The sequence below is a fragment of the Erinaceus europaeus genome, chromosome 2 (assembly GCF_950295315.1).
Source record: "Erinaceus europaeus chromosome 2, mEriEur2.1, whole genome shotgun sequence".
In the NCBI taxonomy this organism is placed as follows: Eukaryota; Metazoa; Chordata; class Mammalia; order Eulipotyphla; family Erinaceidae; genus Erinaceus; species Erinaceus europaeus.
Window position 1 is genome coordinate 2,301,858 of NC_080163.1, and position 72,089 is coordinate 2,373,946.

General features: G+C 42.0%; 1 protein-coding gene across 1 annotated transcript; it reads right to left on the bottom strand.

Moving 5' to 3' along the window:
* Nucleotides 1-19,884: 19,884 nt before the first annotated feature.
* LOC103128199 (alcohol sulfotransferase-like) lies at nt 19,885-33,472 on the bottom strand. Its single transcript, XM_007539066.3, has 6 exons — nt 33,277-33,472; nt 31,486-31,694; nt 30,918-31,044; nt 25,377-25,471; nt 21,702-21,882; nt 19,885-20,139 (listed from the first exon to the last, which is right to left on the bottom strand). Exons 1-6 carry the CDS (start codon nt 33,407-33,409, stop codon nt 20,027-20,029), a joined length of 858 nt encoding a protein of 285 aa, XP_007539128.1. The 5' UTR covers nt 33,410-33,472; the 3' UTR covers nt 19,885-20,026.
* Between the last annotated feature and the right edge of the window lie 38,617 nt (nt 33,473-72,089).

Genomic DNA, 72,089 nt, shown 5'->3' on the forward strand with positions numbered 1-72,089 from the left:
GAATTAAATGAAGAGATAGATAACTAGAACTATTTCCAGATTGTTTAACCCAAGAAACTGGAATATACATTCTATTCAAATCAAAAAGATTCATTCTCAAAAACAGAACATATGTTAGGCCACAAAGACAGTGCCAACAAATTCAAGAGCATTGAAATTATCCCAACCATCTTCTCAGACCAAAGTGGAATTAAATTAGTATTTAACAACAAACAAAATGTTATTAAGAGTCCCAAAATGTGGAAACTCAACAGTAGCCTACTTAAGGACTACTGGGTCAAAGACGAAATTAAGAAGGAATTCAAAATGTCTTGAAAATTCAAAGTAAATGAACATGCAAGCTATGAAAATATTTGGTATCCAGCTAATGCAATATGAGAGGGAAGTTCATAGCCATACAAGCACACATTAGGAAACAAGAAAACAGCTGAAATAAACAATATATAGAGACAAAAAACTGTTAACTAATCATGAACCTAAAGGCTAGAATAGTTCAGATGAAGAGTTGGGGGGTCTCCATTTTGTAAATACCTAGTAAGGCTATTTTAGTTATATTCCAAAGGGCTCATGACTATACTGGGGTTGTTCTGTTGGTTTTTTTTTTTTTTTTCCCTAATCCTGACTTCTAATATGCAGGTGACCTAAGCTGTTGTCTGGGGATATGATGTCATGGCTGCAAAAAGGACAAGAATGCTGGATCAGGGTATCCCAAGTATGTTGTCCAGTCTCCCTTCAGAGGATAGAACATTCTCTACAATTGTTGATCCACGTTGAGGCCAAGGGCATATGGGGGCCCACAAAGGGGTCTATTGTGCTGTTCCTGATAGAGATGACCAGTAACAATGGAGAGAGGAATCTATTGAAGATCTAGGCCCATCATGTCTGTTTGGGAATCTCAAGAATCCACAACTAGGGCCCCAGTTGATGGGGTGGCCTGATAGTGAATAAAGAGTCATCGTTAACATATGCGAGTCTCTTGCCCTTATTCAGCTTTTTCAGGCCTTACTTTGATAAGGTTAGCTTTGAAGGGACTGAGAGAAGTATAAGTGAAGAGGGTATCTAAGTATAAGTAGACACTAAATCATTAGGAACTTTATGGTGTCTTTTTTAAGCCTTTCTACTTGCTTGCTACATATATTGACTCACTGAAGACTATTGTGCACTTCTGCTTTCAGGTATATATTTTGTCCTATTTATCGATACATGTGAACATATGCTCTATCTCATAGGAACTGGTCTATATCTAGGTTTTGGGACTTTGTGAGGAAGTGAACCACCTGAAATGGAATTAGAGAATCCTATGAAAGGAAAGGTCTCACCCGAGTCATAAGGCTGAAGGGTTGACATTCCATGCTTGACGTCTCTGGACACAGTCTGAAGTGAAGCAGGCTGAGGTGGTACTCATTGCATTGATTAGGTTGGGATCAACAGATGCAATATCATTTGGTATGAATTGAGAGAGGCATGCAGCAAAGTGAGCCCCACCCTAGAGGTTCCAGGACTGGGGATTCTCTATAGGCTCTATAGAGGAAGCAGAAGGTTCCTGCTGTCTTAGGGTTTAAGAAGGCAATAGATAGTTATTGCTATAATCACATTATTTGGCAATTGGGTTAACTTTGAAAATCCCTTTGCTGGGATTTTCTGTATCATACACAACATTACTATAATTTATGTCCTTTGACATTATTTGCATATAGCTGTGTCTTACAGAGTAATGCTACCGGTTGCGTCTGTTTTTAAGAGAGTCAGCATTTCAAAGACTCAGCCTACTGTCTGCATTAAAAAGATTCAGACCTTCAATCAATTTTCCCCTCTCATATTTTATTTATAAAAGGAAACATTGACAAAACCACAGCTTTCTCAGCCACTCATCTGTTGTTGGGCACCTGGGTTGCTTCCAGGTTTTAGCTATTATGAACTGTCCTGCTATGAACATAGGTGTATACATATATTTTTGGTTGGTTGTTATGGATTCCTTGGGGGTATATCCCTAGGAGAAGAATTACTGGGTCATATGGAAGGTCCATGTCTAGCCTTGCGAGAGTTCCCCAGACTGCTCTCCACAGAGGTTGAACCAATTTACATTCCCACCAGCAGTGCAGAAGGGTTCCTCTGTCCCCACAGCCTCCCCAGCATTTGTTGCTTCTGTCCTTTTTGATGTATGCTATTCTCACAGGGGTGAGGTGATATCTCAATGTTGTCTTTATTTGCATTTTTCTGCCAATCATTGACCTGAAACAATTTTTCATGTGCTTACAAATAAATTCTACAAAGCCTTCAAGGAAAATTTAATACCCATACTTTTAAAATTCTTCTAAAAGATTGAAGACACAGGAGTACTCCCTTCCACCTTCTATGAAGCCAACATCACCCTGTTACCAAAAGTAGACAGGGATACAACAACAACAACAAAAAAAAAACTAGAAACCTATACATCTGATGAACTTAGATGCTAAAATATTGAACAAAATTCTAACCAACCAGATACAGCAGTATATTAAAAAGATTGTTCATCATGATCAGGTTGGCTTGGCTCAATATTATATGTATCAATCAATCAGTGTGATCCATAACAACAATAAAAGCAAAACCAAAGACCACATGGTTATACAGATGGTTCATAGATGCAGTAAAAGAATTTGACAAAATCCAACATCCCTTTATGATCAAAACACTACAAAAATGGAAATAGTTGGAAAATCTCTCAAGATAGTTGAATCCATATATAGCAAACCTACAGACACCATCATACTCAATGGTGAAAAACTGGAAGCATTCCCCCTCAGATGAGGTACTGAACAGGGCTGCCCATTATCACTGTTACTATCCTAAATAGTGTTGGAAGTTCTTGCCATAGCAATCAGATACGATCAAGGAATTAAGGGGATACAGATTGGAGGGAAGGAAGTCAAACTCTCCATATTTTCAGATGATATAACAGTATACATTGAAAAACCTAAGGAATCCAGCAGGAAACTCTTGGAAATTATCAGGCAATATAGTAAGGTGTCAGGCTACAAAATTAACATACAAAACCAGTGGCATTCCTTTATGCAAACAATAAGTTGGAAGAAGAAGAAATCCAAATTCCTTTTACTATAGTAACAACAAAGACAATAAAATATCTAGGTATAAACCTAACTAAAGAAGTTGAAGACTTGTATACTGAAAATTATGGGTCACTATTCAAGAAAATAGAAAAGGACACAAAGAAGTTGAAAAATATTCCATATTCATTGGTTGGAAAAATTAACTTCATCAAACTGATTATATAGAAATTTAATGCAATACCCATCAAGATCCCACCCAATTTTTTTAGGAGAATAGAATAAAAGTTACAAATGTTTTTTTCCTGAAACCAGGAAAGACCTAAAGTTGCCAAAACGATCTTGAGAAGAAATAACAGAACTGGAGGAATCACACTCCCTGATCTCAAATTGTATTGTAGGGCCATTGTAGTCAAAACTACTTGGTACTGATACATTAATAGGCACACTAATCAATGCAATAGAACTGAGAACCCAAGGTTCCTGACTATTAAATAAGGAAAGGAGAGTCTCTTCAACACATAGTGTTGGAAAAATTGAGTTGAAACATGCAGAAGAATAAAGCTGAGCCACTATATTTCATCAAATACCAAATTAAATTCCAAATGGATTAAGACTTGGATGTTAGACCAGAAACTGTCAAATACTTGGAGGAAAATATTGGCAGAACTTTTTCCATCTAAATTTTAAAGACATCTACAATGCTACAAATCCAATGACAAAGTAAATTAAGGCAAGAATAAACCAATGGGTCTACATCAAATTAAAAAGCCTCTGCACAGCAAAAAATACCACCACCCAAACAAAGAAACCCTGTGAACAATGGGAGAAGATATTTACATGCCATACATCAGACAAGATACTAATAACCAAAAAATATTTTTAAAAAAAGCTCACCAAAGTAGCAACAAGAAAAAAAAAATGACACCATCCAAAAATGGAAAGTGGATACGAACAGAATATTGACCACAGAAGAAATCCAAAAGGCCAACAAACATATGAGAAAATGCTCCAAGTCATTGATTGTCAGAGAAATGCAAATAAAGTAAAAAATGTAGTACCACTTCACTCCTGTATGAATGTCATACATCAGAAAAGGTAGCAGCAACATATTCTGGAGAGGTTCTGGGGTCAAAGGAACCCTCCTGCACTGCTTAGTGGGAATGTCAATTGGTCCAAACTCTGCAGAGTGCAGTCTGGAGAACTCTCAGAAGGTTAGAAGTGGACCTACCCTATGACCATGCAATTCCTCTCCTGGGGGTATATATCCAAAGGAACCAACCACACTCATCCAAAAATATTTGTGTATACTTATGTTAATAGTAGAGCAATTTTTAATAACCAAAACCTGGAATCAACCCAAGTGTCCAACAGCAGATGTGTGGATGAGAAAGTTATGGTATATATTACTCAGCTATTTTAAATGGTGAATTCACCTCTTCACCTCATCTTGGATGGAGCATGAAAGAATCATGTTAAGTGAGATAAGTCAGAAATATAAGTATGAATACAGGATGCTCTCACTCACAGACAGAAGTTGAAAAACAAGACTAAAAGGGAAAATACTAAACAGACCTTGAACTGGAGTTGGTGTATTGCATTAAAGTAAAAGACTCTGGGGTGGTGGAGGGCTCAGGTTCTAGAACATGATGGCAGAAGAGGACCTAGTGGGGGGGGGGGTTGAATTGTTCTATGGAAGACTGAGAAATGTTATGAAAGTACAAACTGTTGTATTTTACTGTTGACTGTACACCATTCATTCCCCAATAAAGAAAATTTTTAATTGTGATTTTGTGCTACTTACGCAATTTATTAGGAGGCCCGCTTACCTAGCCCGACTGAAAACCAAGAGAGACACAGACAGAGTAACGATGTTCAAAGATTTATTCACACACACAGACATACAAAGTCTCACTCATACAGGGGAACTCAGTGCTGAAGGTTCACTAGCTGGAATTGCTTTCCTGGCTAGGAACTCTGGATAACTTTGAGTCCCTCTATATATACCTTCAAGGGATAGATAGGGGTTACACAAGCAGGATGTCTTTTTTTTAATTTATTCCCTTTTGTTGCCCTTGTTGTTTTTTTAATTATTGTAGTTATTATTGTTCTTGTTGTTAATGTCATCATTGTTGGATAAGACAGAGAGAAATGGAGAGAGCAGGGGAAGACAGAAAGGGGGAGAGAAAGACACATACAGACCTGCTTCACCACCTGTGAAGCGACTCCCCTGCAGGTGGGGAGCTGGGGGTTCGAAATGGGATCCTTACTCCAGTCCTTGCACTTCACATCACATGCGTTTAACCTGCTGCGCTACCACCCAACTCCCCAAGCAGGATGTTTTTAAGGAATATCGATGCATATTACATTTTAATCTTTAACTTGAGCAAAGCAAAGGGTACATTCCATCCTAATTTTTTAGCTATATAGTACACTCTAACCTCTACCTATGGTGCCAATCTTTATCTCAGCAAAGCAGGTATTCCGAAGCAACTGAGCAGGAACTTTTACATTTTAACTGTCACATAAACATTAATTTTTGCCATCATCACTCTTGCAGGCTTAAACTAGTTATCTATATCTGCCCAGATGTCCCTGGCGTTCCTGGAGAGGTCAGCTTGTTTCTCAACTTTTTCTGTCTTTTAGCTTTAGAAACAAGTCTCTAAAATGGAGGAATTCTCAAATGGGGAGATCTTGCTCTCACTACACATGCTTTTTCCCTAAAGAAATGGCTTATATATTACTGTGGAACTACACATACACTGAACCTCATCTGATGGAGTAGCACAAAAGGCAATTCTTCTGTTAAAAAAATACTAGTCATGTGTCAGTTTATGCCATCCTTTATGGTATCCTTTCTTATCACAAGGACCATCTTTTCCACAATCTATTAGTCTATCAGGAGAGGGAAGCTAATTTCCTCCTGTGAAAGTGATGTCGTTTGAAGATATGGGTAACTCAGGATCTCCCCATGTGACCATATTATCAAACACAGGCAGATTTAACACATGGGTCCAATAAACCTGGCCTGTGGCTGGAGTCAGGAAATTACTCATAAACAGCCAAACCTATACCCAATTTGTTACGTTTCTCTGATTTCAGTTAATGGTAGTTCTAGAAATCATGGTCAAATATAAATTCTCTGGTGCCTCAGGATTGCCTAATCTTTTAAGTATATCTTCACTGGTCAGGTGTTTAAATCACCCCATGTTACAGACTTTGTTACTAGATCAGTTGGTGTGCAACAGTCTTCAGTAGTCCTGGGTCTCATCTTCTTCACTGGAACCATGAGCTTCAGTTGCTGGATCTCTGGGAGAGGATTCTTATTGGCTTGATGCCAAATTATGATAGGGTTTCACTGCTTTAGCAGAAATCCAAATAATTCTTGTAGGTGACAGAATTGAAGCATACCCTCTATCCCAGGTTAGTAATTGGGCAGGTTCTTGACAGGAGGGACCTTGTGTCACATCCTTATACAAAAATAATTGTTGGGGGCAAAGCCAAGATGGCGACTTGGAGGCAGCTGCTGGTGTGAGTTCTGACAACAGCAGCCAGATAGGTATGATATTACATTGTCAGCAGGACGGTGAAAAAGGGGTCCTAAGTGTGACACCAAGGAGGTGACTATACCTCAATCTTGGGTTAGAAAACGGAGGAAAAAGAAAAGAAATCTTTTGATTTTTTCCTGAAGCGCACCCCCTCCCTGTCACCCCAAAACCAGACCCCAGGGGCTGGATAGCTGCTACTAGCAGGCTCCCCACTGAGCTTTTTTCTTTACCAAGATTCCTAGCTCAACAGGGGTGTCATTCCAATTCTTTTCCTATTTGATTTCCTTCTCTCTCTCTTTTTTTTCTTCTAAGTGGAAGGAGCTCTAGTTAAGTAACAAAATATCTGACCAAAATATCACCCCTGCCTGGGAAAGAATACCTGGAGGTTTTCTTACAATTGGCAGTCTTTGCTCAGGCTGCCTGAGATAATTATGATCCCAGCAAGCTGCAGACTGACTGTTAGGGTTTTTTTACTCTATTTTATTTTATTATTACCATTATATATATGCGTGTCCCTCTCCCCCCTCCTTCTTCAGGTTGACCAAAATTAACTGTTATTGTTTTTTCCAATGCTAATTGACTGGCTGTCCTGTCCATTGTGAGAGGAATCTCTCATTCTGCCTCTTCCATCCACTTTCCCCTTTTCTCCTCCTCCTAGCTAATTAAAAAAAAAAAAAAAACACTTTCCTTTCACTGCTCTTTTTTTTTTTTTCTTGTTCTTATCTTCTTTTCTTCCCTCCTTCTGCTTTCTGAATTCACAGATACTCGCTTATGAATTATTTTGGGGAAGAAATCTGACTCAGAGTGGAGTCTCTGTATGTATCTCTCTTCTCTACTTCCCTTTCAACTCTTGATATCCCTAGAATTTACAGTGGCCAGTAGGTTTGTATAATTGTCTATTCTTGCTTTCACTTTTTTCCTTTATCTTTCTCATTCATTTAGATTTGGTTGCTATTTTTTATTGGACCTGAGGTGGTGTTTGGCTAACTGGTATTGGTTAAACTGCATCAATTCTTGCTTCAGTTGATATTGTTGTAATTCCTGAAGTTGGTGACCACATTTGTCATAAAGGTGTTTAGCACAGTGTGGCTTTTACTCAAAACACAACAGCTGAAGAACGACCAAACAGAAAAATAAAAAACACATCAATAAAAAAAATGGTTAGGTCAAGAGCAAATAAAACTGCAACCACAATGAATCAAAACAGGATCCCAGAAGAAACTCCAAATCAGTCGGAAGTAACCATAGATAAGAAAACTATGCAAGCAATAGTAAACTTAATAGTCACAGAAATGAAGACAACTATGGAGGAAAGGGCTATCAGAATTAGGGAAACAACAAATGAGACCCTCAAGGAAAATACTAGCTACCTCAAGGTAATCAGAGAACTGAAAGCTGAAATAGCTGAACTAAAAAGTCAATTAACAGATCAAGATAATACTATAACTGAACTGAAGAAAGAAGCTGAGTGAAGTGAAAGCAGGCTAACAGAAGCAGAAAACAGAATTAACCAGACAGAGGATGATCTAGAGAAAAGAAAGAGAAAAAAGAGTCCAAAGAGATTGAGAGACACTGAAAACAATGACAGACACATATAGGATGATCTCAAAAGAAGTAACATTCGTATCATTGGCCTACTAGAGGAAGAAAGAGAAGAAAGGGAAGTAAACATTCTAGAAGAAATAATAAAAGAAAACTTCCCATACCTAAACAACAGAAAGGACATTAAGGTTCAAGAGGCCCAGAGAGTCCCAAACAGAATCAGCCAACACCTGAAGACACCAAGACACATCATAGTCACAATGAAAAGAAGTAAGGATAAAGAAAGGATCTTATAGGCTGCAAGAGAAAAACAAAAAGTCACATACAGGGGGAAAACCCATAAGACTATCAGCAGACTTCTCCACTCAAACTCTAAAAGCCAGAAGAGAATGGCAAGATATCTATCGAGCCCTGAATAGAAAAGGGTTTCAACCAAGGAAAATCTATCCTGCTAGACTTTCATTCAAACTAGATGGAGTCATCAAAATCTCAGACAAACAACAGTTAAAGGGGGCTGTTGGTATGCATGAGACCCCTTCTGTTTCATTTGGTTTAAATCCCCCCTGCTTAACACTATTCTATTTACATAACCACTTCATTCTATTTACATAACCGCTGTTAACAAGCACCTCCCTCCAGGGCATTGGTTCAATCCCCACTGTTTCATGATATGTTTTTGCTCCACCCCCCTCCTTGTCACACCCTGATCCCTTCTTTGTCACACTCTGATTTTCACCAGTCACTTTTCTCTCCACCCTCTCTATGTCACATCCTGTTTCCACCTTACTTGGCAAGTATATATAAAGACAGCATTGTGAGTTTTAGAGTACTTTAACTTGAGTTTAGCTTAGCTCGTCTTAGATTGTGCTGCGTCCTGCATGAATAAAGAGATACTGCATACAACCCAGCCATGAGTCCCTGGTCGTCTGTTACCCGCCCATGAAGCCAGCCCGGCAAAAACAACGTAACCCGTCGAAAACAACAGGAGGCAACCATCACCAAACCTGCCCTGAAAGAGGTTCTAAAAGACCTCTTATAAACAAGACTATCACCATAACTTAGCATATATCAGAGCAAATAAAAAATTGTTGAATAATGGCACTACAATACATTAAATCTATAATATCAACAAATATCAATGGCTTAAACTCACCTATTAAAAAGCACAGAGTGGGAGGATGGATCAGAAAACACAACCCAACCATATGCTGCTTGCAAGAATCCCACCTGACACAACAAGACAAACACAGGTTTAAAGTGAAAGGATGAAAAACTATAATAAAGGCTAATGGACCACAAAAAAGGCAGGAACAGCAATTCTCATCTCTGACACAATAGACTTTAAATTAAAGTAATAAAAGATAGGCAAGGTAATTGCATAATGATTAGAAGATCAATCAACCAAGATTTAACAATTATTAACATCTATGCACCCAATGAGGGACCATCTAAATACATCAAACACCTACTGAAAGAACTACACAAATACATCAATAGTAATACAATAATAGTAGGAGACTTTAACACCCCACTCTCACACTTAGATCAACAAAGCAGAGAATCAACAAAGAAACAAGAGAATTAAATGAAGAGACAGACAGACTAGACCTCCTGGACATTTTCAGAGTTCTTCACCCACAAAAACTTGAATACACATTCTTTTCAAATCCACACAACACATACTCAAGAATAGACCATATGTTAGGCCACAAATATAGCATCAACAAATTCAAGGGCATTGAAATTATCCCAAGTACCTTTTCAGACCACAGTGGAGTAAAACTAACATTTAACAACAAACAGAAAATTACTAAAAGACACAGAATTTGGAAACTAAACAACATACTGCTTAAAAGCCACTGGGTCAGAGAGACACTCAAGCAAGAAATTCAAACATTCCTGGAAACAAATGAAAATGAAAACACAAGATATCAAAATATTTGGGACACAGCTAAAGAATTACTGAGAGGGAAACTCATAGCCATAGAGTCACATATTAAAAAACGAGAAAAATCTCAAATAAACGACCTTACTCACACCTTAAGGATTTAGAGGAAGAGGAACGAAGGAACCCTAAAGCAACCAGAGGGACAGAAATCACTAAAATTAGAGCAGAAATAAACAACATCAAAAATAAGAGAACCATACAAAAGATTAATGAAGCCAAATGTTGGTTCTTTGAAAAATTAAACAAAATTGAACAATTAAACAAAATTAAACAAACCCCTAGGCAGGCTCACTAAAAAAAAAAAGAGAGAGAAAACTCAAAGTAATAGAATTGTAAATGATAGAGGAGATACACAAGTGACACCACAGAAATCCAGGAAGTAATGTGAAACTTCTATGAAGAACTATATGCCACCAAGCCAGAGAATCTGGAAGAAATGAAAGAATTCCGAGAAACATATGCCCTTCCAAAAGTGAACCAAGAAGAACTACAAAACCTAAATGCACCAATCACAAAGACATCGAAACTGTTATTAAGAATCTCCCCAACTGTTGGTATGCTTCTAATTCTGCTTCTAAAAACCACTTCTGTTTCATTTGGTTTAATCCCCCCTGATTAACACTATTCTGTTTACATAACTAAGCACCAGCATGCCTGCATGGCACTGGTTTAAACCCCACTGGTTCATGATGTCTTTTTGCTCTGCCCCCTCTTGTAGTACACCCTGATTTGCACCAGTCACTTTTTGCTCCACCCTCTCTATGTCACATCCTGTTTACACCCTACTTGGCAAGTATATTAGTTTTAGTTTTAGCATAGCTTGGTTTAGATTGTGCTGCGTTCTGCGTAAATAAAGAGATACTGCGTACAGCTCAACCATGAGTCCCTGGTCGTCTGTCTCCCGCTCATGAAGTGGGACTGACATAATGGTGCCGAAACCCGGAACTGGCACTGAAGTGGGACCTAACCCGCCCATCCCCCAGATAAGTAAACCTGGCTACCCATCCGCCATGGGTTGCCTTTCTACTTATGTAGAGGTTTGCCAAAGCCTCTACTGTTTCATCGTGAGACAGTTACTCTGTCTCTGGAACATTTTGCTCTGGGCCACACTTTGGTTCCCTGACCAGGAACTTTGGTTTCTTGTGACCCTAATCATAGAGCTTGGGAGATGCACGGAGATTTCTCCTTGGACTTTCTGGATTCACTCTCCCATGTTTCCCGAAGAAAAGGACTACATTTTGCTCTGGGCCACAATTTGGTTCTTTATGATCGTGATCGTAGACCTTGGGATATGCACGGAGATTTCCCATGGGACTTTCTGGACTTCTTCTCACATGTTTCCCGCTGAGAGGACTACTCTAATTTGAGGAGTATTCTCCAGTACCCTGGCAGTCCCCAAGAATGGAGACACATGGTTAGTTCCACTCTCCTGATTTGATTCTTTCTTCAATGGGAAGACACTCTTAAAAATGGGTGCCTGAAGCAATCCAGGAGGAACAGTCAGAAGCACCATAAATGGAATTTCGAGGAGCTTTTTGAACTAGGACACCCCCCAGAGACTCATCATGCTACATGGTGAGATCTGTTTCATAAGAGAGTGATTTAAATGACTGAATTTTTGTATGACATTGACTTAAAAAAAATGCTGGACGCAGCCTTGATTTCTAGAGACATCCAGAAACAATTCAAAAAATTGTGTTTTCCTCCTTTGATTTCTTTTTTTATGTCTTGGCATAAATCTGAAATGTTTAATCCTGAAAACGGTATGAGTTATGGGTGGGGCAGATAGTACAATGATTATGTTAATAATTCTCATGCCTGAGGCTTCTAACCGTGGTTCTTCTGTTTATCTTTCCACATTTTCTTGAGCTTAAACTGTTTAAACAACCTTAAAATCATACTAGAAAGGACTTCCACTTATAATGGAGTTATCAATTATAGTAAACTTCTAATCTGCTACAAGTTTTGTTTGACAAGTAAGTAAATTTCAGCTGTCAAGTCTTCACATGAAAAAGCATCTACTCAAATGGAATTCCCGGAAATCCATTTGGACTCCTGTTCTCTGGCATCACCCACAAGGTGGAATGACTACAACACATCCCTGGAAACCAATGATGTGACCTGGCACAACCTGAAGAAACAGATTCACAGACTCTAAAGCTCACTCTCGACAGAAAAGCAGAATTCCAGTGGCTGACATTCCCCATCGAGACAGACGTGCAGCATTTCATCCCCTGGCATTTTCTTCCATGGTCATCTACTTTGGACTGACTCCTCCATCGGACTTACTGGTACAGCTCTTGGACATTTTATACAACTTTACAGCAGCTTCCCTTTACGCTGCTGTGTTTCTCAAAGACTGACTGCAGCCAGCTGCCTTGGGACTTTATAGGCCATGTCCCCTTGCCTGCAGGCTCTGTTCCCAGAGCCAGGAAACTCCCACTCCTTACTAGGTCATGCCCACAGAGGCATGAAGCACCCCCAGAGGCAAAAAATGCCCTTTCGCCTGCTAGGCCTTGCCCTTTGAGGCAGGAAACGCCCCCTCAGGCCTCCCCTTGGCATCACACTGGTTCTTGCTGTTCTCCTATTTTGTTCCTCCATGTCGTATGCCAGTTCTTTTGAAAACGCCTGTATGATATAGGTTTCTGTTCACCCCACACTCCTGATACTATGGCCATTAGTGAAAAAGAAAGGGGGAGTTGTTGGTATGCTTCTAATTCTGCTTCTAAAAACCCCTTCTGTTTCATTTGGTTTAATCCCCACTGCTTAACACTATTCTATTTATATAACTAAGCACCAGCATGCCTGCATGGCACTGGTTTAAACCCCACTGGTTCATGATGTCTTTTTGCTCTGCCCCCTCTTGTAGTACACCCTGATTTGCACCAGTCACCTTTTACTCCACCCTCTCTATGTCACATCCTGTTTACACCCTACTTGGCAAGTATATTAGTTTTGGTTTTAGCATAGCTTGGTTTAGATTGTGCTGCGTTCCGCATGAATAAAGAGATACTGCATACAGCTCAACCATGATTCCCTGGTCGTCTGTCTCCCATCAGTGAAGCTCAGCCCAACACCCAACAACAAAATTCCTGGACCAGATGGCTTCACAAACAAATCCTACAAAACTTTCAGGAAATATTTAATACCTATACTTCTAAAGCTTTTCCACAGACTGAAGAAACAGGAATACTCCCTTCCACCTTCTATGAAGCCAAAATCACCATGATACCAAAATCAGATAGGGACATAACAAAAAAGGAAAATTATACACCAATATCTCTTATGAACACAGATGCCAAAATATTAAACAAGAACCCAGCCAACCGGATACAGCAGTGTATCAAAAAGATTGTTCATAACGACCAAGTGGGATTTATGCTAGGAAAGCAAGGCTAGTTTAACATTCATAAGTCAATCAATGTCATTGACCACATCAATAAAAGCAAAACCAAAAACCACATGATTATCTCAATAGATGCAGAGAAATCCTTTGACAAAATACAACACCTATTCATGCTCAAAACACTACAAAAAATGGGAATAGATGGGAAACTTCTTAAGATAGTGGAGTCCATATATAGCAAACCTACAGCCAACATCATACTCAATGTACAGAAGCTGAAAGCATTCCTTCTCAGATCGGAGACTAGACAGGGCTATCTAATATCACCATTACTCTTCAACATAGTATTGGAAGTTCTTGCCAAAGCAATCAGGCAAGAGAAAGGAATCAAAGGAATACAGATTGGAAGGGAAGAAGTCAAGCTCTCACTATTTGCAGATGATATGCTAGTATAACCAGAAAAACATAAAAAATCCAGCAGAAAACTACTGGAAATTATTAGGCAATATAGCAAGGTATCAGGCTACAAAATCAATGTACAAAATAAGTGGCATTTCTCAGTGGCATTTGGCTCAGGCCAAAACAAACAAACAAAAAACACTAGTATAGCTACAGGCCCTTTAAAATATAACTAAAATATGCCTCCTAGCTATCTACAAAATGGAGGACTCCCCCAACGTTTCACCTGCACTATTCCAGCCTTTAGATCCATAATTGTCCAACAGTTTGGCTTTGTATATTAATTCTCTTTTCAGCCACCAGGTTCCAGGTGCTAGCAGGATGCAACCAGACTTCCCTGGAGAGACAACCTTAGCAATGTGCCTTGGACCTTTGCTTCCCCAGAGCCCTTCCTCACTAGGGAAAGAGAGAGACAGGCTGGGAGTGTGGATCGACCTATCAACACCTATGTTCAGTGGAGAAGCAATTACAGAATCCAGACCTTCCACTTTCTGCATCACACAATGATCTTGGGTCCATACTCCCAGAAGGTTAAAGAGTGGGAAAGCTATCAGGGAAGGGGTTGGTATACAGAGGTCTGGTGGTGGGAATTGTGAGAAGCTGTACCCCTCTTATATTACAATTTTGTCAATGTTTCCTTTTTATAAATAAAGAATTTTTTAAAAATAATTGTTTTGGAATGTCTTCTAAGGAAGCAGTATGTTACTCAGCTGCTGATGAGCCCATAGAAGAGCAATTTAACAAATTTAATGTAAAAATTATTTGGCCTCCCCACCTGCAGGGGGGTCACTTCACAAGCAGTGAAGCAGGTCTGCAGGTATCGACCATTCTCTCCCCCTCTGTTTTCCCCTCCTCTCTCCATTTCTCTCTGTTTTATCCAACAACAATGACATCAGTAATAACTACAACAATAAAACAACAAGGACAGCAAAAGGGAATAAATAAATATTTAAAAAATTATTTGACCTAATTGTCCTGTGTTGTCAGAGAATCCTGGCTATTCCCCCTCTTTTGTTTGGCAAAAGCTATTTTGAGAAGACCATTATCTCTGTCTACAATTGCTTGTCATCTGGGGTTGTATGTAATTCCCAAGGTATGTTTTATCTGATTGTTGGAGAAAAAGAGAAAATGCTTTAGAGGTATGGGCTCTGTTTTTATATGTAGAGGTTCTTATCTACATGTCTTTTTTATTATTTATTTTCCCTTTTGTTGCCCATGTTGTTTTATTGTTGTAGTAGTTATAATCATTGTTGATGTCACCATTGTTGGATAGGACAGAGAGAAATGGAGAGAGGAGGGGGAGACAGAAAGGGGGAGAGAAAGATAGATGCCTGCAGACCTGCTTCACCACTTGTGAAGTGATTCCCTTGCAGGTGGGGAGCCAGCACTTGAACCGGGATCCTTATGTTGGTCCTTGCGCTTCACACCATGAGTGCTTAACCTGTTGTGCTACTGACTGACCCCCCCACCACATGTCTTACCTACATGTTTTCATATGTAAAGGTTTGCCCATTGTAGGAAAGGTGGATAATAAATTATGGTAAACATGTCTGAAAGATTCACCACAAATGTCATATTGCATGAATAAAATCAGAAAAGGGGTCTAAAGAGACATGAATGTAATGTAATTAGCCAAAAGGAGAATAATGTGTAACATCCATTTTCCATAACATTACCTTGATGGATAAACTCCTTGTTGTGGGATTAACTCCTTGTTAACTCCTTCTTGTGGCATAGTAGTATGTCTTAATCAGCAATCAGGGCAAGTGTGGATAATGTCTCTTGCTTGTCTAAGGGGAATATTAAAGGCTGACACCAAGGCCCTAGCTCCTTGATGATAAAACTGATGAGATTGTTGAGCTTGTTGAACAGGTGTAGCTGTCATGACTAATTGATCTGCCTTTTCACTTCCCTCATTGATGGGTCCAGGTAAACCTGAATGGTAATGGATGTGAAATATATAATGGGTGTGTGCATCTCTGTATGACTTGTTGGAGAGTTAAAAAAAATGTGAAGAGAACTTTATTATCTTTTTCATGTAAAAGAGTATTTTCTATGACCTGAATATAGCATACTACATATGTTGAATCTGCCACTATATTTAGAGAATGATCATGAAACTATTGTAAGGTACTTGTGGCACTGGTTAACTCTGTTCTCTGTGTAGGGATTTGTTTACAGTGACTAAGTATTGCCATTCATTGTCTACTTTCCAAGTAAAAGCTTCTTTTCCTGAACTACAAGAACCACCAACAAGAATATAAGGGCAACAGAAATAGGATAAGAGATACACATAGTTTATGGGGAAGAGATAATAGTATAGATGAGTGAAGTAGTTTAACTTTAGGAACTGTAAAATCAATATGACCAAGAAAGTCAGCTAAAGCAATTTGTAAAGACTCAGAGAATTCTAATGGAGAAGAAAAATCATTCTGATGAATACCTGGATGAATGACATCAGGATCAGTTCCTGTGAGAATGCAACAGTAATGTCTACCTTGACCTTTTAAGCTGCACTTAAGTTCAAACTGAGTGCTTATTTTCTTTCTGGGAGTAAGAGGGAGGCACAGCCACTCAATAACTCCTATAAATGGGTTAATCTTGTAACACTCCTGTTGGACTATGGGGAGTGGACAGGAAAAAAAGAGATGAATGGGAACATTTTCTTGAATCCTTTTTTTTTAGCTGTCTTGATTAAATCCAGTCTTCTACCTGTATTAACATTTTCTTGGCCTCTTCTGTAAGGAAGCAAGGAGAGGACAGAACTGTATCTCCCTTTAAACAATTAAACAAATGGGTTAATTTATATGATGGAATTCTCAGGGATGGTCTAAGCCAATTATTATTGCCTAATAATTTTTATTACTCATTGAGAGTCAAATATTCAGGGATGTACAGTTTAACATGTTATGGTCTAACATATCTTGGAGAGATAATATAGCCTAATTATTCACATGGCTCTACATCCTGAAACTTTTCTGGTGTTATAGCCAAGCCATTCAAAGTAGTTTGCTGTTATACATGAGCATCTGCTTCTCCTAAAATTTTTTCATCTGGGTGTGCTAAGAGAATATCATTCATATAACAATATATAAGGACATCAGGAAATTTCTGATGAGTTGGCTTTGCCACTAAGTCAACATAGTACTGACAAATGGTAGGGCTGTTTTTCATTCCTTGAGGAAGAACTTTCCACTGATATCTCTGTAAGGAGGAGCCTACTCAACATTAGGTGTTAAGAATGCAAACTTCTCTTTGTTCCTCAAGTAAACACAAAAAGCAGAAGCAAACAAATTGCTACTCAGACACTGTGAAGACTATGGTGGTTATTATTATCTATTTTCTTTGGGAGGTGGGAGGGTGGGGATAACTTGGTGATGAGCGCTATAGAGAACTATCCTGTGTAAATTTACAAACCTGTAACCCACAATTAATCACAATAAGTAAACTACTGAAAAATATTTTACAAGATTATATTACAGGGATACAGTTTCACATTGTACCCACCACCAAAGATTGTTGTTTCCCACTCCCACTTTAATTTTTTTAAGTATTTATTTATTTATTTATTGGATAGAGATGCAGACAAACTGAGATGGTGGGATATAGAGGTAAAAGGAGAGATATCTGAAGCACTGCTATGCCACTTATGGAGTTACTTGCCCTGAAGGTGAGGACCAGGAATTTGAACTAGAGTCCTTATGCATTGAAACGTGTGTTCAATTACTGTGCCGTCACCCCAGTCCCTCACTTTAATTTTTGACCTAGCCCTATATGCTACCTAGGACCTCCACTTCATGCTTCCCTGTATATTGTCTCTGCTTGGCCATTATTGCATAGTGAAAGAAAAGCTTTCACTGATGTCAGGGTCTCTGGCGGGGTGATCTCCAGGAGAAAGGTAATGGACCAGTTCTTTCTCACTCACGCAAGGGACAACACGAAGTAAAGACACCAGGGAGACTGCAGCATGCTCAGATCACATTTATTAGCAGGTGGGCAAAGTTTAAATGGAAAACCAAAGAACATTATTCAAATATGTCAGAAATTACAGGTTTCTTAAAGGTCAGCTTGCCCCTATGGTAGGGGGCTGGTATGACAATAATTGATGCAGATACATAAAGGTCAAGATAATTAGTCTCCTGATACAGGCATTTCATTACCCAAAGGCATTTGAGAGGAGGAGAGGGGTTGAACCAGTTAAGGCAAGATAGAGAGAAGATAAGTGTCAGTCTGGCTTTGCGAGAGGAGACAGACAACCAGGGACTCATGGTTAAGCTGTACACAGTATCTCTTTATTCATGCAGGACGCAGCGAAATCTATACCAAGCTAAGCTAAAAAACTAAAAACTACAAACAATCCTGTCCTTATAAATATACTAGTCCAGTAGGGTGGGAACAGGATGCGATGCAGAGAGGGTGGAGAGAAAAGTGACTGGTGAAAATCAGGGTATGACAAGGAGAGGGGGTGGAGCAGGTGAGAATTCTATCACTGAACCACCAATGCCCTGGAGGGAGGGTGGTGCTTGTTAACAGTGGTTATGTAAATAGAATGAAGTGGTTATGTAAACAGAATAGTGTTAAGCAGGGGGGATTTAAACCAAATGAAACAGAAGGGGTTTTTAAAGCATACCAACAGATAAGCAAGGTTTGATGCAAATTGAGGACATCAAAGGGCACTGCTAGGAGTGTGTGATAAGGTGTGTTCTCCTCTGTGATCAGAAGGTGAGGTGAACTTTGAGTAAATGAACCTTAAGGCAGGGGCCATGTGGCCTGCATTAATGAAGAGAGGCAGTGAGGTTTCGTGGGCCTGAGAGTCAAGAGGAAAGAACTAAGTCTGAGTTTCTCCCCTTTGCTCACCTTAGTTGAGAGAGACTGACAAGAGAGTATCTTCTCAGACCTCCATCCAAGGATGGGGAATTCTCCCTAAGCTCTATCAAGCTTACACATAGCCCCACACACTGACAGAGAGAGAGAGAGAGAGAGAGAGTGGGAGCCCTTGGGTTCATTGAGAATGGAAAACTGAGAACATCACCATCCTTCAGGAAGTAGGTCAGATGCCCCATAGAAAGAACACCAGACACAAACCTCACACCATCATGCTCTCTTGAATTTCTTTTTTTTCCCAGAGAACCTTGTTTTATTACAACATCCCATTCATGTACAAGCATCAACCATCTATATTCCCAAAGGCAAATGTCTATCAAATGTTAAAAATAAAGACAAAACTCTACAAGACTACTGAGCCATATAACAAGGTCATATCATAAAACAGACCTGGTGAACACTGTTCAGTGGAGGTCTGAGTCATACTAAGCTTTATCTTGAAGAAACAGAGTAGATGTTCTTATTACCTCCATTTTTCATTTGGTTGCTGGGAAACAAGACTAAAGAGAGGCATTATCAGTCAGAAATCTCGGCTTTGAGGTGTGAAGAAAAAGTGTAGCAAATTAAAGAAATGGCTAAGAACAATATTGATCTGTTATATGGCACAGAAACCACTGGCTTTAGCCCATTTCTCCAAAATACCATTTCTCCCAAAGTAAAATATTTACGTTCTGTCAGGCAAAACTTTATTGGCCACCATACTTATTAACATTGGGCTTCTACACAGCAAAAGTCTCGTTTGAATTTCTGCCTCTTCAACTTCCTCTTCCTCTTCTTTCTTTCAAGAGCACTGAGTAACAGAGCAGGACTGTGGTATCTCTACTCACTCACCATCGCCTTACCTCTGTATGTCTCTTATCTTCTCTGAGAAAAGTATAGTCTGCTGTGAGCAGTGGGTTTGAACAGGTAAATAATCCAATCAAACATGCTCACAGAGGAAGGAAGGAAGGAAGGAAGGAAGGAAGGAAGGAAGGAAGGAAGGAAGGAAGGAAAAAAGGATGGATGAAAGGAAGAAGGGAAGGAAGAGAGGGGGGAAGGAAGTAAATAAGGAAAGTAGAAAGGGCAGAGGATGGAATAAAATTAGAAAAATGAATCAGTAATCAATTATAATAGTTCTCAAAGACTTTTCTGTATTTGAGAATTCCAGGTTCCCATGTGAAATAAGTAGTTTTATTTGAGAATCTTCATCACATACAAAGACAAGTGAACAGTTGGCAATAGTCATGTGAAATCTAGAGACTTGGTTCAGACGTCAGTCCCAGGGAAACAGCTCTGGAGGGAGACCAGCCATCTTCTCCTGGAACATCCTGTCAAAGGCCTCTGCCTGGGCCACCGTCAAGTGGTTTTTCCAGTCCCCAGAAACACCTGACCCATAGAAAAGACACTCAGGTCAGACCCAGGGTTGTGAGTCCTGGCCTCTCATCTCTTCCATCACCTGCTGCTCAGGTCTCATTCAGGAGGTTCACTGTCCTGCAGCACTAACAGCTGGACTTCCTTGACTTTTACATCTGTCTACAACTGGGCTAGACTCATTCTAACATCCTGCAGGGAAAGGCCACCTGCCCATTGGATCGTCATACAGTAAATCACATTTGTATAAGAAATTAGTATGGCAGGCAGGGGAGACAGTATAATAGCCATGCTAAATCCTTTCATGCCTGAGGCTCTGAGGTTTCAGTATCAATCTCAGCACCACCATGTGCCAGAGCTGAGCAGTGCTTTCATATAATTCTCTTCCTCTTTCTCTTTCTCCTCTATCTCCTTGCATCTCTCTAATTAAAATAATGAATTAAATAATAAGAGACATTATTAAGATATATTTTAGAATCTTCTTCCATTCTTCATTCATCTTCATGCAAAATACATTCATGCCAGGCACTCTGAGGTAACAGGTTCAATCCCTACCAACACCATAAGCCAGAACTGAGCAATGTTCACATATCTATCTATCTACCTATCAACCTATCTATCTATTTGTCATATATCTCTCTCCTTAAAATAAATAAATATTATAAGGAGATATTATTATAATATATGATCATGTCTTCTATTTTTCATACTCCTTTCTCCCTACTTTCCCGTCCCCTTCCTTCCTTTTTCTTATTCTATAAAAGTAACAGAATGTTAGTTTTATGCCAGGCACAGACCATTTGAATACAAGTAGTCAAAGATAACAGTTACTTTCATTGGTTATCAATATAAGATTTCAGTTTTTTTTTCTCTGAAAGTAAGGTTTCCATCAGACTGCGGTAAATCACCACCAAGAAACCCCTAATTCATAAGGATTTAAGAATTAAGAAAAGACTCCTTTTTTGATGGCTCTGGCCACTTAGCCACTAGACAGGTGAGTGCCCTCCTCTCACCTCCAGGTTGCTACTCAGAGCTGCATAAATGGGATCATCCTTCTCTAAGCAGAAGGAATGCTAAATTCACCTTGAACTGGGAGTAGACAAATGACTTTTCATCAACAGGTTTCTCACAGTCTCTGACAGTAACACAGCCTCTCAGCTAAGTGGAAAGATTCACTTTTCTCCTTCTTTTCCTTTTTACAGTTCTTGGTGTGTGATAGTTCTCTGTGCTATATCAGTTGTGGTGTGACTCCAACACGAGCACCCCGGACTCTGAAATTTTGATGTAGGTCAGTCCCAGGTGGTCATCTGGCAGGAGTGGGGGTTCTTCTGGCCACTCTTTGTGGAATAGACGGGTTTCTGTCAGATCTGATAAGACACGCTGAATGACCTCAGCTGAGTCAAGGGACCAGGACTGATCTCAGCAACTTTTCAAATGCTTGTGGCCACTTCTTGACTATGAAAGAGACATTCTCACCAGGACACAATCAGATTCCTCCAAGTCCTAATTACTATCAACATTAAACAAAAGCCCATCCATGAACTGACATAGCCAGTGAAGTAAAACATTTCTATTACCTTTTCTCAGAAATGGCCCATTCTTCAAATTAAAATTAGAGCCATCCATAAGTGTGTAGTTAGACATCTTGTTGTCTCTCATAGCCTGGATGGAACTGTGCTTGAGGACTGAGTTCATCTCTTCTGGCTCTAAGGTTTTGCCCAGGAACTGGCAGATCTTCTCTATGGTGCTCCTTGTGTCCTTGGAGAAGAGAAAACAAAGTGATGACAGAAAAAGGAAAGGTCCCAGAGAAGAATGAGAGTTCAGAAGCAGCAGAATGAAGAGAAAGGGAGGGAGAGAAGGACCAAAGTATAGAAATGAGAGCTGTCTCTGCTGGTTGACCAAGTGTAAGGGAGGTGAAAGGGTCAAATAGAAAACAACAGGTGATCATGATCTGGAGTCCCACTGAGGGACCCTAGGATTCTCACACAGACATGATGGGCCTAGACCTCTATAAGATCACTCTTGCCACTATCACTGGTCATCTCCAGGAGGAGTAACTTAATGGACCCCTTTGAGGGCCCCTAAAGGACCTTGCTCTCAACGTGGATCAGCAGTGGTAGGGAATTTTCCATACTCTAAAGGGAAGAAAAGCAATATACTCTACCTACCACCTGAGGAAGATGAGTCTTGCAATTTGTGCAGCCTGGAATGCTTCTAGCCATGACCACAGAATGCAAGCTCAGACCTACATGGATGCAGAGGTTACATAGGCTCCTGTGCTGAATATGGGCCTCCGGTGAAATTGAAGGGGTTTATATTTGACAATATTTATATACTTTCCCCATATTCGGGAGCTACTCTCTTTCCTGACTGATCCAGCTTTCTAGCTCTTTTTACAACTATGACCACCATCTCCCTAGATAATAATTTGGGACCACCTGTATGTTAGCTGTCAGTCTCAGGCAAAAACCAGTATGGGCCCCTTGGAATATACCTAAAATCTACTAGCTTTTTCCAAAATGGAGACCCCAAATTGCCATCTGAAATATTCTTGCCTTTAGGTTCATGATTAGTCAATAATTTGTTCTGCTTTTTATCTGAAATCTTTTTCAGCCACCAGGTTCCAGATAATGCCAACATGACTTACTTGGCCAGACAACCTTACCAATGGATCCTAGAGCCCCACCTCCTCAGAGCCCTGCCCCACTAGGGAAAGAGAGAGACATGCTGGGAGTATGGATAAACCACACAACACCCATGTTCATCAGGGGAGCGATTACAGAAGACAGACCTTCCACCTTCTCCACCCTATAATGATCCTGGGTCCATACTCCAACAGGGATAAAGAATAGGAAAACGTTCAAGGGAGAGGATTGTATATGGAGTTCTGGGGATTGGAATTATGTGGAAATTTACCCATCTTCTCCTATACTTTTGTCATTATTTCAATTTTATAAATAAAATAGAAAGAAAAGAAAGAAAGAAAGAAAGAAAGAAAGAAAGAAAGAAAGAAAGAAAGTAGGGGTAGATAGCATAGCGTTTATGGAAACAGACTGTCATGGCTGAGACTTCAAAGTTCCAGATTCAGTCCCCCACACCACCATAAACCAGAACTGAGCAGTGCTCTGGTGTTTCTGTCTGTATCTTTCTTTCTCTGCAGCTCTGATTTAGACATAGCACTCCAGTCAAGAGTGATCTGTGGATTTGTGGATTGAAAAGTACAGAGAGAGGGATCTCATAACACACTGTATATGATGCTTAAACCAAAAAGAAACATTGGAGACATGATCCAGGACAAAAGCCCAGATAAAGCCACCCAAATGTAGAAGCTCATAAGAATGAAGACAACATCTAAGCACTAATTGATGCAATAGTCAAAGAAGTCAGGAAAGCTTTTGAAAGTAATGTCATCAGAAAAAGGGAAACAACAATTGAGACTCTGAAAGAAAACACTAAATATCTCTGGATAATTAGAGAGTTGAAAGCTGAAATAGCTGAGCTAAGAGTACAACTAGCTAAACAAGCTAATGCACTATCAGAACAGAGTGGCAAATTAGCTGAAGTATATAAAACAACAGAAGGGGGAGAGAATAGAATAACTGAGGTAGAAAACATAATTATCAAGATTTAAAATGAATTAGAGAAAACTAATAAAGAAGTAAGAGATCTCAAAAAGAGGTTAAGAGATACTGAAAAGAACAACAGAGACATATGGGGTGACTTCAAAAGAAATAATACACACATTATAGGCCTACCAGAGGAGGAGAGAGGGAGAGGAAGAAACATTCTACAGAAAATAATAGATGAGAAAATACACAACATAAAAGACATATATGTTCAAGAATTCCAGAGGGTCCCTAACAGAATTTACTCAGACCTAAAGACACCAAGACATATCATACTTAGAATGGAAAGGAATAAGGATAAAGAAAGGATCCTGAAGGCTGCAAGAGAAAAACAAAGAGTCACTTACAAAGGAAAACCCATAAGATTAGCAGCAGACTTCTCCACACAAACACTACAGGCCAGAAGAGAATGGCAAGAAATATACATATACCAAATACTCAATGTGAAAAGCTTTCAACCAAGACTACTGTATCCTTCTAGACTGTCATTCAGACTAGATGGAGGCATAAAAACCTTATCAGACAAGCAATAATTGAAGGAATCAACCACCACCAAGCCTTCCCTGCCAGAAGCTTGGAAATATCTCCTATAAACAGTCAGATCACCATAAACATGCCATATATCAGAACACTCTAAAAAATCTCCAATAATGGCATTAAAATATCTTCATTCTATAATATCAATAAATTTCAAAGACCTGAATTCACCTGTTACAAGGCACAGGGTAGGAAGATAGATCAGAAAACACAATCTAACCATATGTTATCTACAGAAATCCCACTTAACAAGAAAAATACAGACTCAAAGAAAAAGAATGGAAAAATATCATACGAGTCAATGAACCATTAAAAAAGGGCAGTAACAGCTATTCTTATTTCTCACATGATAAATCTTAAATAAAATTTCAAAATATATGGATGGTCATTACTTAGTGCTCAGAGGATCAGTCAATCTGAAAATAACTGAAGCTAGGGCAGAAATAAATAACACTGAAAATAAGAAACCCATACAAAAGATCAATGAAGCTAAATGTATTTCTTTGAAAGACTAAACAAAATCAATAAACCTTTAACCAGACTCACAAAACAAGAAAGGGAGAAGAGGCAAACAAATTGCTCATCATGACCAAGTTGTTTTTATTTTTCTGTGTCCATCAGATTAGGTGTCACCTCCATATCTGGGGTGAAGCTGTCCCATCTGGTCCTGTTCTACCATCTCAGAGAGAGAAGTAAAGCAGGAAGTAGCAGAGCACACTGTCCAGGACACCACAGGAGAGATTTATCTCACCTGGGCCACAACACTCCAAAGAGATACATGATCCACCCAATGCATCAACAACTGACAGCTGCCATTTCCTTCAATGAAGTGATTGTGAGGGGATATCAATAACTTTTTTTACATAAAGGACATAACTCCAGGTACTGGGAGTTGGAGCCACAATATTAGGATCCAGGAGCTTGGAAGTGACAAAAGCACACAGATGGAAAGGAGACCAGGAGCTGGTGTCAACTGCTGATGGTCTGCATAAGGCCAACTGTGACCAGGAAGGTGGCAGGGCACAGGCGGTGGGATAGAGGGATTCAGGGAGGGAAAAGGGTGTGTGGCAGCCCCACAACCATAGTTACCCTCTTCATGTCTTCATAATGCAGCATCAGGTAGCTCTCCTTCCCTCTCATGGACATCCAGCCCTGTGTGTGCTCAAACCAGGACCCACACAAAACTGCACAGGAATGGGGAGAGAGGGAAGTGAGATTCAGGTCCTTGAATCCTGGGGTCCCCCACCATCTTGAATTTGAGTGTAACCAACACAAACTGGGCATATTGACACCACCTGTCATTGCCAATCTACTGAGTGAGGAAGCATCATGATGTATAGCTGTCATTCAACACCAGTTAAGTCTAGTTTGCTCAGAGCAGGCTATGACCCTAGTTCCCAGGTCTCAGAAACAAGCTGTGCAGAAGCCTGTAGGACCCTGAAGAGTGGCATCCTGCCCTTCTGTTGGAGGGAAGTTTAGGGAATGAAACCCTTCTCCCCTACACCCTGCAGGAAGCCAGGACAAGAGACCAAGACAGGGCCAGAAGCCCAGTGTGTCTGCGTATCCTTCCCCAGCACAGCCTCCCTTCCTAACTGCAAAGGCCATAAAATGCAGGTGGAGACAGATGTGACACCTGGGGACAAAGGCTGAAGCACATCCCCTGAGGACTCTTTCCTCCCTCAAGGGACTATAAAGCTAGGAAGAGCAGGAAGCTAGGGGCCTTCATGTAGGTGTGTCTATCTGCCTATCTATATCTATCTATCTATCATTTATCTATTTATCTATCACCTATCTCTCTATATCTATCTAAATATCTAAATTTCATCTATCTGCCTATTTATCTGTCTCAGGGGTCTCCATGCCTAAGTGGATTGTACTTTCTTCTCAATTTCTGTCCTTACTTTCTCCTAATAAATGTTCATTTTCTCCCTGAAATATAACTGGATCTCTTGGTGATTCTTCTATGTTAGAATCCCATAGAAGGGAACTAAAGAAGGGCCCCTTTTGGCTGCTCCCGCTCCATTAGCACTTCCCTCCCCACCTCCCTTCTCTGAACACCTGCACATCTAGACTGAATGGTATCTTCACCCAGTGCTGGAAGGTGACCTCCCTGCCTTTGCCTTTCTGATTCTCTGGTACTACCCGTTCTCTCTTGCCACCTCAGAATTTCTTTCCTTTCTTCCCACCACAACATCCCCTGAAGACTGGCTTGAGCTCTTTCTTTCCTGAGTTTCTTGTTAGCTTGTTTTTTTTTCAGTGCCCCACATTGAGTATGTGAGATTCAACTGCTCCCAGTGCAGTGTTTTCATGCAGATAGAGATAGGAATAAGGATAGAGACAGACAGAGACAGAGAGAGAGACCACATCATCGGGACATCTCCTGGTACCACAACACCTACTCATGTGGTGCTGCGGTTTGAACCCAAGCCATGTGTTTGGCAAGATGAGCACTCTATCTAGTGAACTAGTTTGCAGCCCTGCTATGTCACAATTCTTGGTGTGAACTCACGTGTCTTCAAATTAAGAATTTTTTTATCAAATTAGGAGTGTCTTAAACATGCTACCATTATAAATTTCCAAGCCCTATGTTTCAGATATATATATTTCCATATACATAGGCATTCATTTTACTGAGAGAGACTGAGTTAGGTATACACACACATAAAGCACACTCAGGCTAAGGGCAGGACAGAAGGACTTATCCCTGCATGTGAATATCTTATATGTTATGGGTTCCAGGGGACAAGAACATACCTGAGGCCTCCAAACCCACGTGGTGTTGGACTAGCTTCGTGAGCGGAGACAGACGACCCGGGACTCATGGTTGAGCTGTACACAGTATCTCTTTATTCATGTAGAATGCAGCACAATCTAAGCTGAGCTAAACTAAACTAACACTAATATACTAGCCAACTAGGGTGTAAACAGGATGTGATGTAGAGAGCGTGGAGAGAAAAGTGACCGGTGAAAATCAGGGTGTGACAAGGAGAGGGGGAAGAGCAAAAACACATCATGAACCAGTGGGGATTAAATCAATGCCCTGAAGTCGTTATGTAAGTAGAATACAGTGGTTATGTAAATAGAATGCAGTGTTAAGCAGGGGAGATTAAACCAAATGAAACAGAAGGGGTTTTTAGAAGCAGAATTAGAAGCATACCAACAACATGGGAACACCTTGCAGGTGAATAAAGCAGAAGATGCATTGGAGCCAAGAAGAAACAACCTCATCAGAGGTCCTTAGGTAATGCTAAAAAATAGCTTCAACGAGCTCATGAGAGGATGAGAAAGAATTCTCATCCAATTTCTGTTTTGCTTTGTTTTTTAATATTTTGCTTGTGGGGGTAGTGTTGTGGTGCCCCTGGTTAAGCAAGCATGTTACAATGTACAAGGGTCTGTGTTCAAGTCCCCAGTCTTTTTCCCTGCAGGGAAAAAGCTGTGAGTGGTGAAGCAGTGCTGCAAGTGTCTCTCTTTCTCTTTCTTTTTCTGTCTCCTCCTTCCTCTCAATTTATGACTCTTTCTGTCCAATTAATAAAGATAATAAAATACTTTTAACAGAAATGATCAAAAAATGTATTATTTATGCATTGGATTGAGAAAAAGAGAAATTGAGAACTTAGTAACCTCAAAACTTAGCTCACAAAACGTAGCAACAACAAAAAAAATGACCCCATTCCAAAATGGTGAGAGGATATAAACAGAATATTCACCACAGAAGAGGTACAAAAAGGCAACAGACACATGAGAAAATGCTCCAAGTCTTTGATTGTCAGACAAATGCAAATAAAGACAACAATAAGATATCACTTCAGCCCCATGAGAATGCCATGCATCAGAAATGACAGCAACAATAAATGCTGGAGAGGTTGTAGGGAAAAAGAAACTCTCCTGCACTGCTGGTTGTTATGAAAACTGGTCCAACCTCTATAGAGAGCAGTCTGGAGAACACTTAGAAGGCTAAAAAATGGACCTTCTTTATGACTTGGTAATTTCCCTCCTAGAGATATGTTCTAAAGAGTCAAACATGCCCATACAAAAAGATATGTGTACATCTATGTTCGTAGCAGTACAATTCGTAATAGCCAAAACCTGGAAGCAAACCAGGTGTCCAACAACAGACAAGTGTTATCTGTAATGCAATAAAGTTGTGGTATAGCTACACAAGGGAATACTGTTGGTCTGCTTCTAATTCTGCTTCTAAGATCCCTTCTGTTTTGATCATCACGTTAGGTTTGCTTACACTGCTTAATGCTGTGGTCTATTTACATAATCATTGTTTTGTTTGAGACCTGCATTGGTTTAATCCCCACTGGTTTAATCCCCACTGGTTCGTGCGCTTTTTTCCTTCTCCCCACCCCCTATCCTATGTACTTCCTCTTCCTGACACTTGCGCCTCAGGAGATATAAAGGACAGGATTTTCTAATGAATAGAGATTAGATTGATTGCTCTGCATTCTCGCTCATCAATAAAGGTTGAACTTCATTCCCAGCTCAGCCATGAGTCCCTGGTCATCTGTCTCCTTCCCACGAAGCTAGCCCGGCAGAATACTACTCAGCTATTAAGAATAATGAATCCACCTTCTTCAATCCGTATTGGATAGAGCTTGAAGGAATATGTTAAGTGAGACAAGTCAGAAAGAGTATGAGATGATCCCACTCGTAATCAGAAATTGAGCAAAAGAGCAGAAAGGGAAACACAAAACAGAATTTGGACTGGATTAGTGTTTTGCACCAAACTAAAGACTCTGGGTGAAGGGGAGGAAGGAATATTTTCGGCTCCACTGTAGGGAGGTGGGTGTAGGGACACAGACCTTTGGTGGCAGGAATGGTGTTAATCTATATTCTTTAACGTATAGTCTTAGAAATCACAATTTATACACACAAATGGGGAAATAGATTCCATGTCTCTAGTTTGCTATATGCATAGATTTAAATGCATAGTTCTGAGTATATATTCCTTAAGTGTAAGCACTTAATGTTTTGTATTTGTAAACTGATTGAATTCAGACACTGGTCTTAAATTCTTAAAGCATTTATAATAATAAAATTTTTTTGAAATACTAAGTTACCTATAATCTTAGACCACATAGATTAGAAGCAACTGATGCTGTCAGTATCTAAGATATAGTTCTTTATAAATGATATAAATCATGGTGAGGTGATGTATGGTACAGTAAATCCTAACCATGGGATTTTCAAAGTAAGTCAAGCTCCCAAATAACTTGGCTATAATAAAACTGACTTTTGTCTTTCTAAACTCTAAGACAGCAAAGAACCTTCCTTATTCTCTGTAAAGTCCACATTCCTCCCAGTCCTGGAACCTTTGGGCCTTGCTTGCTTTGCTCATGATAGTGCATCTGCTGACCTCAACCAAATAAACACAAGTGCTACCTCATCATGATTCACTTCAGACTGTCTCCAGAGTTGCCAAATCTGAGATGTTAACCCTCCAGCTCCAATGATCTAGTGATACCTTTCCAAACAGAACTCTCATGGGCCCTTTGGAATATAACTAAAATAGGCCTACTAGCTGTCTGTCTATAAAACAGAGACCTCCAAATGTTCATCTGCAATATTCCAGCCTTTAGGTTCATGACTAGTCAACAAGAGGTTACATAGGCTCTTAAGCTGAATATGGGCCCCAGATCTAATCAATATGGTTTACGGTTAACATTTGTATACTTTTCCCATATTGGGGAGCTAGTCTCTTCCCTGATCCAGCTTTCTGGTCCATTTTCCAACTATGACACCATCCCCCTAGACAATAGCTTACATCACCTAAGTGCAGGCAAAAAAAAAAAAAAATAGGTGTGTCATAGGCCCCTTAGAATATACCTAGAATAGATCTAATAGCTAGATTAGATCTAATAGAATAGACCTAATAACTTTTCCCAAAAAGGAGATCCCAAATCTTCATCCGCAATATTCCAGCCTTTGGGTTCATAATTGGTCAACAATTTGCTCTACTTTTTATCTTGGATCTTTTTCAGCCACCAGGTTCCAGATGCCAACTGGATATCCCACCATATGTCCTGGAGTCCTGACTTCCCAGAACCCTGACCCACTAGGGAAAGAGAGAGACAGACTGGGAGTATGGATTGACCTATCAACGCCCATGTTCATCGGGGAAGTAATTACAGAAGCCAGACCTTCCACCTAATGCACCCCATAATGGCCCTGAGTCCACGCTCCCAGAGGGTTAAAGAATAGGAAACTATCAGGGGAGGGAATGGTGTATTGAGTCCTGGTGGTGGGAATTGTGTGGAATTGTACCCCTCTTTATCTTAGGGTCTTGTCAGTGTTCCTATTTTAGAAATAAAAACTTAAAAAAATAAATAACAGGTGTGTGTGTGTATATATATAACTTGAAAATCTCCCATGGGGACACAGAGTAGTGGGTGACAGAGGGGAACATGCTTCCTGTGGGCCTAGTGAGGCCTACAGACTCAAGTAGGGCCAGAGAGGGTGAGGACAGCTGACAAGCCTCTGGGCTCTGCTGCTCTGCAGAACAGGCCGTGCTCTGAGCAGCCGTGGTTCCTGGCACTGAGCATTCTGCCCATAGGGAACTAGGAGGACTGGGACCCAGGGCTGATAGGGGATTCTGTACCCCAGCTTTGTGTCTCATCCACTCACCATTTCCTTGTAGGAATCGCTCAAAATGCTCTTGCAGCGATGCTACTTGCTCAAAAGAAGAACATACTTTTGAGAAAAAATAACCAGACACCAAGACATCTTTGGGATTTCTGATGAGGTGAATCACCTAAATGGGAAACAAGTAGGATAGTGAACTATCAGTGAACTCCTTCCCATTCTTCTTTCTGGAAAAACCATGAACATTATGGCACTGAATGAAGTTGCAGGGTGCAGCATTCTGATGCCCATTCTGGTTACCTGCTCAGTGACCATCACCCAACGTCGAGTGTCCATCTGTTTATACACATGGGGCCTATACACATGGGGTCTATACACTAGATTCACAATAAAGGTGTCCAAGATTCTGATGAGACACTTTCTGCTCCTGGAGACACCTGGTCAATGCAGAGCCTGTGTAGTGGAGGACACCTGTCCTCAGGTGTGCAAGCTGACTCTAGCAAACACAAAGTCTCAGGCCCACAAAGATATTCCCCACCCTCAAACTCCCAAAGAGACACTGCAGTCTATAAATCACTGGTCAAACAGACCTTGACCACAGAGCACTGACCTTGGCTTTGGAAGTGAAGAGAGACTTGGGGAGGAGCTGGATTGGGAGGTGGGAGGTGATGAGACGTGGGCCTTCCTGTGCCTCTAAGGCTTCATACATGTTTTGAATCTCTATCCAGGGTGAACGGTCCCAAATGGGAACAGATTGGATCCACTTGGGATCTCCCTTGGTGCGGATCAGAGAGAGGATTTCAATCATCCAGTGAGTCCCTGAATGAGAAGGATATCAAAGAATCACAACTATGAGTCTGAGTGAAGACATTTGGTTACTAGTTCAGCCTAACAATATTTCCATTTTCATGGTGGATCTTAGGGTGTGTGTGTGTGTGTGTGTGTGTGTGTGTGTGTGTGTGTGTGTGTGTGTGTGTGTTACATTAAGGCCAGGTCTGTCCAATCTGAACTTTGTCCCCAAGAATCAGTTCCTCTCCCAGTTCCCTGCATCCACCTTCAGCTTCCTGGCAGCCCCATCCTGCTCTCCGTGATCTTGGGGCTTACTCTCTAGACCCCTCTTGCAGCCAGAATCCTGCAACATTTGCCTTTCTGCCACCGGCTGAGGCAGCTCAGCTCCAGGTCCTCACAGTTGGCTCTTGTTACAAGCCTGACAGAAGGCCAGTCTTCTTGAGGGCTAAATACTATTCCCTCCTGCACACCATACCTAAGGCATGTTGTTGCCTCCTCATCTGTCAGTGGACTGTCCCTGATTCCCCCTTGTGGCTGTTAGTTGAAGTGCTTTCCACAGTTGGCCATTACCCCTATACCACCAGGGCCACTTCTAGTGTCCTCAACTTCACAGGTGTGTGACTCTACCTCCCTCTCCCTCCTCCTTTTGGAGGATATTAGCACACCCAGCTGGGCCATCACTGCATTTCATCAATTTTACAGCTTCTACAATAGCTGCTTTTGTTTGCTATTCCTGTCAATTCCTGGATCTGAAAAGATCCTTTCCTACCAAATCTCTCTGAAATCATTCTTTCAATCTCCCTTAAGACATTGTGGCACTTTTTTTAAAAAAAAAAAAAAGTGTTATTTTTTGTCTGTATATGTGACATTTCATTCCTGCCCTCTGCTCAGCTAGTTACTTGGAGCAGTAAAAGTTGCAGGTATTAAAATGGCAAAATGGGAGGGTGCGGTCTCTTGTGATAAGATTCCCACAATCACATTAAATTTCAAAGACACCTTTATACACAATAGTCCTCCCCATACACACTGTATAAATATATATATCTGCTACCGGGGTTATTGTCTGGGAAAATGGCCTCCAAAATAAATCCACCAGTCTTGTTGATCATTTTCCTTGTTTTTTATTTTCTTTTATTTCATAGAGAGAAAATGAGCAGAGGGGAGATAGAGAGGAAGAGAATGAGGCACCTGCAGACCCTCTTCACAACTCGTGAAACTTCCCCATATGGGTGGGGACTGGACTCTCAAACCTGGGCCCTTGCACGATGCACTGTGTGGGCTCACGCAGGTGCACCACCTCCATCACCCACAGTTCATTCCTGTGGTTTTTCTGGCTGTCCTCCTCTATCTCTGTACAAACATGAAAATCTGTTAGGACTCACTGATAGGGTCCACGAATTCCTCTGACATGCTCTGCCTCCTCTGAAGTTCTTATGGCATCTCTGCCCATTCCAGCCTTTGTCTGAGCATCATCATCATCTGGGTGATGATGATGATGGGGGTACAGCTCCATGTACCCCCAAAATGTCACACACACACACACACACACACGATCTGATGACAGAGTTACTTCCCTTGACAGCCTTTCTCCCATTCTTCCCTGCCCCCTTACCTGACTTGGGGTAACTCAGTATCAGGACATCATCCTCCTTGAAGACAAAATCCCTCCACTCTCCAGTCTGGTATTTAAGTGACAGAAAATTGGCTAGTAATGGGATCCCTTCCAGCCATGTGTACTCTGACATGATGCTCTTTGGACTTGAACCAGGAGCTCTGGCTGCAGCCACTTCTGGGAGTCACAAGAACAGCTGGAGCCTCAGCTTTTATATTCAAGAGTGACCCTTCCTTCTATGAACACATTTTTCCCATGGGCGAGGTCAGTGAATGGCTTGTCAGCTGATAAAGGAATTTGAACCTTCCAGAAAGAGGCTCCAGGCTGATGATCCTGTGCAGGCTCTGAGCTATGAAAGTGACTTTCCTTCCTTCCTTTAAAATATATTTATTGAATTTGACAGGATACAGAGAAAGTGATGGGGGAGGAGGCAATAGAGAAGAAGACAACTGAAGCCCTGCTTTAAGCTCTATAAATTCTTCCCATGCAGATGGGGACTAGGGTTTGAGCCTGGGTCCTTGTGCGTGCCACCTCCTGGACCCTTAATTTGCTTTTCATGTGTAGAAGCTTTTTCATGTGTAGAAGTTTGATCCTGTCCCATTTTTTCCTTCTTGTTTTCACCTCACATGCTCAGTCTTGTGGATCATTATCCTTCCACAACTAGAGTTAGTTGACATCAAAACAAAAGAAAATAAAAGTGAATAGGTGGTGGAGGCAAGTCACAGCTGCTGTCAGACAAAATCTGAGCAAGCCAGGACCAAACTGAAACTATTCATCCTTTTTTTTTTTTTTTTTTTACTTATTGTTGTTGGAGGTGTCACTACTCCAGGTCAACATCTTCAGATAGAAAAAGGGGCTGGTGGACCTCAAATTAATCCCTCTCTCTATTGTTACCAGTAATTTCTTTTTTTTTAATTTTTTTTATTTAAGAAAGGATTAATTTACAAACCATAGAGTAGGAGGGGTACAACTCCACACAATTCCCACCGCCCAATCTCCATATCCCACCCCCTACCCAGTAGCTTTCCCATTCTCTATCCCTCTGGGAGCATGGACCCAGAGTCATTGAGGGTTGCAGAAGGTAGAAGGTCTGGCTTCTGTAATTGCTTCCCCGCTGAACATGGGCGTTGACTGGTCGGTCCATACTCCCAGTCTGCCTCTCTCTTTCCCTAGTAGGGTGGGTCTCTGGGGAAGCTGAGCTCCAGGACACATTGGTGGGGTCTTCAATCCAGGGAAGCCTGGCCGGCATCCTGATGACACCTGGAACCTGGTGACTGAAAAGAGAGTTAACATACAAAGCCAAACAAATTGTTGAGCAATCATGGACCCAAAGCTTGGAATAGTGGAGAGGAAGTGTTAGGGAGGGTACTCACTGCAAACTCTAGTATACTTCTGCTTTCTTACTTTGGTGCCATACTCCAAACTCAGTCAATTTCTGCTTTGCGTTTCTACTTCTTTTTTTTTTTACATGCATAACATTCCCCAGATTCCCATTTAACAATACAACCCCCACTATTTCATTCATCATTTTTCATGGACCTGTATTCTCCCCACCCACCCATCCACCCCCGAGTCTTTTACTTTGGTGTAATACTCCAATTCCATTTCAGGTTCGACTTGTGTTTTCTTTTCTAATCTTGTTTTTCAACTTCGGCCTGAGAGTGAGATCATCCCATATTCATCCTTCTGTTTCTGACTTATTTCACTCAACATGATTTTTTCAAGGTCCATCCAAGATCAGCTGAAAACAGTGAAGTCACCATTTTTTACAGCTGAGTAGTATTCCATTGTGTATATAGACCACAACTTGCTCAGCCACTCATCTGTTGTTGGACACCTGGGTTGCTTCCAGGTTTTGGCTATTACAAATTGTGCTGCCAAGAACATATGTGTACACAGATCTTTTTGGATGAATGTGTTGGGTTCCTTAGGATATATCCCCAGGAGTGGAATTGCAGGGTCATAGGGTAGGTCCATTTCTAGCCTTCTGAGAGTTCTCCAGACTGTTCTCCACAGAGGTTGGACCAATTGACATTCCCACCAGCAGTGCAGGAGGGTTCCTTTGACCCCACACCCTCTCCAGCATTTGCTGCTGTTACCTTTTCTGATGTATGACATTCTCACAGGAGTGAAGTGATATCTCATTGTTGTCTTGATTTGCATTTCTCTGACAATCAGAGACTTGGAGCATTTTTTCATGTGTTTCTCGGCCTTTTGGATCTCTTCTGTGGTGAATATTCTGTCCAAGTCCTCCCCCCATTTTTGGATGGGGCTATTTGTTGTCTTGTTGTTGAGTCTGGCAAGCTCTTTATATATGTTGGTTATTAAACTCTTATCTGATGTATGGCATGTAAAGATCTTCTCCCATTCTGTTAGGGGTCTCTTGATTTGGGTAGTGGTTTCTTTTGCTGTGAAGAAGCTTTTTAATTTGATGTAGTCCCATAGGTTTATACTTGCCTTAGTCTTCCTTGTAATTGGATTCGTTTCATTGAAAATGTCTTTAAAATTTATGCGGAAAAAAGTTCTGCCAATATTTTCCTCTAAGTATCTGATAGTTTCTGGTCTAACATCCAAGTCCTTGATCCACTTGGAATTTACTTTTGTATTTGGTGAAATACGGTGATTCAGTTTCATTCTTCTGCATGTTTCAACCCATTGTTTACAACACCATTTGTTGAAGAGACTCTGCTTTCCCCATGTAATAGTCTGGGCCCCTTTGTCAAAGATTAGATGTCCATACGTGTGGGGCCTCATTTCTGGGCTCTCAATTCTATTCCACTGGTCAGTGTGTCTGTTCATGTTCCAGTACCAAGCAGTTTTGATGACAATGGCTCTATAATACAGCTTGAGATCTAGGAGTGTGATGCCTCCGGTTCTGTTCTTTTTTCTCAAGATTGTTTTGGCAATTCTAGGTCTTTTCTGGTTCCAGATAAACATTTGTAGCATTTGTTCTATTCTCCTAAAAAATGTGCTTGGGATCTTGATGGGGATAGCATTAAATTTGTAGATGGCTCTGGGTAATATATTCATTTTGATGATGTTAATTCTTCCAACCCATGAAAATGGAATATCTTTCCACTTCTTTGTGTCTTTTTCAATTTCTTTGAGTAGTGACTCATAATTTTCAGTATACAAGTCTTTCACTTCTTTGGTTAGGTTTACTCCTAGATATTTTATTGTTTTTGTTGCTATAGAAAAAGGAACTGATTTCTGGATTTCAATTTCTTCTAACTTAGTGTTTGCATAGAGGAATGCCACTGACTTTTGAATGTTAATTTTATAGCCTGACACCTTACTGTATTGCCTGATGATTTCCAAAAGCTTCTTGCTGGATTCCTTAGGTTTTTCCATGTATACTATCATGTCATCTGCAAATAAGGAGAGTTTGACTTCTTCTCTTCCAATCTGTATGCCTTTAATTCCTTGCTCCTGCCTGATTGCTATGGCAAGAACTTCCAACACTATGTTGAATAGTAATGGTGATAGTGGGCAGCCCTGTCTAGTACCTGATCTGAGGGGAAATGCTTCCAGTTTTTCACCATTGAGTATGATGTTGGCTGTAGATTTGCTATATATAGACTCCACTATCTTCAGGAATTTTCCATCTATTCCCATTTTTTGTAGTGTTTTAATCATAAAGGGATGTTGTATTTTGTCAAAGGCTTTCTCTGCATCTATTGATATGACCATGTGGTTTTTGGTCTTGCTTTTGTTGATGTGGTGGATCACATTGATTGATTTATGTATATTAAACCAACCTTGCATGCCTGGGATAAACCCCACTTGGTCGTGATGAACAATCTTTTTGATATATTGCTGTATCCGGTTGGCTAGAATTTTGTTCAATATTTTCGCATCTATGTTCATCAGAGATATTGGTCTGTAGTTTTCTTTTTTGGTTGTGTCCCTGTCTGCTTTTGGTATCAGGGTGATGTTGGCTTCATAGAAGCTGGCAGGGAGTATTCCAGTGTCTTCAATCTTCTGGAAGACTTTTAAAAGTAGAGGTATTAGTTCTTCTTTGAAAGTTTTGTAGAATTCATTTGTAAAACCATCTGGTCCAGGACTTTTATTTTTGGGAAGATTTTTGATAACTATTTCAATTTCATTAGCTATTATGGGCCTGTTCATGTTATCCACTTCCTCTTTACTTAGTTTTGGAAGTTGGTAGGTATCTAGGAAATCATTCATTTCTTCCAGATTCTCTAGCTTGGTGGCATATAGTTGTTCATAGAAGCCTCGCATGATATGTTGAATTTCTGCAGTGTCTGTTGTGATTTCTCCTCTTTCATTTACTATCCGATTTATTTGGGTCTTCTCCCTTTTTTGTTTTGTGAGTCTGGCTAAAGGTTTGTTGATTTTGTTTACTCTTTCAAAGAACCAACATTTACTTTCATTGATCTTTTGTATGGTTTTCCTATTCTCAATGTTATTTATTTCTGCCCTAACTTTAGTGATTTCTGTCCTTCTGGTTGCTTTAGCATTCCTTTGTTGTTCTTCTTCTAGGTCTTTGAGATGTGCAATCAGGCTGTTTATTTGTGCCTTTTCTCGTTTCCTAATGTGTGCTTGTATAGCTATGAACTTCCCTCTTAGGACTGCTTTAGCTGTGTCCCAAATATTTTGATAGCTTTGTCTTCATTTTCATTGAACTCTCGAAACATTTTGATTTCTTCCTTGATTTCCTCTTTGACCCAGAAGTTGTTAAGAAGTGTACTGTTGAGCTTCCACATTTTGGGACTGTTACTAATCTTTTGTTGATTGTTAAATGTTAGTTTAATTCCACTGTGGTCTGAGAAGATGCTTGGGATGATTTCAATGCTCTTGAATTGGCTGATGCTGTCTTTGTGGCCTAACATATGGTCTATCCTTGAGAATGACCCATGTGGATTTGAGTAAAATGTGTATTCCAGTTTCTTGGGATGAATGACTCTGAAAATGTCCAATAGTTCTAGTTTATCTATCTCTTCATTTAGCTCCCTTATGTCTTTACTGATTTTCTTCCTGGATGATCTGTCAAGTTGAGAGAGTGGGGTGTTGAAGTCCCCTACTATGATTGTGTTACTGTTAATATATTGCTGTAGTTCCTTCAGTAGAAGTTTGATGTATTTAGATGGCTTCTCACTGGGTGCATAGATATTAATAATTGTTAAGTCCTCTTGATTGACTGATCCTCTGAGCATTAAGTAGTGTCCATTCCTATCTTTTTTAATCTTATCTATTTTAAAGTCTATCATGTCAGATATGAGAATAGCTGTTCCTGCCCTTTTTTGTGGGCCATTGGCTTGAATGATAGTTTTCCATCCTTTCACTTTAAGTCTGTGTTTGTCTTGTTGTGTTAGGTGAGTTTCCTGTAGACAACATATTGTTGGGTTGTGTTTTCTGATCCATCTTCCTACTCTGTGTCTTTTAATAGGTGAATTCAGGCCATTGACATTTATTGATATCAAAGATTGAAGATATTTTAACGCCATTCTTGTAGAGTTTTAGAGTGTTTTGATATATGTCCTATTTGTGGTGGTCTGGTTGTTTATAGGATACCTTTCAGAACTTCTTTCAGGGCAGGCTTGGTGATGGTTGCTTCCTTCAACTGTTGCTTGTCTGAGAAGGTTTTGATGCTTCCATCTAGTCTGAATGACAGTCTAGCAGGATATAGTGTTTGTCTTGACTGAAAGCCTTTCTCATTGAGCACTCGATAGATATCTTGCCATTCTCTTCTGGCCTGTAGTGTTTGTATGGAGAAGTCTGCTGCTAATCTTATGGGTTTTCCTTTGTAGGTGACTCTGTTTTTCTCTTGCAGCCTTGAGGATCCTTTCTTTATCCTTATTCCTTTCCATTCTAAGTATGACATGTCTTGGTGTCTTTAGGTCTGGGTTAATTCTGTTTGGGACCCTCTGGGCTTCTTGAATCTTTATGTCTTTGGTGTTGTCTAGACTAGAGAAATTTTCAGCTATTATGGCCTGGAGAATGCTTTCTTCCTCTCCTTCTCTTTCTTCCTCTGGTAAGCCAATAATGCGTATATTGTTTCTTTTGAAGTCATCCCATAGGACTCTGTTGTTGTTTTCAGCATCTCTTAATCTCTTTTTGAGACCTCTTACTTCTTTTTTAGTTGTCTCTAATTCATCTTCAGTCTTGCTAATTCTGTCTTCAGCCTCATAGATTCTATTCTCTCTGCCCTCTACTGCTTTCTGGAGTTCATCTATTTTGTTGCCCTGCTCTGATACTGTTTTAGCTTGTTCAGCTAGTTGCTTTCTTAGCTCAGAGATTTCAGCTTTCAGCTCTCTAATAACCATGAGATTATTAGAATTTTCTTCCATATTCTCATTTGTTGTTCCTGCAGTTCTAATTACAATTTTTTCAAATTCTTTACTCACTCCTGTTATTATTTCCTTAGCTAATGTTTGGATGTTGAGCTCGTTGTTTTGTGCTTCACCCTCTGGAGGACTTTTAGCTGGACTCTTGTCCTGGTTCGAGTCTCCAATATTTTTTCTTGTTGTTTTAACCATTTTATATATTATGTTATGAGTTCCCTTTATCAGTACTTTTCAAATTATTGATCACTATTGCCTGGATTGACTTGTGTCTAAGTAATTTAATTAAAGGGTTTACCGTGGTGGAAGTTAACAGTTTTTTTTCAATCCCTGAGTTGGAGCTCAGTGGTGTAAAAGCCTCTTTTTTTTTCTTCCCTGTAGGCTATGGGTGCCTGAGGGCTTTTAAACTATCAATAGGCTTCTTCGCTTAATCACTGACTCCTGACCAAGAGATAAAGCAGGGTGTGCCAGAGATAATACAGTGGTTATGCAAAGAGACTTTCACAGCTATGCCAAGGAGGTATAGGTCTTCTCCTGAGTTTCCCGGTTAGATCTCTGTCCCCTGGTGTCCCTCCCTGTTGCTGCTCCAGATTCTGAGGGTAGTAGCAATGGAGACTCAGAGTTGTACTTGGTGAGTCTCTGGGGAGTCCTTTCCTCCCTTCAGCTGTCCCCTTGTTGTGGAGCAGACTGGAGGTGGTGTCTCCACTGATAAACTGCTGAATGTGAGCAGTCACTTAATCTCTCCTTAGGCCCCTCTCTCCTCTCTGTCACCAGCCACGCGTGTTTGTACTCAGGGGTGATTTGCTGGGTTCCTGTGGTCATTCTAGTCCTGTCTTGTTTCAGTCCGGGTGGTCTCCTTTGGTATTCCTAGTTGATCCGGGAGAGGAGAGGAGAGGAGAGAAAGTGATCTGCTGCTCGTAGCTCCGCCTCCGGAAGTTGAATCTTCCTATTCATCCTTTTTGTGTAATGGCAGAGGTGACAACACGTCTGTTGCCAGACAAAGTCCAAACAGACTGGAACCCACTGCAAAGCAGGAAGTTCTAGACAAACAGAAGCTTTTTTTTTCTTTTTAAAAACATTGCTAATTTGAAGTCTTATTGGCTATATTGCAAATATACAAATATTACCTGGGGACTATAGAAAGAGATCCTCAGGGGAAGTACATAGTGACAGCAATTATGGCAATGAGTGTGACAAGACTAAAAATGGCCTAGGAACAAAAGCTGCTGTACCCATTGAAAGGCTTTCAGAAAAAGAGCTACTTGTCACCACTACAACATCTCAATCAGCTGGACTCAGACCAAAAGACAAAATTATGGGTGGCTTATAGTATGAGTGACAGACCGTGGTCTTCACCTAGTTATAAAAAGGCTCTATTGTTTACCCTCACCCACAGACCCCTACTTTCACTTACAGATAGCTATGGTATATAGATAGTAGTTGTGTAGTTAAATAGCTATGCATAGGTTAATGGGTAGAAATCAGTAAACTTTCACATGGGCAAAAGTAAGTGAACTCTCATATACTCAAAGTTTAGCTAGAAGAGAGCCCTCATAGTGTGTGCTCACTGTACAGCAGAATATTTCTCTAAGTAGACAGTTTGCTAGCTATTAGAAATGTGTTATTTAGTTAGACCCATCCAAGAATGGGTTAAGAGGAAAGGCTGTTAGACTGAGCTCCAAAAAAAGATATGCTGACCTACTCAGACAGCCGAAACAAAGGGAAGAATGTTCGAAGTTACTTTGGCCATACCAGGGCCACACAGATGGTCAAAACCTAGGGGACGGCAGGCTGTCTCAAGACCAATGAAACTTTTAAGGAGAGCCTATAATGATAATAATGTCTAGAGTTATTTTTAATGTTAATAAAAATAGACTTATATGATGTTAACTGTATCCTTGATGTTAATGAAAACAATCATACATGATGTCAACTGTATCCAGGCAAAAAGTATTTAAATAAAGCTCTGAAGATGCTTCTCTCCTTCACCTAAAGCATCTGACATGTCTCTCACTTCATTTCTTCATTGCTGACACACACGCCCTTCAGGACTTACCCTAGCAACTGTGACCTGGGCTGGCTCCCTGCAGATGAGCAGTTCTCCCCTCCCCTGAACTTGCCCCTCAGAATCTCCCTCCTCCTCACATCAGGGCTTGTCACTTGATGCAATGGTGGCGGGACGCAGAAAAAGGAGGTTTGGAGCAGAAAGGGAACACAATCTTTTATTCGTGTGGGGACCTCACGGTTGAGGTGGGAACGTGGCAGTTATGGCCACGTGGAGCCAGCCAAGAATGGCCATCCCATGCTATCGCACTGCCAGGAAAGAAGAAGAGAGAGAGGGGAGGGAGAGTAGGTGGGCTTTTTGGGTCAACACCCCAGAGTGACATGTCGGGACAGGATTGGTTGGGGAAAGCACCTGCAGGAAGTGGCAAAACCTGAGGGCAAAGACTGCATCTGCATAATTCCCCAAAGTCAACTGCAGCCCATAGTGGACAGGTAGCCAAACAGCTTTACTTATCTGGTGGATGGGTGGGTTAGGTCCCACGTTGGTGTTAGTCCCTGTTCAGGCCGCCATTTTGCTGTGCTAGCTTTGCGGGTGGGAGAGAGAGACAACCAGAGACTCATGGCTGAGCTGAGAATGCAGTTCAATCTTTATTCACGAGTGGGGATGCAGTCCAACAACCTAATCACAACACAATTCTGTCCTGCATCTCTCTCTCCTCCGGCGGAAGAGTCAGGAACAAAGAATATACGTATGATAGGGGGTGGGGAGAAGGAAAAAGCACCAACCAAGGAGGATTAAACCAATGTCCCAGAGGCAGGGGGACCGAGGATTAAACCAATGTAACAGAATGACCATATAAATAGACCACAACGTCAAGTGATGTAACAGAAGGGGTTTTAGAAGCAGAATTTAGAAGCATACCAACAAGGACTCCTCCAGTCACCACACACTGAGGTCCCCACACACCAGGTGGTTGTGTGTGACCCCAGCTGGTGGGTCAGGTTCTCAGTCAAGCCTGACCCTCTCCCCTCAGGAATGCAGTTAGAGTCTACTAGGGTTTGGACTCTGAACTTGAGCCCTTGCTTGGATTCTTGGTCTCTTTAGAGATCTATCCAAGAGCTCTAATCACAACTATTAAAAGATATATGTGCACTGATGCTTATTACAACAATATTAACAGTGTTGGAATATGAAAACAACCCAAGAGTCCAAAGACAGAAGAACAGATTTTAAAAAATATGTTGACCTGACACCTAGTGTCAGAGAGAGAGAGTTTGCTCAGCAGAGCATGTTCCTCAAAAGCACACACAGCCTATTAGAGCCCTGGCTCACAGGGAGGCTCCATTGCACCAAGAGATCTGATGGGTGGGGTCTTGGTGTGTGTGTGTGTGTGTGTGTGTGTGTGTGTGTGTGTGTGTGTGTGTGTTTGTGTGTGTCTTTATGTGTCTCTCTACATGAGTCTATCAAAATGAAAAAATTGGCCTAGGAGCACTGAAATCATGTATGCATGGTGCCCTAGCTCTACAAAAGGAGGAAAAAGACTCATCTATGAGAAAAGATACCATACTTCTCTTTGCTGCAACCTGTCTGGAACCAGACTCATGGTGCCCAGTGAAATGTCACAGAGGAGGAAGAGAAATGCCTATTGAGCTACCTTCCTGGTAGGAGAGAAAGAAACCCAGCAAGAGAACAAAATCCCATGGAAACAAGCCTCAGACTTGAGTGAGGGGCAGAGCTCAGATAAGAGGGAATGAAGGAAGTGGCTTGTCCCCTGTGTCACCTCCCTCTGGAAGGAGTGGATTTGTAGAGGTGGAGGGGACTCAGCAGATGCTGGTTGAGGGAGTGGTGAGACTTTGGTGGTGAGAATCTTGTCACTGAAGTGACTGAGCCACAGAACACACAACATGAGTGCTGGGATAGCCTGAGGGTGCTTCTTCCCAAGCAAGTGCTCTCTGGGTTGGAAAGAACTCAACTGGAGCCAATCTAGGCTGCTGCATGGGAGAGGGATCAGGAACTCATGCCAAGCTAACATTGCAGGAGATACATTCTGGAACTCTCGGAGCCGGAAAGCAATTCCAAGTGTGTTTACTCAGAAAAAGCAGCTGTATATATACTCTCCAAGTAGGGTGGAAACAGGATGTGACGTAGAGAGGGTGGAGTTAAAAAAGACTGGTGGAAATCAGGGTGTACTAGGTGAGGGGGCGGAGCAAAAAGACATATTAAACCAATGGGGATTAAACCAATGCCCTGGAGGCAGGGTGGTGCTTAGTTAACAGTGGTTTATATAAATAGACCGCAGCTTTAAGTGGGATCAAACCAATGCCCTGCAGGCATGCCGGTGCTTAGTAAAGCAGGATTAGAGACAGAAGCTTTAAGCCAGGGGGAGCTGGCATACTACCCAACAAATGAAGACAATGCTCTTCCCTGTGCTGTAGCTGAACAGTCAGGGCCGAGGGATGGGATGCTGGGGATTGAATGTGGGACTTGGGAGCCTCAAGATGAGAGTCTTTTTGCATCACCATTGTGCTATCCTCCTGGGCCAACATCAAAATTTCAGCCCAACAAAAATGACCTCTTACTGTGTGTGTGCACTACATAGTTTGCTCATAGATTTGTGACCAGATAAAAACCACCCAATTGTACACTTTACCTTTTCTTTTCAAATTAATTTTTTCAAGGCATCAGAATTTATTTATTTACTTGCTTATTTATTTATTTATTTTTATTTATAAAATGAAAATATTGACAATATCCTAGACTGAGAGGGGTACAATTCCCACCACCAGAACTCCATAGCCCATCTCTTCTCCTGATAGATTTCCTATTCTTTATCCCTCTGGGAGTATGGACCCAGGATCATTATGGGGTGTAGAAGGTGTAAGGTCTGGCTTTTGTAATAGCTTCTCTACTTGAAATAGATGTTGTCAGGTTGATTCAACCTCCAAGCCTGTCTCTCTCTTTTCATAGTGGAGCAGGGCTCTGGGAAAGCAGGGATCCAGGACACCTGGTGGGGTCATCTGCCCTGGAAAGTTAGGTTGGCATCATGGTATCATCTGGAACGTGGTGGCTGAAAAAGAGTTAAGATATAAAGCAGAACAGATTGTTGACTAATCAGGAACCAAAGGCAAGAGTATTGCAAATCAAGATTTGGGGTCTCCATTTTGGAAATAGCTAGTAGGTCTATTTTAGGTATATTCCAAAGGGCCCATGACATTACTAGTTTTTGCCTGCACCTCACATCTACTATGCAGGTGTACCCAGATTATTGTCTGGGGAGATGGTGGTCATAGTTGGAAAAAGGACTAGAAAACTGGATCAGGGAAGAGAGTAGCTCCAATTAAATTAATTTTTTTAAGCAGGGCCCTGCTCAGCTCTGATTTATGTTGGGGTAGGGGAATGAAAGTGGAACCTCACAGCCTCATGCATGAAAATCTGTTGCAAAATCACTATGCTAGCTCCCCAGTATTTACACTTTATTGTTATTATTTTTAAGAACTTATTTATTTTGTTTTATGAGAGGAAAAAATAGAGAAACCAGACCACTGCTCAGCTCTGGCTGATGGCAGTAAGGGGAATGAAAGTTGGACCCTAGAAATTCAGAAGATTCTTTCCTGGGATGTTGTATTTCCTTCTCTGCAGACTTTACCAAGTGTGAGTTTCCCTTCTGGTTCATACATATGATCTACTGAGATTGCATGGTGGGATGGGGACCCAGAAGCAAGGATGTGGTGCTCCATAACCAAGAATTACAATAGACAAGGTCTAGACACACTGTGAGTGAAGATGGAGAGACAGACCAAGGAGAAGAAGGAGGGGGGGAGGGAAAAAAAAGGAATATGATCTGAGGAAGGAGAAGGAGGGAAAAAGAGGAGGAGAAGGAGGAAGAAGAGAATGGGAGAAAGAGGGTTAGTCATCTTCAACATGGCCACCCTCCACTGGTCCTTGAGAATGAAATCTCCACTCAGGCTACTCAAACAAGGAAAAACATATTCTGAGACTTAAGTTTATTCTAAGGACGGCCAATGTGGCAAACACCCTTCTATCTGAGGAAGACAGAAGTGTGCTCCCTAACAAAGAACAGTCTATCTTTTTATACTTTTATAACAAAGAAACTCCACAGAAAGCTGGCATCAACATGAAGCATAAGGATTATAAAACATCTGGAAAGGAGTTTAATGTCACAACAGAGATATAGAGTACATAGGGTAATTATATAATGACAGGCACATCAATTGTCTCAGGAAAAGTACAATATTTTCATTATTCTACTAATTAATTCCATATGGTATTGAGGTAGGTAATAATCTGAAGGTTAACAGGTTACATAGTTTCTCATAAATTCTTGGATGATCACTGTGGTGGAAGTTGAGGGCTTTGGCCTTTTGCAACACCCACTGACCTCTGGGAAGCCATGGAGTTGTCAAGCCTTACAGAGTGACTGATTAAATCACAGTTTGTGCTAGTCTAAAACATGCATAAGTCCAGAATATCACAATGTATATATTGTATTGAGTGTTTCCCAACATATTCCTCTTTCTTCTTAAGATAAAGGCTCTCCCCAGATCACATCAATGGGGTTTACAGTCAACAATATGTATACCCCTTTCCCATATTAGGGAGTTACTCTCTTCCCTGATCCAGCTTTCTGGTCCTTTTCCCAGCCATGACATCATCTCCCCAGACAATAATTAGGATCCACCTGCATATCAGATTTCAGGCTCAGGCAAAAAGAAAAAAACACTAGTATAGCTACAGGCCCTACTAGCTATCTACAAAATGGAGGACCACCCAACACTTTATCTGCACCATTCCAGCCTTTAGGTCCATGATTGGTCAACAATTTATTTGGCTTTGTATGTTAACTCTCTTTTCAGCCACCAGGTTCCAGATGCTAGCAGGATGCTACCAGACTTCCCTGGACAGATGACCCCACCAGTGTGCCTTGGAGCTCTGCTTCCCCAGAGCCCTTCCACACTAGGGAAAGAGAGAGACAAGCTGGGAGTATGGATTGACCTGTCAACGCCCATGTTCAGTGGGAAAGCAATTACAGAAGCCAGACCTTCCACCTTCTGCATCCCACAATGATCTTGGGTCCATACTCCCAGAGGGTTAAAGAATAGGAAAGCTATCAGGGAAGGGGATGGGATATGGTGGTGGGAATTGTGTGAAGTTGTGGCCCTCTTATCCTACAGTTTTGTCAATGTTTCCTTTTTATAAATAAAAAATTAAATATATAGGCTCTCCAGATATTCATTTGCAGTGTTAAATTCCAAGGTCATGGACGATGTTGGGTCCATTGTATGGTGGTCAACATGGCTGCCGCATGTAGAGTACATTGAGGAAGGAGGTAGACTGCTCATAGAACTTTCTTTTATTATTATTTTCTTAATTTTTAGAATAAAAGAAATGATTCAACCAATCCCCTTAAGAATCCACACATGAAGATTGAAACTGGAAAACCAATATTGAAGATTTAACAAGTGGTTAAGATCTCTGAGATGACCTAGTGCAATGTTTTAGCTTCTTGTTGGAGGCAATTCATTTGCTCTGTAGGCAATTTTGTAAACTATTAACATCTGTTCCAAGATGATCAGGAAATGCTCCATGTAACTGGCACTGAAACTCAGTCCAGGACTGAGTGTGATTAAAAGGAACAGGAATCATACACATAGAATGAAATCCAGAATCACATGATGATTTACTCCGTGCCTACAGAGCTTGTTTGTGCTTGCCAAGCCAAGATATGGCTGCTCCTGATGAGTCTAAGCTTGTTAGTATTTCTTGCTTGATAGCAGTTTGAGTGATCATCTCAGAGATGACATTCTGAAACTACTAATTGGTTTGTTGTGCCATTTGAATTGAATGTGACAGTAGCTGCAGTTTCTGCCATTGTGGTAACTGCTACAATTGAAGCACTGAGAAATCCAAGGAATCTCTTAGGGCATCTAAGACACTCAAGGGCTGTTGTGAATTGAGCTAGTGCAGAATCACCCTTCCATTCTCTGGATAGATTAACTGGAAACCAGGCTTCTGCCCATTGTTTTAAAACAAACACATGAGACATACAATTGATTTCCCCCCTCTCATATTAATTAACTACTGATTTATATGTCTACATTTTGCTAGGAGTGTACATAAACACCATTCCCACCACCAAAGGACTGTGACCCATCCCTCCCGCCCACTCCCACCCCCCACTGGCCCAGGAAGCTGCATGTCTACCCCTCACCACTGGGTTTTTACTTTGGTGCCCTACTTACAATTTGATCAGGTCCTGCTTTTAGTTTCCCTTTCAGATCTTCTTAGTCAGCTTCTGTTGATGAGTGGGATCATCCCATACTCATCTTTATCTTTCTGACTTAGTTCACTTAACATAATTCCTTCTAGCTCTGTCCAAGATGGGTCAGAGAAGGTGGGTTCATTGTTCTTGATAGCTGCATAGTATTCCATTGTGTATATATACCACAGCTTTCTCAGCCACTCATCTGTTGTTGGGCACCTGGGTTGCTTCCAGGTTTTAGCTATTATGAATTGTGCTGCTATGAACATAGGAGTACACACCTCTTTTTGGTTGGGTGTTATGGAGTCCTTGGGGTATAACCCCAGGAGAGGAATTACTGGATCATATGGAAGGTCCATGTCTAGCCTTCTGAGAGTTTTCCAGACTGCTCTCCACAGAGGCTGTACCAATTTACATTCCCACCAGCAATGTAAAAGGGTATACACCAGTTTCTGTGAGAGAGAGCTTATGTGCACACGTATCCATAAACTACTGCAAAATATATACCTGAAAGCAGAAGTACACTAGAGTTTGCAGTGAGTACCTCCCTAACACTTCCTCTCCACTATTCCAAGCTTGGGATCCATGATTGCTCAACAAATTGTTTGGCTTCATATGTTAACTCTCTTTTCAATCACCAGGTTCCAGATGCCACCAGGATGCTGGCAAGGCTTCCCTGGATTGAAGACCCCACCAATGTGTCCTGGAGCTCAGCTTCCCCAGAGACACACCTTACCAGGGAAAGAGAGAGGCAGACTGGGAGTATGGACTGACCAGTCAACGCCCATGTTCAGCAGGGAAGCAATTACAGAAGCCAGACCTTCTACCTTCTGCAACCCTCAACGACCCTGGGTCCATGCTCCCAGAGGGCTAGAGAATGGGAAAGCTATCATGGGAGGGGGTGGGTTATGGGGATTGGGTGGTGGGAATTGTGTGGAGTTGTACCCCTCCTACCTTATGTTTTTGTTCATTAATCCTTTCTTAAATAAAAATTAAAAAAAAAAACCACATGAGTAATCCTTAGTAATGTTATGAGTTGATGAGTAATACAAGGTGTTAACTAAGAGAAATTAGCAGGTAGAGTTATGTTAAAATTACCTTTAACTCTATTTTCTAGATTAGTATAATTTATGTGAAGAATATTGGCAAACTTGTTGGTTATGGTGAAAATATAGGGTCTAGAAGTACATACCATGACATGAGGAATAATATCTGTAGCTCGGGACTTCTAGGAGGATCTTATTGTCCATATCTATAGACATGTTGAAAAAAGGCAGACCTGAAGTTAAAGACAGCCTGGGGTTCCTGGTTCATGATGGTAGAAAAGGACCAGTTTTGTAGACAGAGAGATGGGAAATGCATCCATGTTTCAACAACTGTACTGCAAACCATTAATCCCCCAATAAAAATGATTTAGAAATTAAAAGATAAAAGGCAGACCCATTATCCAAACATATTTTTCAAATATGATAATTTCTCAATTCATTAAGCCTTAGCAATGGTCCTGCTACACTTGTTTCCTATTTTTTAATATGCTTAAAAGTCAACATAAAATTCCAGATACTATTTTGATCATCTGGCAAGCCATGTGGACCCAATTTACAATGTTCTGTTTATCTATTTTAATTTTTTGGGTGAAATGTAAAGAATGACAAATTTCCCAAGAGACATCTACCCCCTCACTAAGGGGAACCCAAGGAATGGAACAGCTTTTAATAAAAGGTCTAGGAGAGTGTATGCATGCTTGAACCTGTCTATGAACACCAGTTGTCTTAATGAAAACAAAATGTGATTTTGGTAGCAGCTGCATTTTACTCTCCCCAATCAACTAGAAATAGCAGAGAGGATCACTTGAGAACACAAAAATACAGGACTAGGATTACTTCTGGAAGCCCTCCATACCAGAGGTGAGAGCTCATAGACAGACAGAGAAGGGCTGAAGGAGAAATGACTAGAGCTAAAATCTGGTACCTGCTTGGAGGCAGTTGATAACAGTGCAGAGGATTTCCAGTTAACGCACCACCTACAATCTGAGGTTTTATTTTTTTATTTTTTTTTTTAATTTTTTATTTAAGAAAGGATTAATGAACAAAAACATAAGGTAGGAGGGGTACAACTCCACACAATTCCCACCACCCAATCCCCATAACCCACCCCCTCCCATGATAGCTTTCCCATTCTCTAGCCCTCTGGGAGCATGGACCCAGGGTCGTTGAGGGTTGCAGAAGGTAGAAGGTCTGGCTTCTGTAATTGCTTCCCTGCTGAACATGGGCGTTGACTGGTCGGTCCATACTCCCAGTCTGCCTCTCTCTTTCCCTGGTAAGGTGTGTCTCTGGGGAAGCTGAGCTCCAGGACACATTGGTGGGGTCTTCAATCCAGGGAAGCCTTGCCAGCATCCTGGTGGCATCTGGAACCTGGTGATTGAAAAGAGAGTTAACATATGAAGCCAAACAATTTGTTGAGCAATCATGGATCCCAAGCTTGGAATAGTGGAGAGGAAGTGTTAGGGAGGTACTCACTGCAAACTCTAGTGTACTTCTGCTTTCAGGTATATATTTTGCAGTAGTTTATGGATACGTGTGCACATAAGCTCTCTCTCACAGAAACTGGTGTATATCTAGGTTATGGGAATCTGAGTTTTATCAACAAAAATACTGCTGAAGGAAGAAGATCACCTCAACCTCACCAATTTACAATTATTGGGTTTCCATTGCTGCTGACCTTGAGGGGCTGGAACAGCAGCATTGCAACCCTAAACTGACATCAGGGGCAAAGAATTGGCTGGGTAACTCAGGAGAAAGTCTACACTCCCCATGGTCCAGAGGTAGAAGGAACCTTTTCACATAATTTTCCTGATAAATTGGGAAAAAGGTTGAATAATTCCCTCAGAAATCAGGATCTATTCAGAAACCAGGGCCACAGAGCATGGCTTGCTGTGGCTCTGCCTAGGGGTGGAGTAGGGATTCAGCCTGGGACTTTGGACCCTCAGGGTATGGGAGTTTCTTTGCATAACTCCTATGCTATCTGTCCCCCACTCTGTTTTATCTTTGTTAATTAGTGAATGATTAAGCTAAAAATCTACTTATACTTAAAATGACATCAGGATCCCATAGACTGTAGGGAAGATAAAATAATAATAATAATAAATGAGATTAAACAGCCACTTTGCTTCACCTCAGGGATTGAGATAACATTGAAACAACTGTTACTTTTTCACAACTGTGAACTCTCAAGTACCTTTCTTAGATACAAATCCCAAGAAAATGTGATTAGTGGATTGAAAAGTAGTGAGAGAGGGCATTCATAACACATCAAATATAATGGCTAAACCCAGAAGAAACATTGCACAAGTAAACTAAGGCAAAGTCTCAGGTGAAAATGTCCCAAAGGTAGAAGCACATAATGAGGACAAGTTCCAACCACTAATTGAGGTATTAGTCATGGGAGTGAGGAAAGACTTTGAAAGTAATGTTATCAGAAATTGGGAAACAACAAATGAGACTCATAAAGAAAGCATTCATTATCTATCTCCAGGTAATTAGAGTGTATAATGCTGAAATAGCTGAATTAAGAACACAACTAGCTGAACTAGCTCATACATTATCTGAATAGTATAACAATATAGTTGACTTACCAGGGTCCTCCACTTCATGATTCCTGCATGATATATCTGCTTGGCTATCATTTTATAGTGAAAGGAAAGCTTTCACTGAGTGTGTGTGTGAGTGTGTGTGTGTGTGTGTGTGTGTGTGTGTTTGCCCCTAGATCCACTGTGAATGGAAAACTGAGAATGAAAAATCACCATGCTTCAGGAAGTAGGTCAGATGCCCCATAGAAAGAACATGAGACACAAGCCTCACACCATCACATTCTCTTGAATTTTTTTTCAGGAAACCTTACTTTATTACAACAACACATTCATGTAAAAGCATAGAACATCTATGTTTCCAACAGCAAATGTCTATCAAATGTTAAAAATAAATACTAAACACTACAAGAATACTGAGCCATATAACAAGGTCATGGCATAAGACAGGCCTAGTGGACACTGTTAAGTGGAGGTCTGAGTCATACACTGTATAAACCAGACATGTACCACATACTGAGCACAAGGATAAAAAGCTTTATCTTGAAGAAACAGAAAAGATGCCCTTACTTCCTCCATTTGTCATTTGGTTCCTGGGAAGCAAGAACTAAGGAGACCCGTTATCAGTCAGTAACCTTGGCTTTCGGGTACAAAGACAAAGTGTGGCAAATTAAAGAAATGACTAAGAACAATATTGATCAGCTATATGGCAGACCCATCACTAGCTTTAGCCCATTTCTCCAAAATACCATTTCCCCCAAAGTAAAAAATTTACATTCTGTCAGGCAAAAACTTCATTGGCCATCACAATTATTAACACTGGGCTTGGTTTTTTTTTTTAAATTGTATTTATTTATTTATTTATTTATTCCCTTTTGTTGCCCTTGTTGTTTTATTGTTGTAGTTATTATTGATGTCATTGTTGTTGGATAGGACAGAAAGAAATGGAGAGAGGAGCAGAAGACAGAGGGGGAGAGAGAAAGATAGACACCTGCAGACCTGCTTCACTGCTTGTGAAGCAACTCCCCTGCAGGTGGGGAGCCAGGGGCTTGAGCCAGGATCCTTACACCAGTCCTTGCTTTGCGCCACCTGCACTTAACCCGCTGCGCTACTGCCCGACTCCCAACATTGGGCTTCTTAACAGCAAAACTCTCACTTGAATTTCTGCCTCTTCAACTTCCTCTTCTTTCTTTCCAGAGCACTGAGTGAGTGACAGAGCAGGGCTGCGGTATCACTACTCACTCACCATCTATATACCTCTGTATGTCTGTTATCTTCTCTGAGAAAAGTATAGTCTGTTGTGAGCAGTGGATTTGAACAGGTAAAGAATACCATCAAGCATGCTCAGGGTGGAAGGAAGGAAGGAAGGAAGGAAGGAAGGAAGGAAGGAAGGAAGGAAGAAAAGAAGGAAAGAAAGAAGGTAGAAAGGGCAAAAGATGGAAGAAAATAAAAAAAATGAATCAGGAATCAATTATAATAGTTCTCAAAGCCATTGAAGGTTCCTGGATTTGAGAATTCTAGGTTCCCACGTGAAATAAGTATATATACCTGAAAGCAAAAGTACACAATAAGCTCCAGTGAATACCCGCAACACTTCATCTGCACTATTCCAGTCTTTATGTCCATAATTGTTCAACAATTTGTTTGGCTTTGTATGTTAAACTCTCTTTTCAGCCACCAAGTTCCAGATGCCAGCATGATGCCGACCAGACTTCCTTGGACAGACGACCCCACCAATGTGTCCTAGAGCTCTGCTTCCCCAGAGATCCACTCTACTAGGGAAAGAGAGAGGCAGACTGGGAGTATGAACGGACCAGCCATAGCCCAAGTTCAGCGGGGAAGCAACTGCAAGACCTTCCACCATCTGCAACCCACAATGACCTTGAATCAATACACCCAGAGGGATAAAGAATGGGAAAGCTATCAGGGGAGAGGATGGGATATAGAGATCTGATGATGGAAATTGTGTAGAGTTCTACCTCTCCTATCCTATGGTTTTGTTAATGTCTCCTTTTTTAAATAAATAAATAAATATAAAAAATTAGCTTCCAGGAGCGGTGGATTGTGGTGCAGGCACTGAGCCCCAGCAATAACCCTGGAGGCCAAAAAAAAAAAAAAAGGACAGCAGCAACAAATGCTGGAGAGGCTGTGGGGACAGAGGAACCCTGATGTACTGCTGGTGGGAATGTAAATTGGTCCACCCTCTGTGGAGAGCAGTCTGGAGAACTCTCACAAGGCTAGACATGGACCTTTCATATGACCCAGTAATTCCTTTCCTGGGGATATACCCCAAGGACTCCATGACACCCAACCAAAAAGGTATGTGTACACCTATGTTCATAGCAACACAATTCATAATAGCTAAACCCTTGAAGCAACCCAGGTGCCCAACAACAGATGAATGGCTAATAAAACTGTGGTATATATACACAATGGAATACTACGCAGCTATTAAAAACAATGAACCCACCTTCTCTGACCCATCTTGGATGAAGCTAGAAGGAATGATGTTAAGTGAGCTCTAAGTCAGAAAGATAAATGAGTATGGGATGATCCCACTCATAAACAGAAGTTGAGAAAGAAGAACAGAAAGGGAGATTCAAAGCAGGATTTGACTGAGTTTGGAGTAGGGCACCAAAGTAAAAATCTCTGGGTGGGAGGCTGAGGGTGGATATTCAGCTTCACTGGAGTGGGGTGGGAGGGAGCACGGGGTGGGATGGGATGGGACACAGTCTTTTGATGGTGTTTTTGTACACTCTTACTAATTTGTAGTTATATAAATCACTAATTAATATGAGAGGGGAAAATATCTGAATGAATCTTTTTAATGTGCAGACCATATACTGAGTCTTTGAAATGTTGACTCTCTTAAAAGCTTAGACCAGGGAGAAGAGAAATAACCAGTGAAGAACTGGTGGAATTACTCTGTAAGACACAGCTATATACAAATAATGTCAAAGGACATAAATTATGATGAGGTTGTGTATGATACAGCAAATCCTAACAATGGCATTTTCAAAGTTAACCCAATTGTCAAATAATTTGATTACAACAATAACTATCTATTGCCTTCTTAAACCCTAAGACAGCAGGAATGTCCTACTTCCTCTATAAAGCCCATACTTTCTCCCAGTTCTGGAACCTCTAGGGTGGGCCTCACTTTCCTTCATGCTTCTCTCAATTCATACCAAATGATACTGCATCTGCTGATCCCAACCTAATCCTAACGCATATCACCTTGGCATACTTCACTTCGGACTTTGTCCAGAGACATCAGGCGTGGAATATCAACCAGTCAGCCTCATTACTCAGGTGAGAACTTTCATTTCTCATAGGATTCTCTAATTCCATTTCAGGTGGTTCACTTCCTAACAAAGTCCCAAAACCTAAATATAGACCAGGTCCCATTAGATAGGGCATAGGTTCACATGGATCCATAAATTAGGGCAAAATATATACCTGAGGGAGTCAGGCGGTGGTGCAGCAGGTTAAGTGCACATGGTCCAAAGCTCAAGGACTGGCATAAGGATCCCTCTTGGATCCCCTGGCTCCCCACCTGCAGGAGAGTCACTTCACAAGTGGTGCAGCAGGTGTCTGTCTTTCTCTTCCCCTCTGTCTTCCCCTCTTCTCTTCATTTCTTTCTGTCCTATCCAACAACAGTGACATCAATAACCACAACAATGTTAAACAACAAGGGTAACAAAAGGAAAAATAAATAAATTTATATATATATATACCTGAAAGCAAAAGTGCATAACTGTCTGCAGTGAGTCACTATATGCAGCAAGCAAGTAGAAAAACCTAAAAAGACACCATAAAGTTCCTAATGAAATAGTGTCTATTTCGACCTAGATACCCTCCTCACCTACTTCCTATTACACTTCTTTCAGTCACTCCAAAGTTAACCTTACCAAAGTAAGGACCTGCTGCGGACCACCACAGTGGATGAGCAGCAGGAGGGTCAAGGGTCTTGAAGGCAACCTCCCAGGTAGATCAGGAGTCGGCATGAGGGAGAACAGATAGACACCACACTCTATTGGAGGGTGAATCTGGACTCATTTTAATAGTGAAACTGCATTAGCTTTTATACTTTTTTCAGGTTACATTCAGGTTGCCTAAGCAACCAGCTCATAAAGAAGTAACAATAAACATTATAGGCTTGTGGCTTTGGCAAGCCACATGTTACTCCCCTATAACTGTAAAGAATGGGTACAATACTTTGTATCGTTCTGTTCTCAGGGGAGGTCATACTCAGAATTGTTTTTGACTTTTGCTGAGGGCTATCTCTACCATTAATCTTCTATGGCGGGCATACGGATCTTTGCCTAGTCGTGGACCACTGCTCATCTAGGTCTGGTACAGTTTAACTATTAATCTTTTTTTGTTTCAATACGTCAACTTGTACCAGGGAGGCCTCAATCTCTGCATTGTTTCTATGAGGGGCAAGTCATAACATGACTTCTTTTGTCCGTCTATGTTGATCCACCTTCCCCACTTTCATAATGTAACTTTCAAATATGCCCCTGTGTAAGGGAGAGGGGGTACTTCTGACTCTCCTTTTCCACCAGGCACTGCCAAAGCATTATTAATCAACTGTGATAGTATAATTGTTTGTAGCAATAATGGGGGGAGAATGCGTCGACCCATTCCCATCCTTCTGCCCAGCTTCCCTGAAGTCTGAATGCAGGTCCAGAGGAGATGACCCTGTCAGGCTCCCTGGCGTTCAGGTTGGGGGCACTGCAAGGACAGAAAAAGCTGAATAAGGGCAAGAGGCTGGCATACTTTAATGATGACTCTTTAGTCACTATCAGGCCACCCCAACACCTAGGTCTCTATTCAGGGAGTCCTGAGATTCCCAAACAGACATGATGGGCCTAGACCTCTAATAGGTCCCTCTCTCCATTGTTACTGGTCATCTCTATCAGGAACAACACAATAGACCCCTTTGTGGGCCCCCATATGACCTTGCCCTCAACTTGGGTCAACAACGGAAGAGAATGTTCTATCCTCCGAAGGGAGACTGGACAACATACTCTAAGTTCCACCTGAGGAAGATGGGTCCTGATATTGGAGCAGCTTGGAACGTTCCTACTCTTCCTACTCATGAAATAAGTAGTTTTATTTGAAGACCCTTATCACGTACACATAAAAAGATGAGAGACCAGTGTGCAATAGCCATGAGGAATCTAGAGGGATGCATTGGATCGACCTTCCCGTGGTGCATCCCGTGAGTACCCATTCATTGGGGAAACTGACGATCCTTCCTAGCCGACTGAATCCACATGGATCCCAGTCACTTTTAAAGCCAGAAACAAGCTCCTGACAGCTTTCAAGCTGTTGGTCCTGCTCTTCGAGTCCACCCTGTCCAACGTTTGACGTCTCGTCATCCAATCTGGTCTCCTACACCTACACTGAACTTCTCTGTTCCAGACTCTTGGAAACAGAGTTGGCAGTCAGCTGAGGTAAAGAACAAACACCTCATCACAGACCCCTGCAAGCGTCAACCTGGCTTTGACGTAGCACATTATGATTGGGCTCTCCTCAATTGCTATCGAACAGGCCGTGGCCAGTGCACCGCTATGTTCCACCGCTGGGGAGCCAGAGACAACCCGAACTGCCCCTGCGGCTACAGACAGACTATGTCCCACATAGTCAACGACTGCCACCTCTCCAGATTCAAAGGAGGTCTCGAAACTTTACATCAGGCTCAACCTGACACTGTTGACTGGCTACGGAAGAAGGGCAAACGCTAGAAGAAGAGGAATCTAGAGACTTGGTTCAGACGTCAGTCCCAGGGAAACAGCTCTGGAGGGAGACCAGCCATCTTATCCTGGAATATTCTATCAAAGGCTTTTGCCTGGGCCACCATCAAGTGATTTCTCCAGTCCTCAGAAATGCCTGACCCACAGGAAACAGACACTTAGGTGAGAGTCAGGGCTGTGAGTCCCGGTCCCACTCATCTTCTCCAGCACCTGCTGCTCAGGTCTCACTCAGCAGGTTCACTGTCCTGCAGCACTAACAGCTGCACTTCCTTGACTTTCACATCTATCTGCAACTGGGTTAGACTCATTCTAAAATCCTGCAGGAAAGGCCACTTGCCCATTGGATCGTCATACAGTAAATCACATTTGTATAAGAAATTAGTATGGCAGGCAGGGGAAACAGCATAATGGCCCCATAAAAACCTTTCATGTCTGAGGCTCTGAGATTCCAGGATCAAATCCCAGCACCACCATATGCCAGAGCTGAGCAGTGCTCTCAACATTCTTCCTCTCTCTCTCTCTCTCTCTCCCTCTCCTCTGTCTCCTTGCATCTCTCTCATTAAAATAAATAAATAAAATAAAAAGAGATGTTATTAAGATATATTTTCATATCCTCTTCCATTCTTTATTCATCTTCATGCAAAAGATGTTCATGCCTGACACTCTGAGTTAATAGGTTCAGTCCCTACCAACACTATAAGCCAGAGCTGAGCACTGCTCACATATCTATCATCTATCTATCTCTCTCATCAAAATAAATAAATGTAATGAAGTGATATTATTACAATATATTATCATAACTTCTCTTTTTATACTTCTTCCTTCCTACTTTCCTGCCCTCCTTCCTTCCTTTTTCTTATTCTATAAATGTAACAGAATGTTGGTTTGGTTCCAGGCACACACCATTTGAATATAGTCAAAGACAACAGTTACTTTCCTTGGTTATCAATATAAGATTTCAGTTTTTTCTCCTCCAAAGGGAGGATGGACAACATACTCTATGCTACACCTGAGGAAGATGGGTCGATACTGGAGCAGCATGGAATGTTCCTACTCATGACCACAGAATGTGAGCTCAGATCTAGAGGGATGTAGAGGTCACAAAGGCTCCTAAGCTAATTATGGGCCCCAGATCACATCAAATCAATGGGGTTTATAGTTAACAATATTTATACCCCTTTCTCATATTATGGAGCTACTCTCTTCCCTCATCCTACTTTCTGGTCCTTTTCCCAGCCATGACATCATCTCCCCAGACAATAATTAGGATCCACCTGCATATCAGATTTCAGGCTTAGGCAACAACAACAAAAAAAACTAGTATAGCTACAGGCCCTTTGAAATATAGCTAAAATATTCCTGCTAGCTATCTACAAAATGGAGGACCCCTCCCAACACTTCATCTGCACTATTCCAGCCTTTAGTTCCATGATTGGTCAACAATTTGTTTGGCTTTTTATATTAACTCTCTTTTCAGCCACCAGGTTCCAGATGCTAGCAGGATGCAACCAGACTTCCCTAGACAGATGACCCCACCAATGTGTCTTGGAGCTCCACTTCCCCAGAGCCCTTCCCCACTAGGGAAAGAGAGAGACAGGCTGGGAGTATGGATCGACCTGTCAACACCCATGTTTAGCGGGAAGCAATTACAGAAGCCAGACCTTCCACCTTCTGCATCCCACAATGATCTTGGGTCCATACTCCCAGAGGATTAAAGAATAGGAAAGCTATCAGTGGAGGATATGGTATACAGAGGTCTGGTGGTGGGAATTGTGCGGAGCTGTATCCCTCTTATCCTATGGTTGTGTCAGTGTTTCCTTTTTATAAATAAAAATTTTTTTTTAAAGATTTCAGTTTTTTCTCTGAAAGTCAGGTCCCCACAAGAAATCACCACCAAGAAATCACCACCAAGATAACCCTAATTCATAAGGATTTAACAATTAAGAAAAGACTCTTTTTCTCGATGCTCTAACCACTTAACCACTAGACAGGTGAGTGTCCTCCTCTCATCTCCAGGTGCACAAATGGGATCATCCTTCTCAAAGCAGGAGAAATGCTCCATTCACCTTGAACCAGGAGTGGACCAAGGACTCTCTGACAGCAACACAGCCTTCAGCTAAGTGGAAATGCTCTTTTCTCCTTCTTTTTTCTTTTTACATTTCTTGGTGTGAGATAGTTCTCAATGCTATATCAACATGAGCACACTAATCTTGGCCTATTATCCCAAGTCAATCCCAGATGTCATCTGTCATGGGTGGGTGTTCTTCTGGCCACTCTTTGTGGAATGGACATGCTTCTGTCAGATCTAACAAGACTGTCTGCGTGACCTCAGTGAGACAGGGGAACAACCTAGATCTCAGCAACTTTTCAAATGTTTGTGGCCACTTCTTGACTATGAAAGAGGTATTCCCACCAGGACACAACTCAAATACTTCCCAGTCCTAATTACTATCAAAATTAAACAGAAGCCCATCCACAAATTGACAGAGCCAGTGAAGTAGAACATTTCTGTTACCTTTTCTCAGAAATGGATCGTTCTTCAAATTAAAATCAGAGCCATCCACACATGTGTAGTTAGACATCTTATTGTCTCTCATAGCCTGGAAGGAGCTATGAGAGGCAATAAGAAACTATCACATACTTAGAGGAAAATATTGCCAGAATTCTTTTTCATATATATTTTAAGACATCTTTAATTAAATCAATCAAAATACAAAGAAGAATAAGGCAAGAATAAACCAATTGGACTACATCAAATAAAAAAGCTTCTGCATGGAAGTTGGGCGGTAGTGCAGCGAGTAAAGCACAGGTGGTGCAAAGCAAAAGGACTGGTGTAAGGATCCTGGTTCAAGCTCCCAACTCCCCACCTGCAAGGGGGATCGTTTCACAAGTGGTGAAGCATGTCTGAAAATGTCTATCTTTCTCTCCCCTCTATGTCTTCCCCTTCTCTCTCCATTTCTCTCTGTCCTGTCCAACAACAACAATAATAACTACAACAATAAAACAACAACAGCAACAAAGAGGAATAAATAAACAAATAAATAAGCTTCTGCACAGCAAAAGAAACCACTACCCAAACAAAGAGACTCCACACAGAATGGGAGAAGATCTTTACTAAAGTCTTGGTCTATATTATTCCATGTACTTAAAATAGACTTCCTAGCTTCTTTCTGCATGAAGACTCCTAGTTTCATCTGCTCTATTCTTATCTTTGGGTTCCATTTGATTCAATAATGTGTCCTGCTTTATATCTTACTGCCTTTCAGCCAACTTGCAAAGTTCATCCTAACTTATCTGGCTGTCCAACCTCACCAATGTGCCCTGGTACCTCACCTCTCCAGAGCCCAACCTCACTAGGGAAAGATAGAAGCAGGCTGGGGGTATGAGTCAACCTGCTAACGTCCATCTTCAGTGGAGAAGCAATTACAGAAGCCAGACCTTCCACCTTCTGCACCCCATAGAGAATTTTGGTCCATACTCCCAGAGGGATAAAGAATAGGGAACCTTCCAGTGGAGGGAGGGATACAAAACTCTGGTGGTAGTAACTGTGTGGAATTGTACCCCTGTTATCTTACAATCTTGTTCATCATTATTAAATCAATAATAAAATGTTATTTAAATGTATAATTTTTGTATTGGTTAGAGACAGAGAGAAATTGAGAAGAAAGTGGGATACAGAGGGGAGAACTAGAGAAAAACTTATAGACTTGCTTAACTGTTTAGGATGCTAACCCCACCCTCTTGCAGTGGGGACTGAGGGCTTGAACACAAAGCCTTGTGCACTGCAACATGTGTGCTCTACTGGGAATTTATGTTAGAAGTGTGTATGTGAGTGTGTGTGCGTGTGCGTGCGCGTGTGCGTGCGCGTGCGTGTGCGTGTGTGTGTGAGTCAGACATGATGGGCCTAGACCTCTAAAAGATCCCTCATGCCACTGTCACTGGTCATCTCCATCAGGAACAACATAGTGGACCCCTCTATGGGCCCCTATCAGACCTGGCCCTCAGTGTGGATCAACAATGGTAGGGAATGTTCAATTCTCTGAAGAGAGGTTGGATAGCATACTCTGCCTATCACCTGAGGGTGATGGTGCCTGAAATTGGCACAGCCTGGAATGTTCCTAGCTGTGACCACAAAATGTGAGCTCAGACATACAGGAATGCAGAGGTTACATAGGCTCCTAAGCTGAATATGGGCCCCAGATCCAATCAATATGGTTTACGGTTAACATTTGTATACTTTTCCCATATTGGGGAGCTAGTCTCTTCCCTTATCCAGCTTTCTGGTCCATTTTCCAACTATGACACCATCCCCCTAGACAATAGCTTAGGTCACCTAAGTGCAGGCAAAAAAAAAAAATAGTTGTGTCATAGGCCCCTTAGAATATACCTAGAATAGACCTAATAGCTTTTCCCAAAAAGGAGATCCCAAATCTTCATCCGCAATATTCCAGCCTTTGGGTTCATAATTGGTCAACAATTTGCTCTACTTTTTATCTTGGATCTTTTTCAGCCACCAGGTTCCAGATGCCAACTGGATATCCCACCGTATGTCCTGGAGTCCTGACTTCCCAGAACCCTGACCCACTAGGGAAAGAGAGAGACAGACTGGGAGTATGGATTGACCTGTCAACGCCCATGTTCAGCGGGGAAGCAATTACAGAAGCCAGACCTTCCACCTAATGCACCCCATAATGGCCCTGGGCCCACGCTCCCAGAGGGTTAAAGAATAGGAAACTATCAGGGGAGGGAATGGTATATTGAGTCCTGGTGGTGGGAATTGTGTGGAATTGTAACCCTCTTTATCTTAGGGTCTTGTCAGTGTTCCCATTTTAGAAATAAAAACTTAAAAAATAAATAACAGGTGTGTGTGTGTATGTGTGTGTGTGTGTGTGTGTCTAACCTGAAGATCTCCCTGGGGACACAGAGTAGTGGGTAGCAGAGGGGAACATACTTCCTGTGGGCCTAGTGAGGCCTACAGACTCAAGTAGAGCCAGAGAGGGTGAGGATAGCTGACAAGCCTCTGGGCTCTGCTGCTCTGCAGAAGAGGCTGTGCTCTGAGCAGCCATGGCTCCTGGAACTGAGCATTCTGCCCACAGGGAACCAGGAGGACTGTGACCCAGGAGTGACAGGGGATTCTGCACCCCAGCTTGTGTCCCATCCACTCACCATTTCCTTGCAGGAACTACTCAAAATGCACTTGCAATGATGCTGCTGGCTCAAAATAATAACATATTTTTGAGAAAAAATAACTAGACAGGTTATTTTTTCAGATGTCCAGATCCCAGGATATCTCTGGGATCTCTGATGAAGTGAATCATCTAAAGTAGGAAACAAGTGAGATAGTGAACCATCAGTGATCGCCTTCCCATTCTTCTTTCTGGAAAAGACATGGACACTGCAATCACAGAAGTTATGGCACTGAATGAAGTTTCAGGGGTGCAGCATTCTGATGTCCACTTGGTTACCTGCACAGTGACTATCACCCAGTGTCGAGTGTCCATCTGTCTATACACACAAGTCTCCTTTACCATCTATCCCAGCCCCTCTGAGAACCACTGCAGTGCTGTCTCTAAGGGTAGGACTGTTTGTTATGACTTGTAATTGGTTAGTTCCGTATTTGATATGGCAGAATTAGAGATGGGAACAGGGGATAGAGAGGAAGAGAAGGACAGAGAGCAGAGAGACACTTGCAGCCCTACATCATCACTTGTGGAGTTCTCCCCCCCCCCCAAGATGGGGACCAGGAAGTTGTACTAAAGTGCTCTCCCAGGGCAATGTGTGCGCTCCACCAGGTGCACATAAGTCTAAGTTGCACAATCTTTTAAAGCATTCACTTTTTCAGGAAGGAAAAAAAGCCCCACCAGTCTATCAGCACCTTCTAGAAGTTAGGTTTCACGTCTGATGGAGGCAGGTTTCATCCTGGGTTTCAGTGCCTCTTCTGGGAACACTGATCTCAGGGCCTTGGTGAGCTTGGGAGCTGAGAATTCATGCACATGGGGTATAGAAACTACAACTCCCACAGTGCTCTGCTCTCCACAGGGCTCCTTTTCCTGTAGAGTATGCATTTGGGGAAGGGTACAGGGGTCCTGAGGGGATAAAGAAGGCCAATTTGTGAGGTCCCAAGGCTTCTTCTTCTTCTAGCGTTTGCCCTTCTTCCGTAGCCAGTCAACAGCGTCAGGTTGAGCCTGATGTAAAGTTTCGAGACCTCCTTTGAATATGGAGAGGTGGCAGTCGTTGACTATGTGGGTCATAGTCTGTCTGTAGCCACAGGGGCAGTTCGGGTCGTCTCTGGCTCCCCAGCGGTGGAACATAGCGGTGCACCGGCCATGGCCTGTTCGATAGCGATTGAGGAGGGCCCAATCATAACGTGCTAGTCCCAAGGCTGAAGCAGAAGAGCTCCAGGCTGAAACTATGGAAATTTTCTGCAACCTGTTTCTTCTGCTCTTTTGTTTCTGAATAAACATCCTCTGGGGTCAGAAACTGAGTTTTGGAGATCAGCACCTCTGTGGGTCCCCACTCATAGCTCCCCCACCCCCGCCCCCAGGAGAGACTGTGCTTGCTGACACCCAGCACACAGCTCCCTGAGCCAGCTGAGATCCAGGGTCCCTGTGCTGTGCTTGAAAGGGCTGCTTCTCCTGAGGGTAAGGCTGGGTCCCGCCATCCCTATTTCCATCCACTCAGCCTGTTGCTTCTTCATGCAGCAAAGGTGCTCTCTAGTGAGCAGTTCAGTGCCACACTTTAACTATATTCACAAGTGTGTTCAAGATTCTGATGAGACCCTCTCTGCCCCTGAGGATACCTGGTCAGTGCAGAGCCTGTGAGGTGGAGGACACCTGTCCTCAGGTGTGCAAGCTGACACCAGCAAATGGAAAGTCTCAGGCCCACAGAGACATTTCCCACACCTCTACTCCTCTTCCAAAGAGATGGGGTTTCACCAGGCCTCCAGGTGAGCCCCAGACACACTGCAGTCTGTAAATCACTGGCCACACAGACCTTGACCAGAGAGCGCTGACACTGGCTTTCAAAATGAAGAGAGACTTGGGGAGGAGCTGGATTGGGAGGTGGGAGCTGATGAGACATTGACTTTCTCATTCCTCTAAGGCTTTATGCCCCTTTTTACTCTCTCTCCAGAGTGAGCATTCCCAAATGGGTGCATATTGGATCTACTTGAGCTCTCCCTTGGTGTGGAGCAGGGAGAGGATTTCAATCATCCAGTGAGCCCCTAGATGAGAAGGATATTATAGAATCACAGCTTTGGGTCTGAGTGAAGACATTTTGTTAACTAGGTCAGCTTCACAATACATCCCATTTACATGGGATCGTGTGTGTGTGTGTGTGTGTGTGTGTGTGTGTGTGTGTGTGTGTGTGTGTGTTACCTTAAGGCCAGGTCTGTCCAATCTGAACTTTGTCCCCAAGAATCAGTTCCTCTCCCAGTTCCCTGCATCCACCTTCAGCTGCCTGGCAGCCCCCATCCTGCTCTCCATGCTCTTGGGGCTGACTCTCTAGACCCCTCTTGCAGCTGGAATCCTGCAGCATTTGCCCTTCTGCCACCAGCTGAGGCAGCTCAGCTCCAGGTCCTCACAGTTGGCTCCTGTTACAAGACTGACAGAAGGCCAGTCTTCTTGAGGGCTGAATACTATTCCCTCCTGCACACCACACCTAGGGCATGTTGTTGCCTCCTCATCTGTCCCTGGTTCCCCCCTTGTGGCTCTTAGTTGAAGTCCTTTCCACAGGAGGCCATTACCCCTGACTCTGCACCACCAGGGCCACTTCTAGTGTTCTCAGCTTCACACAGGTATGACTCCCCCCTCCTCCTCTTGCAAGATATTGGCACCCACAGCTGGGCCATCACCGCATTTCTTGAATTTTCCAGCTTCTATTGTCCTTGTCAATCCCTGGGTCTGAAGAGATCCTTTCCCAGCAAATCTCTGAAACCAATCACTTTATCTCCCTTGAGATTTTTTTGCCTTCCATAAATATATATAAAGATTTTTTATTTTATTTTGTCATTTTGTATAACATTTCATCATCCACTCTGTTCAGTGGTTCCACTTAACAGTAAAAGTTGTAGGTATTTAAGTGACAAAATGGAACAGTTGGGTATCTTGTATTAAGATTCCCACAGTCAATTAAATTTTTAAAAAATCTATGTTTTCATAAATACTCCTCCCTACACACACATGCACACACACATACCCTATATATATTGCTGCCACCACGATTATTGCCTGGCTACAGTTCTGTTTTCATGTGTGCGCGTGGTCCTGGGACAGGCACACACACCCCCCAGCCCCCCAGACCTCCAAGGGCTGCTCTAATCCTCTGTTCTCGCTCTGTTTTCTTTTTTTTTTTTTAATAATTTATTTCTTTATTGGGGAATTAATGCTTTAATTCCCCAATAAAGTAAATACAATAGTTTGTACATGCATAACATTCCCCAGATTCCCATTTAACAATACAACCCCCACTATTTCATTCATCATCTTTCATGGACCTGTATTCTACCCACCCACCCACCCACCCCAGAGTCTTTTACTTTGGTGTAATACTCCAATTCCATTTCAGGTTCGACTTGTGTTTTCTTTTCTAATCTTGTTTTTCAACTTCGGCCTGAGAGTGAGATCATCCCATATTCATCCTTCTGTTTCTGACTTATTTCACTCAACATGATTTTTTCAAGGTCCATCCAAGATTGGTTGAAAACAGTGAAGTCACCATTTTTTACAGCTGAGTAGTATTCCATTGTGTATATAGACCACAACTTGCTCAGCCACTCATCTGTTGTTGGACACCTGGGTTGCTTCCAGGTTTTGGCTATTACAAATTGTGCTGCCAAGAACATATGTGTACACAGATCTTTTTGGATGAATGTGTTGGGTTCCTTAGGATATATCCCCAGGAGTGGAATTGCAGGGTCATAGGGTAGGTCCATTTCTAGCCTTCTGAGAGTTCTCCAGACTATTCTCCACAGAGGTTGGACCAATTGACATTCCCACCAGCAGTGCAGGAGGGTTCCTTTGACCCCACACCCTCTCCAGCATTTGCTGCTGTTACCTTTTCTGATGTATGACATTCTCACAGGAGTGAAGTGATATCTCATTGTTGTCTTGATTTGCATTTCTCTGACAATCAGAGACTTGGAGCATTTTTTCATGTGTTTCTCGGCCTTTTGGATCTCTTCTGTGGTGAATCCAAGTCCTCCCCCCATTTTTGGATGGGGTTATTTGTTGTCTTGTTGTTGAGTTTGGCAAGCTCTTTATATATGTTGGTTATTAAACTCTTATCTGATGTATGGCATGCAAAGATCTTCTCCCATTCTGTGAGGGGTCTCTTGGTTTGGGTAGTGGTTTCTTTTGCTGTGAAGAAGCTTTTTAATTTGATGTAGTTCCATAGGTTTATACTTGCCTTAGTCTTCCTTGTAATTGGATTCGTTTCATTGAAAATGTCTTTAAAATTTATGCGGAAAAAAGTTCTGCCAATATTTTCCTCTAAGTATCTGATAGTTTCTGGTCTAACATCCAAGTCCTTGATCCACTTGGAATTTACTTTTGTATTTGGTGAAATACAGTGATTCAGTTTCATTCTTTTCTTATTGGTTTGTTTTGTTTTAATATTGTATTTATCTATTATTTATTTTGAGTAGACAAAGAAGGGAAGGAGGAAGATGGTGATAGAGAGAGGGAAAGAGAGAGAGAGAGAGAGAGAGGGAGGGAGAGAGGCCTGCAGCTACTTTACCATTTGTGGAACTTTCCTCCACCCCAACCATAGGTGAGAACTGGAGTCTTGAACCTGGGTCCATGTGCACTGTAATGTAAATGTTTATCCAGATGTGTCCTTTTTGTGTGTGTGTGTGTGACAAGATGGAGGGAAATTGAGAGGGAGAAGGGATGTAGATGGTGAGAGGGAGAGACACCTGCAGATGTGTTTCACTGCTCAGGAAGCCTCCTCCCTGCAGGCAGTCAGCAGGGGTTTGAACCCATGGCTTTGCCTATGATAATATTTGCACTTAACCAAGTGCACCACTGCCCCTTCCCTTCCCTTCTTTTTCCCTCTCCTGTCCTCTCCTTTTCCTTCCTTCTCTCCTCCCTTCTTCTTTTTCTGTAAGGGGATGTAAGAGCAGATGGCAATAGCGGGGCTGAGGCTCTGGGATCCAGCCAGGCTGCCTAGGGCCTGCGGGGTGTGTGTGCTCCAGGGTTTGCTTTGGGCAGAGCTCCAGGAGGAATGGAGCCACCCTGCCCCCCTCACACTGGCCCCAGGAGGAGGGCAGGCAGCAGATAAAGGTGGGGCAGCCCAGGCTGTAGGCTGGCAGGAAGGAGGCAGCAGGGACCTGACCGAGGGGATGGGAAAGATGGCTGGCTGTGTGGCACTGGCTCTTTGTGCGACCTTCCTGGACACAGGTGAGTAGCTGGTGGACCTGCAGGAAGGACGGAGACTGGGAAGGTGGAGGGGTGTGTCAGAGTCCACTCATTGTTGGTTATGTATTCATTTTGTAAATGAATCTCTTTTCTTTAAAAAGTAAGTAAATAAGTAATTCTATCTAGTTATTAAATAGATACAGAGAAGTTGAGAGGGGAGATAGAGGAGGGAGGGGTCAGGTGGTGATGCAGTTGGTTGAATACATGTGTTACAATACACAAGAACCCAGGTTCAAGCCCCCAGTCCCCACCTGCAGGGGGAAAGTTTTGAAAGTGGTGAAGCAAAGCTGCAGGTGTCTTTCTGTCTTTCTCCCTTTCTATATTCCCCCTTCCCTCTCAACGTCTTCTTTTATTTATCCAGTAGATAAATAAAGGTAATACGAGAGTGGTGTGGGAGAAAGAGGGACATCTGCTGGCCTGCTTCACTGCTCATGAAGTGTCCCCCCTGCAGTTGGGGAGCAGGGGGCTTGAGCCTGACTAGTAATCATCTCACTGTCATTAAATCACAGATGGAAGTCACCCATATCAATAAATAATAAAGCTTGGCTGAAGAATCATAAATAAGTAATAAACAGAGTGGAGGGTAGATAGCATAATAGACTCTCATGCTTGAGGCTCCAAAGTCCCAGGTTCAATCCCCTGCACCACCATAAGTCAGAGTTGAAGAGTGTTCTGGTAATAATAATAATAATAATAATAATAATTTAAAGTAAATAAATGAAGCTTGTGCCAAAATGACTTCAGACTCATGTTGATTTAGTCTCTGTTACCTGCCAGTCCCATTCATTGGTACCCAGGGTGTGTTGAGGGGATTGGGGGGTGCTAACTCTGGGCAGGATACCATCATTTCTGACAAATAGAAAGAGATCGCCACATTTAATCAACAGAAGAAAAGGGAGCTTATATGAAAATGCCAGGCAAGTTTCTAGTGTACTCTGGATGTTCTAGTAAGGTCTGTGGAGGGTCTGGGAGGTAGCTTACCAGGTAGAGAGCACGGCAAGGTTTGCACTTGGTCCCAGGGTCAAACACCATGCCAGAGGAAGCTTTATGAGCAGTACAACAGTACTATAGTGTCTCCATCTCTCTCTCTCTCTCTCCTTTTCTCTCTCTAGAAAGGGGTAAAATGTCCCCTGGAAGTGATAGGATTGGAAAGAAATAAAAATTAAAAAAGGAAGTTGTGGGGGCTGGGCAGTAGCACAGTAGGTTAAGCACATGTGGAGCAAAGCACAAGGACCAGTGTAAGGATCCCAGTTCGAGCCCCCGGCTCCACACCTGCAGGGGGGGAGTCGCTTCACAAGCGGTGAAGCAGGTCTGCAGGTATCTATCTTTCTTTCCCCCTGTCTGTCTTCCCCTCCCCTGTCAATTTCTCTCTGTCCATCCAACAACAGCAATAACAACAATAACAATAATAATAACAAGGGCAATAAAAATGGGGGAAAATGGCCTCTAGGAGCAGTGGATTCATTAGTGCAGGCACTGAGCCCCAACAATAACCCTGGAAGCAGAAAGAAAGAAAGAAAGAAAGAAAGAAAGAAAGAAAGAAAGAAAGAAAGAAAGAAAGAAAGAAAGAAAGAAAAGGAAGTTGCATGATGGAAATGCATGTTCAAGCTGAAATGAGGGTGAGCAAATAGCGGAAGTGTGTGTGGGGGTTCCTGCCAAGCAGACAGGGGAATCACATCTTTAAGTGCCCACAATAAGATGGGGGTATACTCAAGACTTTGATCAGGCTTGAGCAAGGAGAGGCAAGAACGTGTCACCTGGGAGTCAGGAGGTGGCGCAGGAGGTGGCGCATGGGGGTTAAGCGCACGTGGTGCAAAGCCCAAGGACCGGCGGAAGGATCCTGGTTCAAACCCCGGGATCCCCACCTGCAGGGGAGTGGCTTCACAGGCGGTGAAGCAGGTCTGCAGGTATCTTTCTCTCCCCCTCTCTGTCTTCCCCTCCTCTCTCCATTTCTCTCTGTCCTATCCAACAACTACATCAGTAACCACAACAATAAGAACTACAACAATAAAATGACAAGGGCAACAGAAGGAAATAAATATTTTTTTAAAATAAAAAAAAATAAAGTGTGACCTATCACCTTGAGAAGTACCCTAAATTGTTTAATACTTTATTTCTTTAAAAAAAAGATTTATTTTAATTTATTATAATTAAGTAAGTTTGATAGAAAGAAAGGAACTTAGTGGTATGGGAGACATAGAATGGGGAGAGAAAGAGAGACACCTGCAGCACTGCTTCACCACTCATGAAGCCCCACCACCACCGGAGGTAGAGAGCAGCGACTTGAACCTGGATCCAACACTAGTCTGTTCTGGCACAAAGTGGTGCTAGGGGTTGAACCTAGAACGTGGAGCATGCAAGTTCTGTATGCTGATGTCCTGAGCTAATGGCCCAAAACTTAATTAAAAACAAACAAAAAAGTTTTATGCCTGGGAGATGACACAGTGAACTAAGCATTGGGCTTTCAGGCATAAGTGCCCAAGGTTGATTCCAGGCGCCACATGTGCCAGAGTGTTGTTGAGATATTATCTATCTATCTCTCATAAACATTTTAAAAACAGTTACTGTATTAATTTCTTTTTAAAAACTTCTAAAAATATTTTTAATTTATTTCTTACTAGATAGAAATAGAGAGAAATTGAGAGGGGGAGAGGAAGATAGAGAAGGAAAGAGACAGAGAGACACCTGCAGCCCTGCTTCACCACTCGTGAAGCTTTCCCCCCGGAGGTGGGGACCAGGGACTCGATCCTGGGTCCTTGTCACTGTAATGTGTGCACTTAACCAGGCAAACTACCACCTGGCCTCTTTATTGCATTAATTTTATATCAGATAGAGAGATAGTTCTCTTTAAACTTTTTTATTCTTCCTTTTTAATGTTCATTTATTTATGAGAAAGTTATGGAGAGAAAGAGAGAAAGAACCAGACATCCCTCTGGTATATGTGCTGCCGAGGATTGAATTCAGGACCCCCTGCTTGAGAGTCCAATGCTTTATCCACTGCACCATCTCCCAGACCAACGAGAAATAGTTTTGAGAGAGATTGAAGCCACACCGCTCATGCAGTGCCACTGCCCTAAACCATATGCAATGAAGGAACTGAACCAGGAGCCTCAGTCAGATCCTGTGTGCTGCTGGTGGAGCCATTTCCACTGCCACTTCCCCAGAGCTGTAATGTGATTGATTTCTTGTAGAAGAACAGTTGGATCTGAAGAGGAGATTGACAGGGCAAGTGTGTATTTATTTATTTTATTTATTTATTTCAGCTGAACTTCCACTGCTCTGAGTTGACATTTTAATTCTCTTAATTAATTTTAGGGCTGAGGAGACATCATCATGGTTGTGCAAAAGACTGTTGCCCCTGAGGCTCTGAGACCCCAGGTTTAATCCCCAGCACCACCAGAAGCTGGAGCTGAGCAGGGCTCTGGTCTTTCTCTGTGTGTGTGTGTTCTTTTCTCTCAATAAAATAAGATAAATAATATTTTTTAAAATACATATTATCTTTAGACAGAGACAGAGAGAGAGAGGGAGGGAAGGAGAGAGAGAGAGAGAGAGAGAGAGAGAGGGAACTTCACTGAAGCTCCCTTCAGTGCAGTGGGGGCAAGGCTGGTGTGAGTGTCCAGACAGCACACTATCCAAGGGAGCTATTTCACCAGCCCTGAGCTGACATGTTTAGATTGTGAGGGAGAGATAGACAGAGAGACAGAGAGAGAGAGGGAGAGACACCACAGCACCAAAGCTTCCCCCCAGCATGCTGAGGTAAAATGAAATCTAGGCTCGAACCCAGGCCACAAGCTTGACAAAGCAGAAGCACTATCCAGGGACACTGTCTCTCTAGCCTGGGCCATGTTTAAGGGTGACCAGTATCCCCGCTTCATGAAGAGGTAGAAATCATGAGCTGAAGCAGCAGGGGAGTCTGCAGTCACAGCAGAGCATGCTTCAGGGGTGGAGGTGACAGAGGTTGTGGAGAGAAGTAAGTAGACACAGGAAGGGAGGGACAAGGGACCCCTGAGAAAGAATCCGGGACAGCCACTCAGATGGGTGTTGGGGGGTGGGGGGAAGAGTGGGTGACCAAGCCAGGTGCCAGTCAAGTCATTGAGAGTTACATTAGTGGGTCATTAGCTAACTGTCCTCCCCTCCATCTGTCTTGTTCTATCTGTCCCCAGTGCTGGGGAAGTGCATCTTTCCATTCATCTATGATGACACCATGCACTACAGCTGCACCTCCACCAACAGCGACTATGACTGGTGCTCTTTGGATAAGGTGTTCAGAGGCCGCTGGCGGTACTGCACCAGGGACGGTAGGTCTCCCCCTTATGATGGGGTGGTTGGAGGTGAGACCCAGCAAGCACCGGAGAGCCGCCAGCTCTCTGATTTGGGGTGGGGTAGGGGGCAGCCTGAGTCTCAGTCCTGACTTTTCTGCATGTTGTAGTCACATTGAAAAAAAAAAATCCAAGACAAGA

Excerpts from the sequence above, each read along its gene's own strand:
- LOC103128199 (XM_007539066.3), bottom strand. The coding sequence starts at position 33,409 with ATGTCAGAGTACACATGGCTGGAAGGGATCCCATTACTAGCCAATTTT. Across the intron at positions 31,045-31,485 it reads TCTTCACTTCCAAAGCCAAG|GTGATTCACCTCATCAGAAA; the intron begins GTCAGTGCTCTG and ends TTTCCCATTTAG. Across the intron at positions 25,472-30,917 it reads GCGATTCCTACAAGGAAATG|TTTTGTGTGGGTCCTGGTTT; the intron begins GTGAGTGGATGA and ends ATTCCTGTGCAG.